The sequence below is a fragment of the Amblyomma maculatum genome, chromosome 6 (assembly GCF_055883805.1).
Source record: "Amblyomma maculatum isolate TAMU_Amacu chromosome 6, ASM5588380v1, whole genome shotgun sequence".
Classification (NCBI taxonomy): Eukaryota; Metazoa; Arthropoda; class Arachnida; order Ixodida; family Ixodidae; genus Amblyomma; species Amblyomma maculatum.
The window spans coordinates 25455769-25527857 of record NC_139349.1 but is presented as its reverse complement, the minus strand read 5'-3'; the positions used below and the strand labels follow the sequence as shown (position 1 = coordinate 25527857).

At 44.1% G+C, this 72089-nt stretch overlaps 2 protein-coding genes and 1 long non-coding RNA gene across 7 annotated transcripts in view; 1 reads left to right on the top strand and 2 right to left on the bottom strand.

Moving 5' to 3' along the window:
* Positions 1 to 10134, bottom strand: part of LOC146185288 (uncharacterized) — a 21415-nt gene extending 11281 nt beyond the window's left edge. For 2 of the 3 annotated variants that reach the window (XM_084606236.1, XM_084606237.1), the window contains exons 1-3: positions 10006 to 10134; positions 9318 to 9488; positions 4584 to 4699 (exon numbers count right to left, since the gene is read on the bottom strand). In XM_084606236.1, the coding sequence (XP_084462362.1) occupies positions 4584 to 4699; positions 9318 to 9396 (195 nt within the window). In that variant the 5' untranslated portion in view covers positions 9397 to 9488; positions 10006 to 10134. The remainder of the gene's footprint in view (positions 1 to 4583; positions 4700 to 9317; positions 9489 to 10005) is intronic. The other variant, XM_084606238.1, reaches the window with a different exon arrangement.
* Positions 10135 to 19691: 9557 nt separating this feature from the next.
* LOC146185287 (uncharacterized) lies at positions 19692 to 56317 on the bottom strand. 3 transcript variants are annotated; one of them, XM_084606235.1, is made up of 15 exons: positions 56084 to 56316; positions 55669 to 55769; positions 52952 to 52999; positions 50273 to 50350; positions 49295 to 49375; positions 46143 to 46220; positions 45433 to 45703; positions 41566 to 41811; positions 39694 to 39782; positions 38811 to 38907; positions 34908 to 35160; positions 28105 to 28223; positions 27381 to 27442; positions 25853 to 25983; positions 19692 to 20482 (listed from the first exon to the last, which is right to left on the bottom strand). In XM_084606235.1, the coding sequence occupies exons 2-15, from the start codon at positions 55761 to 55763 to the stop codon at positions 20472 to 20474; spliced, it is 1659 nt and encodes a 552-aa protein (XP_084462361.1). In that variant the 5' UTR covers positions 55764 to 55769; positions 56084 to 56316; the 3' UTR covers positions 19692 to 20471. The 3 variants fall into 3 exon arrangements, with proteins under 3 accessions (XP_084462361.1, XP_084462359.1, XP_084462360.1); XM_084606233.1 differs by lacking the exons at positions 19692 to 20482; positions 25853 to 25983; positions 27381 to 27442 and adding an exon at positions 48941 to 48997 and having other exon boundaries at positions 28175 to 35160; positions 56084 to 56315; XM_084606234.1 differs by lacking the exons at positions 19692 to 20482; positions 25853 to 25983; positions 27381 to 27442; positions 52952 to 52999 and adding an exon at positions 48941 to 48997 and having other exon boundaries at positions 28175 to 35160; positions 56084 to 56317.
* Positions 56318 to 56386: 69 nt separating this feature from the next.
* Positions 56387 to 67077, top strand: LOC146185286 (uncharacterized). Its single transcript, XR_014707983.1, has 3 exons — positions 56387 to 57474; positions 60565 to 60918; positions 65745 to 67077. It is a non-coding gene; the product is annotated as an uncharacterized LOC146185286 (long non-coding RNA).
* The last annotated feature ends 5012 nt before the right edge of the window (positions 67078 to 72089 follow it).

The window sequence follows — 72089 nt, the reverse complement described above, 5'->3', positions numbered from 1 at the left end:
ACGGAGGTTTAGCTGAGCATAAAGATAGTACCAGAACCGGGCATCTGATTTCTTCTAAAGTATGCTCTATGGAAGGAGGCAAGTTGAGAGGGCAGTGTTTGATAACCAACGCAAAGGTTAAGGCTAGCTTGTCAGCTTCCCAGAAATAAATGCAGAACAAGAAGTTTAGGAGGTTAAACATTTCTGTTCAAGCAGCATACCAGTATGATCTGCCCTACAAATTTTGTAAACATACAATAGCTTCACATGAGATGGCACCAAACAGGGTGCTTCTAGAACTAACAGGCGCTCCTAACTTGTGCTACTGTTTCTGCGCGGTGTAACGCGGCGCACGCCACCTGGGAATTGTTGAAGAAAATAAACGTGCTTGCTGCTCATCCCGACAGGGGGGGTGGGGGGCGAAGACAGTCAAAAGGGAAACGGAAGTAACAGAAAGGTTACGCAAGAAAGCAGCGTTTCTCGCTTTGCGGGAAGTACCCCTCCAACGCCCCCAGTGCTGAAGGGGCTATAAATAGAACAAGAAAACGAGGCCAGGGCAACCTTGTCCAGGAGCGTTTGAAAGCAAGAGTTTTGAGTTGACCCTGACCTCCTCCCGAAGCGCTCATACGAGCCGTCGGCAAAAACACCAGCGACAGCTCTCCGCTGTCCTAAGTCTCGCCATCGAGTTGCCGCTGCACAGGCCAGCGACAGCTGCCTGCTGTTTTAAGTCTCATAGTCGTATCTTGTCATTAGACCCCGCTGCAGATGCCAGCGACAGCTCAATCCCTGCTGTCCTAAATCTTAGATGCACCGAAGCACCGCCCTAACAGAGAAGCAGATAGCTTTGTCGGGGGCAGCCTGCACTATTTGAAACGACAAGACTTAGCCCTTTGTGATTCCGTCAAGCGAGCATCTCCGCAGGTATTCGTACTCGCGGCAACAGTATGCTTATCATGCTTCTGGTGAGGAAACAAAACAGGCACTAGATGGACCACGGAAACACTTATTCTTTTGCTAGCAGTAGATAATGCAATGAAAATAAAGCAAAGCTGTAGACTGAAATCAGTCTGTACAACAAATGGGTGATGCCAACAAATTTCGAGACAAGTTTTGCTACGTGCCGCCGACAGTTTTATATATAAAACCCCTTTACAGTCGGTTTTGGTGACGACATGGTCCTGAAGATGCTGTCTGGTAATTAAATGTTTACTTACAGGATATGTATTGTAGCTTAATAAAAAAAACAACTAAAATACCTTCCATTCGTCTCTTATAATCTCTTCATGCCATTTTTTTTCAGCTACAAAATTTCTTTGCTTACATCTTCTGGAAGCCTGACAAAAAAACCATTTAAAGAAACTGTGCTAAAAAAAAATTGCCTCGCGATTCTAGGCATGGTGCGTGCGGCGATGTTACCTCGTGGGATACGACGGATACGATAAAACTATCGGATACGACGATAGTTTTATCGCCGCCCGGTAGATGTTTACCGCAAAAATTTGTCTGCTTGTTTTATAAAAATAAAATACTGAGAAGAGAATGACGTGAAAACTAGAAACCCGCGAGCACCATTGCTCGTGATTAGGGAATGAGCACTATCATCATCGCAATCGCTGTCTGTTGCCGAGCAAAGGGTGCGGCCGTATAGTCAGCGTCATTGCAGATTGTGCGTCCGTGCAAGATGGCGCCGCCCACATAGAATGCGCGACAGCTCTAGAGATGGAAGAGCAGATTCATAGGGATTTCTGGCAGGGTTTCAAGGTTGGAAGCCTCGTGAAAAAATGCGGGCATTTGCATTGAACGACTTTAACGATCATCAAGGCTGGGGATGTCCCGCAGTTCATCCAGTCGCTAATCGGTTTCGTGCACGGAACAAGGACTGCTGCCGGCGTACGTGCTACTAGAAGCGATACTCACAGCGATTGTCAAGCTTCAGCTGCTGCTCAAGTGAGCGTGAATTTCCGACTTCTTAAAGTATGTTTGAGTTATTTTATGGCTAATAATATAGCCTGTAATAAAGTGTTTAGTTAAAAGTTTAGTGCTAAGAGATAGGAAGCGTGCACAGTGGGTCAGAGAAATAACTCAAGTTACCGACATTCTAGTGGAAATTAAGAAGAAGAAATGGACATGGGCAGGACATGTAGTGCGAAGAGAGGATAACCGATGGTCGCTGAGGGTAACAAACTGGAATCCAAGGGAAGGAAAGCGTAGCAGGGGGCGGCAGAAAGTTAGGTGGGCGGATGAGATTAAGAGGTTCGCAGAGGTCAGGTGGATGCAACTAGCGCAGAGCTGGGTTAAGTGGAGAAATATGGGAGAGGCCTTCGCCCTGCAGTGGGTATAGTCAGGCTGATGATGAAGAAGTGTTTAGTGCTCCTTATGTTGATTAGCATTGTTCAACCCAATTTACTCGTCGCTGGTAAGTAGGCAAGTCTGCATGCATGGGAAAATATGTGGGTGAGTGCTTTTTTTTATTTCCTTTTATTTTTTTTGCCGGTCCAGATATATCGAGAATTGGTTATAACGATTAGATTTTCTGGTTTTCTCAATATCTTTATAAGTGGACTGTACTGTAGCACCAAGGCAATTCTCAACCCACAAGCCACTGAATACATGCTCCTTTACCAAGGAGGCAGTGGTAGTGAAAAACATTGATTATCAATGCCCCTAGTCCAGGGCAGTAGAATAGAGTTCATTAGACAGACAAGGTATGTTGATGAAACCCAGCTGATTACACGCACACCAGTGCTTAAATGACATCCGAAGAGGCCAAGGAATGACTCAGCCACTTTTCTAGCACAGTATAGCGTATGGTTTGAAACGTTAGAGTAGATTGCCAGACTGAAGCACTGTGTGGACAGTGCCACGAGATATGGAGAGTGTCTGGGTAGCCATCGCAGTGAGTGCACATGGGCCGACCAGGACAGTTACTGATATAGGACGAATGTGTTGAGTGAAAAGGGAGTAGGTTTGGGCTGCACGCCATAATGCAGCCCTCTGCGCGAGTAAGTTGAGGTTGTAGAAGAGGAAAGCCTCTCGGGGTCGCGCTTAACTCCTAGATATGTCCACAGCGCTCCTAGCAGGCGAGATGGAGTGTTCCTGAAGCTGAATAGGGTGCCTGCCGTCCATTGACACACAAGGCCCAGAAGGGTTACGAGGAAGTTGGCGTGAGGTCATTCCCTGCAACATTAGAGTGGCCCAGCGTCGGGGGGGATGGATACAGATCAACGGTATGCTAGATGATGTGCCGAGGTGGCAAGCGAAAAGGAGTGAGGAGCTAGGCGGCAATTCAGTGTTGCATGGCAGTGCAGATTCCCGATGGTCGGGAAAATTACCGTGCATGAAACCTCACAGTGCACCAGTGGTAACGCGGTTTTAGTGGAGATGGATGCAAATATTGAGATCTCGTTTTTTAGGGATGGTTATGCATCAGCATCGTAGAGGACAGCATCGAAACCCCGGCACTGTGACACGGTCACCGGATGACTTTTTATTCCGAGGCAGAGGACAATGGTCCTCAAGTTCACATGGCACTTAACAGACGACGCAGGAATCAAAGCAGGGCCTGCTGAGTTCGTGACTTGCGCCATTTTAACGTACCCCCCTAAGCAAAGCATGGCAGCAGATGGGCCAGGCCATATTGCTAGAAACTGCTTGCAGCTGTCATGAAACAAACAGTACCAAAAACCAGCGAATGCACCAGCAAAGGGTGCAGAAAGTCATGCTGGTGGATGACAAAAGTGTAAAGAATGCACCTGTAGGTGCAATCACGACATTAACTGCTAAAATAAAAGTACCGTAGTCAAAAGTGACCAGGCAGGCACAAATGGCCTGGGAGAGGGAGTGCAGTCGTGAGGTGGCATTGCTTTACGCCACCATGCTCGCTGCATGCATAATAAGAGTTTGGTGCGTAGTAAGTGTCGGCTAGAGCTTTTGTGTGGTCAGAGCACAGCAAATCTTGCAAGGGAGATTCGGTTTATATTTGTAACGAGCGCATTGGTTTGATACACCATTTGCAAAACAGATCAGTAAAACAACACTTTTCTCATTTCATGAGTCTGTACACTACAACAGGTCCACGAATCTCGAAATTGAAGCAAACCTTCTTTTGCAGTGCCTTATGTCCTACAGCGTTGTGCTCTTCGAGTATGAAAACATGCAGAAACTGTGTCTTCTTCTCTTGTGTGTGTCTTCCCGTGCACTTTATCTTCAGTCAAAAGATGCCTCAGTTCATGATATCCCCAAGGTGACACAATACAAAACTTAATGTTTGTGTTCATGCAAGAAGCAGGCAATAATGAGCAATCTATGTTTGTGAAGTTAACACGGTGCTGTCAACAGATATTTTCCAAAGTAAAGTAATAGACCCTCCCAGACCCTAAAGGCCCTCCAAAGAGGGCCTTTAGGGGTAACCTGAGTAATTAAATAAATAAAAAGGATTAAAATCGATCTGCACAGAAATAAATTCTATAGCACTGCCTCAGAGGAAAATCTATGGTAAATGTTTCATTAGGATATCTTAACGTTCAGAAAAATCCCCAAGTTGCCCTTTAACCATAGTAGATTGTTCTTGCCTCCATTCAGCAAGTGTTTAAAACATAACCAACCTTGCTACTAGGTTGGCAACCAGTGGTCCTTGTTGACTCCAAGTCATTAGAATAGAGGCTTCCTTGCTCCAGGCGCTGCTCGAGCTCGTGAAACCCCAACTCCTGTGAAATCCTTGCTGCAATGCATAGAACTCTCTTAGTGTGGCACACACAGAAACTGCAGCAAGAATACACAGGTACAAAAACTACAGGGCTTCAATGCTGCTGAACTGAATGTCGAGCGATAGCTCTATTGATATAACACAAAATGTTGGTTTCCACGTTTATTATTGATTGCTTTCACACTGTAACGATTACAAAACAAAGCTTTGTGCATGAAACTGCCACAGTTTCTATGTTTGTTACTAAAACTGCATACTGGTATAGAGGAAAGAAAAGGCACCATATCTGCCACTCTTCTCAGTGGACATCTCACTGCCCCGTAAGGAAAGGAGGGAGAGAAAGAGCTGCTACCCCCCAGTAGAAGGCTCCGGAATAATTTCGGCCACATAGGCTTCTTTAACCTGCACTGACATCCCATCATTAACACCCACATTCAAATCCAACCAATGCAGTTATGTTTCGATGGAGACACATAAAGGCCTCCATATGCTGTTTCTCCCGAATTCAAGAAATCATCTTAAACAGTTCAACAAAACCTGATGCGGAATATAAAGATTTAGATAAATTTCACCATCGTTCATGCTATCAATGACAGGAACATAGAAAGCACGCTACAAGCCCCAGAAAATAATGGCTGCATATTGACAGAGCCGGTCCAAGTTTCTAACAGCACTGCTACATGGCGAAAGCTTGAACAAGGGAAGAGAGGGAATCTGAAGTCTGCAGACCACTATATTTATGAAGCGGACCTGTTTGCTCTGGAAGTCCTATGTAAAAACAAGTACAACAGTCAAAATGTTAGTGAGCAGACTGCATCTTCGCTCCTCCTACCTTATTCAAAAATGCACTTTGAAGAACCATCTTTCCCCTCACTTATAACCCTGTCAGACAGGCATTTTCAAAGGCTATTGAGACAAGAGCCTTAATTCTCAATAGCTGTCGAACAAGAAATCAATGAGCTGTGATGCTGCTACTCAGCAAACTCTACCAATTACATGAGATTCCATCATTTGGCACCAACGTTTTGAGGCACCACCGTCGCCACCAACAATTTTTGCAGGTATGCAACCAATCAGACTAATAGTGAAAATGCTAATAACGAAATGCATATTCGTTACATCAGTATTATTCACTTCCCAAGTGAATAATGCTTTGTAGCATTCATGAACTTTCCAAGAATCTGGTACATTGGTTGTTCTATATATACTGCTGGCAAGCAACAACACTGTGCCTGGTGTAGCATTTCGAAGCCAATGCCCTTCTTTTTTCTTCTTTTGCAAGATAAGTTTCATAACCTGAAGTTCATAATTCCCATACACTGCTCCAGTTTCATTCCCTGGCGCGCTACTGTGCGCTCTACATCTGGGAATGCACGCTGCTGTCCTTCAAGAGCCTTCAAAACCTAAAGAGTTCTATGCTTACTTGACAGAGTATCGACTCAATGACAGTTGAAGCCATCCACGGCAGCACAAGGAAAGACAGACACGCTGCACATCCCCTCATACCAAGCCTATGACAGCCCCTAAAAATATCAACTTTAAAAATCACTGCAGTGCTTTGGTAGACCTCTGTGCCATGGAAAGAAGGGGTCACCATTCGAGAATTTCAGCCTCCACAAAACCTATACCACAACGGCCAACTGGCTCTGGCATCCGGTTACTTAGTCAAGAGCTATTCTGGAGCCCCATTACAGCATCCCTCATAGCCTGTATGCAATTTCGGTGCATTGAATACCTTGTACCACCCTCGTAAATCAAAGAGATTCTGCCTAACAAGTGCTGCCTGTATAAAAGTTTGCTGAAATTGTGGGAGATGATCTCCCATCGTCCCCTTTAAAGCCAGCTTTCCCTGTGGTAGTTGCCTTAGCTACCTAGAGATGATGTCAGTGTGGATAGTTAACGCTACTATCGAGAGATGACGCCAACATTGCGGCAGCACGAGCGCCAAGGAAGGCCTTGACCCTGCGCACGCGGGGAAAGGCAAGTGTCTTCAGCATCGGGAACTCGACACTCTGCAGTCGCCGGTGAAGCAAAGCCTTGCGTGACTTTTCCCACATGCTCACCCTGTCCGGCCTCGGAGATAATCCCGTGCCCTAGCACGGGCAAACATTCGCCCATAGCCCTGCTGGTAAGTCGGGCGACCTAGATTCATTAGTGTTTTATTGCTAGCTGGCATTGTCATTAGTGCAGTAATAAATGTCTGTTTGTTGTCAGCACATGCTGTTTCTTTGTTCCCAAGAGCACGGCTTGCATTGGTCGGCGTGCGTTTAGTAGCACACGCAATCACTAGCTGGGGTCGGTGGTTTGAATTGTCAGCCGCGACTAAGCGGGGAAAACATATTAATCCCCCTATTTCACCCCTCAAAATATAATGGAAATGTTCAGTGCGATATATAGTCTGCTTCTGATAAACTGAATTAAGCATGAACCACAGTTTACAACTGATACACTATGTTATTGTGGAGTACACACGAGTACAGTATTTTGAGCATATGGTCTCTTAAGTTCTCAGGCTTTCTGCAAGCATTGAAGGTGAAAAAATGAAAGTATGAGCTTCTCCACACCAATCATGACAGCATCAAGCCCGCCTGGACCACATAACCATGGAAGGCCCATTTTCGAGATTGGCCATTGGCCCATGTCTCCTTCAAGAGTCAGATCCACCAGAGTAACAGCTGCTTTTGGACAGCAATTTTCCGCAAGAACACATAATGATGCCAATGTAAAATGCCATTTACATTAGAGAAACTCCCTCATACAGTTATCCCTCTAAGGGCGAGGTGCATCTCCAAAGTTAACGCTGCGAGAATGGGAAAATTGTTTACACAGTGGTTGCGATTCCAATGCTCCAGCCCCTTTGTTACTGCAATCGTTGTGTTGGTGTGACTTATTCTAGCAATTTATTTGTGCTCCAACATTACTGATTATGCTGCACCACCGCAAGACCGTCGCGTGCATCACATTGAAGGCAGAAATAGACAATCCTGCAAGGAAAGTGTGTGCTATAATGGTCAACTTGCCGGAGTAAGCTGGTTGTTGTCCAAGACTAAACCCTGAAGTGCACTTTTATTGCATTTTTACACTGAACCATTTTTCAACAGATGCGTGACCAGAGGCCAGCAAAGGCAATGATTTCAGTTTTTCACAGCTCTGCAGAAATTAACGCTCACGCACACACACACAAAAAAAAAACCTATTTACCTTAGTACCTTTTTCAAAACATTGCAGCTGCTGTTTTTATTCCTGCAACAGCCCCACAGTCTCAGAGTAGTAAAAAAAATATTGGGCAAGCGTGGCACAGATTCATGGCAGACAAAGGTGCATAACACTGACTGAAGGGACGAAGCGGAATGAGCGGAATGAAAAATGTTCTCCAGTGTCTTGCTGTTACTCAGTCAATCACTCTGCAGCACTGAGCACCTCTGACTCCCTATTACGGTCCAGTACTAATCTAGCCTGCAGCACACTTGTGTTTTTGTTATTTCACTTCCTCATTTTTTTTAACAGACTCGTTTACCGCAAACAAGCTGAAAGCATTTGCCGCAAGTTTGCATTGCACTCAACTACGTATTTGTAGCCTTCTGTACTTTCTGTGCCTGGGAAAAGGAGAGAACAAAGGGAGCAGGCTGTCAGCACTAGTACGAACTTTCGCCGCCACATGCCACCGCCGCCGGAGTAAGATCAAGTTCGCTCATGGATATGCAAGCTGTGGCTGTGTTTGTAGCTGTTCGGTCGTCAGTCTTCAACTGCATTTGTGTTTTATCAAGTACAATCAAAATGTTTTTGAAAGGGAACCCCGAAGCACTTATCGCTATGGGCAATAAGCCCATTTTTGACGCATGTGTTTCCGCTACTGAAGTGAGGGAACCCTGAAGCACTTATCACTATGGGCAACAAGCCCATTTTAGACATGTGTTTCCACTACTGCCTTACAATGTGCTCGCGCGTCGTCTGATGCGCTAATGTGTGAATTAGAATGGTCCAAAGCCCCAGTGACTTTGACATGGTCAGCCATCTAACATATGCCCACATTTATGAAACTTTGAAGCAAAATGTTTAGCCGACAGGCAGAAATCGATGATCCAGGAAATAAGACATGTTTTATTATTCATGGGCTATATGAAATACTTTTGCTATAAATTATGGCTTCCATTATGGAACAAGATGGTTCAGAATCAAAAAATACCAAGCAATTTCAAGGGCCTGTATGTACCCCTGAATCAGTGGTGCCGAAGCACTAGTAAATTTGTCGAGTGAGAGATATCAACAAAACGAATGCAATGGAGCAGGGAAGAGAAAGTTGCAACTGGAAGTAACTGCATTAGATTTTCTCCAGGCCATTTGAAAATGCACCTCACAAAACATCACCAGAGTTCTAAAGCTTGAAATGTCTGATTTACAGCAAAAGACTTGTTTTTCACGAAAGCTTTCATAACAATCTAACAGTGCTTCTGTATAACAGTCTAACAATATGTTTAAAAAGGAAAAAATACTCAATAGTGGAAGTTGAAAGTTGAAGACTCAATAGTGGAAGTTGAAAACATTTAAAAAATGTTGCCCTTTGTCTCTTGCAGGCCTGTTTTACAAACGCAGGTATGTTCAAGTAATAATTCTGTGTGAAGAGTGCACTAACCTGGCGTGTTTACCTGAGCCACAGTTTTCGGTTGGGGCTTGGGCTCAAGAGAGAGGGGGTGGAGCTTCAGTTCATCCATGTCCACAAGTGCAAAGTAAAAATGAGCTTCTGCCCTGTGTAGACACTGCCTCTAGCTGTCTGTGTCAGCCCTTGATACTTGTGGTCAGATAACTGCAGCACATCGGGAGAATTTCTTGAAAATGCGAACCTCATAGATGAAACATTAGGACTTGGGCTAGTTGATTAGGCTTCATACGATTGAAAAAACATCAAAAAGAAAGGGGGGACAGGTTAAACACAAAGGCATGCAAACGGAGCAAGGTAATAAGAGAACAGTTATTACAGGGCAAAACGCCACAGAAGCAAGGTATGCTACAAAACCTGAACAAAAGAATGCAGGAGCGTGCAACTATTTGATTACACAGACGTGTCCCTCCTCCGTGTTGTAGCGCTGCGTACGGAAAGCATCATGCATGGTAGCAGCAGAGGAACATTTCATTTGGAAGGAAGGAAACCGCGAAAAAGGTCGATCGACACTTGGCACACACGACGATCGAGCATCCGTTTTTAAGCTTTTCTCCATTGAAAACGAACAGTAGCAACATGCCCATCTTTCGCTCTGTGTCTGAATACTGCACTGCAAATGAAAAACCTAAGGTGACGAAATCTGAATTCCGAAGAAAATCACCTGTCTTTAGATGCAGAACTGTCATATCTAGCTCTGACCGCCTAGCAGCTCGCAAGTCTCACAGCCCCTTTCAACGACTGCCCTTCGTTTTCTTGTTTTCTTGCTAGCCCTGTAGCCCTAGCCCTGCGGCTACGGCTACGACCACTCAAATTCTATTTTCAATCTTGGGACGGACAAAAATTGATCAACCATATACGTATCGAAAACATAAAGTATTCAGAAAACTCAAAAAATAAAAATACTGATTTAATTCAACCCCAAAATTAAACATGACTCAGCTCTGTTTCGGTTTCGGTTTTGTATGCAACAACTCTAGAGATGCGACAGATTGCTTCTCCCAACTAAAGCCCTATTGCGCTGAATCCTTGAAGCCCAAATTTCTCACAGAAACGGCGGAGGCGAAACGAAGTGGCGTCCGTGTGCTGTGCGATGTCAGCGCACGTTAAAGATCCCCAGGTGGTCGAAATTACTCCGTAGCCCTCCACTATGGCTCCCCTTTCTCTCTTTCCACTTCCACTCCCACCTTCATCCCTTCCCTTACGGCGCGGTTCAGGTGTCCACAGAGCAAGTGTGACAGATACCGCGCCTTTCCCTTCCTGCAAACCAATTATTATTATGATTAAGCGGCGTTTTGTCGGCAGTATTTTATAAAACCAAATTTGAAGTACTTGCCTGATTTGATCTGAAGAAATCGGATGTTCGTATCGTATGTGGCGAAGCAAAAAAGGCATCAGCCACCCCCCTTCCTTCCGTCGCCTCAGCCGCCGCATGCGATAGATAATTGTTTCACAGGAAGGGTAAGGCGCAGTATCTGTCACACTTGCACTGTGGACACCTGAACCGCGCCTTTAGGGAAGGAAGGTGGGAGTGAAAGTGGAAAGAGATAGAGGGGAGTCGTAGTGGAGGGCTACGAGTAATTTCGACCACCTGGGGATCTTAAAGGTATATTGAACAAATATCCAATAATATTGAGAAAGCATCACAATTGCATTCTTAAGACACGATTTCACTCGTACAGACACATCTTTCGGGTTAGTTGTGAGCGGATGGCTGTATTTTTGACGTTTTCTGAGCGGCCGCCGGGTCAAAGGCAGCGCGCTCCCGACTGTTAGCCGGCGGGTGTGACGTCACAACTTCCCTCAGCAACGTCATGGCCCCGCGATCCCGCCGCCGCCGCCTCCGCACCTCGGTTGACTGGCTACACGCAGTGTCTGTTCCCCCGCGTCGCACCGTGCACAATGCTGCGAAGTGTGGAATGTTGCAGACGAGGGAAGTCAAGGGGGACGCGTACGTACGCGCAGGGAGGGAACGATAAATTGTGCGCAGGAACACGAGCAGCAAAATAAAAAAAAAAACACGTCCGTCTTTGCGTTTTGTGAGTGCCACGGGGGAAAGGAAAAATGAACAGGTGCAACCGACCGCGATGGGTGTTGTGACGTGATATCCGGTTTTGTCAGAGATTTCATAGAAGCCCGCTATAGGTGCGGCGACTAGGGAAATATTAAAATACTTGCTTTCCGCTCATTTCTGTTCGTAAAGTAGGTTGTTTTGATCACTTCCAATGCGATAGCTACAATCTGCGCTGGAAATTTCGGCGGAAATTTTTTATTCAGTATACCTTTAACGTGCGCTGACATCGCAGGGGTAGCAGTACGTTCCTGGCCCCACACCCGCCGGGGTGGCGCATGGATGACGCGCGACTACTGTTCCCAAGGACGCGGGATCGAATCCCGGCCGCCTCGGCGGCCGCTTTTCGGTACGTGGAGGCGAAAAGCAAGGAGTCTGTGTGCTGCGCGATGTCACGTTAAAGAACCCCAGGTGGTCGAAATTTCCAGAGTCCTCCACTTCAGCGTCTCTCATACCTAGGTCGCTTTGGGAACCTCACAAACCAACCACCAAAGTTCCTGGCCCGACGGGGCTGGGACGGTAGGTCAACGCCGCTTGCGGCGGTGGCTAGCCAACCACTTAATTTTATCTGATTGTAGGCCGTCATTGCACCCGCCACTGCTTCGGTGGTGGACGACGGCTGTTGTTGCGGCGCACGTCTTTCTCTCCTTTTTCCTTTCTCTATTTCTCCTCTGTCCGCACGAGGCAGCGGTGGCTCAGGTATACAGAGCCAGCAAGCCCGTGCGAAATTTTCTTTTCCTTCTTCCTACAGCCACGACAACATCGCACAGCACACGGACGCCGTAACGCTTTGCCTCCATCGAAACGCAGCCGCCGCGGCTGGGATAGAACCCGGGAACTCCGGCACAGTAATCTGGCACGTACTGCACCACTGCAGTGGGGCTATAGTGCTCTAGAATGTTGGGCAGTGTGACGACCGGCGCCGGAGAGCGGGCCGCTTTTGCGATGACAGGAACCGACTACCGCGAGAGGGCGCGACGTGCAACAGGGGTGCCACGTTCGCCGCTCGGCGCGTAGCGGCCGCGGGGATAGCGGGGGTACAGACGAGGCGTGCGGTTCTTTTTGGAGCTATTTTGACACGCTGCGCAAATGGTGCGATATTTAAAAAAGGGGCTACTTATTACAAGTGCTTAAACTCATCCCTACCATTCCATTACGTTAATCTGGAGACGCCGTGCTCGCTTGGGCAGTCCTACGGAGCAGCGCGCGATGTTTTAATCGCTATTTCAAACTCTTTCAACATTTCTTCCTGCGGACAGCCATAAATCGTCCAGATGAGCTTGTACTTAATGTTTTCAACGAAGCGTGATGTTTTGCATTCGTTCTTCCAGCAAGGGAAAAAAGGCTACTGCCGAGGAGCGCTATTAACACGCGGAGAATAACAGTATACATGCGAATCAAAGCTTGTGCTTCGTAAGGTCTCTTAGGAACAGCTTATTTTTTACGAACCTTATTTACGAACACCTGCTTACATTTTGCTGCTTGTGCTTATTAATACATAACAACGTTTATCTTAAATCGTCAGTAATTTGTAATATATCTCTTTAATAGGTGTTCTTTATGTGCCCTATAATCACCGCTTATATAAATTACAAATACAGTGTGCGAGCAAAACACATTTATTTATTACCGTTCTAATGTAAAGCACTGTGGTATTTAGCGGCAAAAAGGAAAAAAAAAGGAAAATATACGTGACTCAAGCATTTATTCTCTGTTCGTGATTAACAAATATATATATCGCGGACATTTGTTTACGTGCCGCTGACCAAAGGGTGAACCAGCTGTTTAGATTTAAAAAATGTCAAGTACAGCTAGGACAATACTTCAGACAAAATATGAAAAATTAAACCTGTCACATATACGTATACGAGGGAATACGTTCATATGGGCACTTGAGAGCGGACGCTTTATTGGCATCAAATGGTACAGAGCAAAAAAAAAAAAAAAAAAGAACACTCATAATTGCGCGTCGTATTGGCAGATATGATGCAGTTCTTGGCGCGCACCGAAAGAAAACGAAAAATGCGAAAACGGTGACGGGCACCAAATGCACATGCAATTAGTATAAGGCCGAATTCAGATGCGGACACTAATGCGTGTCTATTCTTCGAGTGTGTTGTATGGAAATGTGAGAAATCAACTGAATAAACTCGCCAACTACTGCTTGCCGGACTATAATCGGGCTACTTGCCGCGGGTACTCTTTGCAGAACTAATCGGGCTATAATTATTAACAAGGTTGATATTACGCGTGGGATACCCCAAGGGAATTCAATTATTTTCCCTTTGAGAACTCTTGTCTTGGTTCGCTTACTTCGCAAAAGCGAAGCCGCAAAAACACATGAACTTTCATTATTTCAAGTGTGAGCTTTCTGGTGCTCTAATAGGTAACATTTTTGAACCTCCACATTTTAAATGGAGGTTGCAAAATCTCAAGTGCAAAGGCGTCCAAAAGGATCGTACACCCGTGCCAAATTTTTGGGCAAATTGCGACTATAGCTTGGAGCCTATGGCGCAGTTTTTGTTCGTGGCGAAAAACCGTGCCGACCTCACAACCTCTCTTTCGCTGAAGAATTATGTAGCGGAAGCGAATTAGGCGTACACTATAGCCTCTGCGTCCTCTATTTTCCATCGTTCTTTTTTTTTTTTTTTTTCAAAGCTATCTTTTTTTTTTTTTTTTTTTTCACTTTATATGTGCACCAAAACAGGACTAGAGCGATCTTCTGGGGTCAATGACTTACATATTACCGGTTGCTTGAGCACGCAGAATAAAAACTACCTAGAATGAAAACATTTTCTGGAACAATTAGGTCATTGTCAAACTATAATGCATTGAGATTAAAAGTCTAAAGTATAGCGCGCATCTCTGGGTACTTAAAGATACCCGTTACAGCAATGTTCCAATTTATGGAAAGAAAATAAAATGATTTGTTCTTATATTAGTGTACAGATTTACGAAGCTGTTGACTTAAACTTCGACGCTTATATCTACGCGTTCGATTGCAGCCTTTTTGTGTGCTTTCTTCTTGATTCCCAGGCCTCCATTTGGTTCTTAAGCTCGATTGTTTCCCTTTTTTTTATTGCCTGTCATATTTCTCCATTTTTCTTCGTCTTTAGCTGCCTGCTTTCTTCTCCGTCGTGCGTTTGCTGCGCCGCACGACAATTTCAAACGTTTGTTCACATTCGCGGTCGCTCTTTTCACGGCGCTGCGTGCCTCGATCCTTTCTCCCTCCCTTGTAGGCGACACGTCTCTTTTTTTTTTTTCTGTGCATCCTTTACTTCCCACTTCTTCCACCTTTTCTGACCCATTGTGTTTAGTTATTTAGTAGCCGTTTACCTAGTGTCGTTCGTTTTTCATGTCTCTACCTCTATGCGGGGTAGTCCATATTTCATTCATTCGAACTGAATGCCGACTTTTCTTGTGGCTTCAGGTAACTTACTGTAGTCGGCATAGTCTGCGCGTGAAACAACGGAATATATATACTATTCTTGACTGTTTTGATAATGGGGTTACTGTGGCCAGCTTTAGTCAGCGCTCGAACGCACATGTTGCATGTTTGACTTCTTCATACATCCTGTCTCCACACTGCCCTCTTTTCAAAACGAGTGCATTTCTGGACGTCAATTAGGTGCTTCAGGAATGCTAAAGCAAGCTGTACGGCGAGTGAAGTGTGGTGTGCGAGTCTGAATTTGTACGCCCTCTCCAAGCTGTTTTCTTCGGAGCCCAGCTCCTGTTCATGTTGCTTCCGCGAGGTGTTGCCGACGGCCAAAAGGGAAAATAAATTAGGTGATTGCTAACAGTACTGAGCCCCATTAACCGGCATATTTATAAAATCTTGTCGCGAATAGCTCGAGACGACGCACAAGCAAACAAGAACGTACAGTGCGCGCGGTACCCACCCTGCTGCACAGCGCGCATTCGCGGGCGCCCGGACGGCTGACACACCAGTTGCTGGTGGCGCCCTCTGCGCTGCGGCGCCTCCGTCATCGCAAAAGCGGCCCCTCGCTCCCATGCATTTCGCGGCGCGGTCGACACACTGCCCAATCTTCTAGAGCACTATAGTGGGGCATGCGATAGATGAAGCGATGCATGCTGGGTAATCCGCCATGATGTCGTTGGCAGCTATGTTGGCACACGGCCGGTCTCGAGGGAGAGAGCGCGCGCAAGCGCTCTCTCTCTCGAGACCGGCCGTGGTTGGCAGCAGACGATTCACGTCACTGCCACCAGAGTCCATGGTCGCGCGCGCAGACGATGCTGGCGAGATCGGTCAGGCCGACTGCGGGTTCTTCACAATTCCATACATATATATATATATATATATATATATATATATATATATATATATATATATATATATATATATATATATATAGTGCGAGTGCGAGAAGGCAAAGGATCCATAGCGACGCGGACGGCTCGCACGGGGTCAATTCACACGAAGATCGACGCCAATCCCCAAAAGTATTAAAGTATACTCGCATCTAGAAGTCATGAATGTCGGTGATGTTGATAGACGGGCGGCCACAGGTCCAGGCGCATATAGTGCAGTCAGTCGCCCGCCCCGCACCGCTTTGAATTTCTCCATAGCGCGCCTGCATTTTCGGGCACAGCATCAACGCGTACTTACGTTCCTCACTGATATCTTTAAGATATCTTGCACACACGTAAAGGCAGCGCACGAAAAGCCACGTATTTGCCCGGTGGACTGTCGAAAACGAAAAGGCACTCGCTCCATTCAGCCTGGCTGCGCTGCCCGCCGTACGTCTGCTGCCAACGGCAGCACAATGCTCTGGGAGGCATATTGGACATCACCACGGCTAATTTACCCAGCATGCATCGCTTCATGCAAGCTCCCTGTATTGCTCCAAGCTCTTCTGGTCGGATCAAGTGCACCAAACAAATTCGGCATTAAAGAATACTTCCGACCGAATGCCATTTCTGTGAGAAATTTGAGCGGCAAGAATACAGCGATTTAGCTTACAGAAGCAATTTACGGCGCGCATGTAATTGTGCAGCGGTCTGTATATAAAAATGTTTCTTCCCCGATGTTCATGCGTGTACTGCATTTGAAGTTGTCATTGGCTCATGCGGATGAATAAAATGGTGAAGAAAGCAAAACCCGCCTTTCGAAACCAATTGAATCGTATTATGTGCACTTATATTTGCAGTTCAGGGACTATAATACAATGCTCTAAATGAAGATGATCAGCTCTGAAGGTGGATCCGATTGCTATAACGCAAATGCAAGCCTCTGAATTTTGCAATTAATGTTAAATATCTGGGATTACATTTTAACTGTGCCTTTTTTGTGGAATGAGCACCTCTCATGTCTGCAAAAGGCTATGTGCCACCTCATGCGTATTACATAACAGTATCTGATACTATGCCACTTACGGTGCGTAAAATAGTTGTCAATGCTTTAGGGTACAGCATACTGCACTATGCATTAGTGTTTAGGGACACTGCACCGATCAATGCCATTCTGCACTCATTGCTAAAAATGTAGGTTATGATCTAGATCTAGGTTCCAATTCCGATGTTTTTAAAGCACTTTCATTGCCAAATTTTGCTCGGCTTCTGATGAAAACTGTCCTTAAAATAATTTTGGAATAATAAATACAAGATCCAGTATCAGACGCGGCCCCTTGGATCTAACCAAAGATACTGCATATATCAACTGCATATGAAGGGTATATCAACAAGTGAACACCTAGCATTCTTCCAGCTAAAACAAAATACAAAGTGAAAAACATGTTGAAATACGAGATTGAATAACATGTTCATGGCTTTTGTACAATTCAAAAGTTTTCCACAATGTTTTGGAGATTCATGTGTTACACAGCGTTACAAATGCGAAGAAATGCGATATGTTGAAGTTTTGATATGTTGGAAGATATCTCATATTTAAATGCATGTAATATGATCAGAGATTCTATTCGCGCGAACTACTACGAGAAGAGCATTCACTCCGCAATGCAATTTTGTACAATTTGAGTCTGTTTCCTTTTTTGTGTAAATGTTCAATTTTGCCTCGCTTATATGTATGCTTCCAGCGACTAGTATCAGGCTTTACTGCTCAATCCCTATGAGGCTTTCGCAGGTCAGCATAATTATTAAACTAGGTAGCTTATGACTGTAGGCCAATGTATGTACGTGATAAAAATTACCCACGACTGAACTCCAGCGAGAACACTTTTATGTTTTCGCTTGGCGGTTTAGCATAGAGAAAGGAGCAAAGCGATGTCAGTAAATATAAGGTGAAAATTACTAGTCTGTAACCCTCTACTACAGTAACTCTTTCACTCCAACCTTTGCAGCAGTATAAAACATTTGAAGAAGATGATCTAAGGGTTAGAGGTGAGGCTGTGAAGTCCGAGCTGGACAGGTCCACCTCCCAATCTGCCCACGTTTGGTTTCCTTGGCAAGTCCATTATATGAAAGGCATGAATGATACTCTGGCTTTCCCTTCCTATAAACCTCCAATTTATGCAGGGTCTGCAAGGTGCTATAAACTGTGCATTGTTAGTGCATGTTAAAGCCCTCCGTGAAAATGATGCAGCTGTGCAAAGAGGCTTGCAAAATGTATGCAGTGTCACTCAGGGCTGTGCACATCTTTGCCTAAGAGTGGGACAGTACTACACTGTTGCAGATGATAGTAAACAGTTTTGGCACAGTTTCCTTGCGCAGTTTGATGTAGCTGAGGCAGTGTGGTGACGAATGCAAACTTCTTGGGTGTGCTGACAACTTTCACAGACTACATCAATTAGACTAGTGTGTAGCCACATAGCTGGCTCAAATGGTATCGCGCCACACTGCAAGAGAAGCCGCAGAGGCTCTTGCCATTCTGGAACAATGCAATGCAATGCAATGCAGTATTTAGCAGAACTATGCAATGCAGTGCAATGCAGTATTTAGCAGAACTATGCAAGATCACTGGTACACAGTTTGAGTAAAAAAAAAAGGACTTTCTCAGCTTTTCTCCAAATAAATTTGTGGAGATCGGGGTTATTCAATAATTTGAACATTTTTTCCGGTCCCTTGAAGTTCGAATCAGAGTTTGCTAGGCAACAGTCTAAAGCAGTAAATTGCACCAGCACAATCTCGCCATACAACTAAAGATGTTACTACAGACTATTGAAATCTCTAAGTTAACCCATGGTGGTGACAATTCCATAGGTTACAAACAAGAATAGCATGGTACTGAAATGGAATCTTTATTGGACAGACTTGCGCCCACAAACTTAACTCTGCAATGACAACAGCAACAAGCACACACTGGTCATCGAACAGAATGGCTGCCGTTCTTAGCTGTGCTCAGCTTAAAGCAAACAAATTTTTGAAATAGGTATTGTAATCGCCTCGCATAGATGTTTTCACATACCTACAAAATGTAAATAAATCTGATGGTATATCCCAGTCAGAAATAAAGTAAACCACATCACAGCGGCTATACAAGCATGAAGGTACTAATGAATGAATGAACGAACTAGACCTTGGCGGCAATATCCTATTCCCACACAAGACCAGCCACTTCTACAAAGATGATTTGTGGCGCTTCCACTAATTAGACAGCATAGTACAATACCAAAACTGAAGCACATATTAACGACAACATGCCGTAAATCAGTGTAGAGGAGGAAATCGCCCAAGACTTACTTCCAAAGAGTTGGCAGCTTGACATGTATGATCACATGTATGATCGCACGTATGATCACATATATATCACAGATTGCACCCTCTGCAGAATGGGGCTAAGACTGCACTTTGCCTAGCAGCCCGCCACCTCCTAATGCAAAGACAGAGATTGTTTCCAGACTCTGTGCAGCCAAAAAACTTCAAGTTTCAGTATAGATGTCTGGGATATTTGACCTTCGTGCCTGAAGGACCTGAAGAGTAAAACTTTCACTATAAAATTAATTGCACACCAACACTTCACCATAATGCATAAATGCAACAAAGTACTGCCTACACAAACCCTGCCTGTCAGCACAAAACGTGCCAAAGGACTTAAGTTAGTGACAATACTGCCGCACATCAAACGTTTTCTTTAGGAGCATCAAAAGCTGTACATACACTAAGTACACCTCCGAGCTCATTATTCTGGAGGCTAAGATTATTTAGCAGAGACAAAATGCCATGTCAAGCAATCACATAGCAATGTACAACCATACTTCTGGAATGCCCACGCATGTGCGGGCACTAAATCGTAAAAACTCGAAAACCTTCGAGAACAAGCAAAAATATCACCCTGGCCCTCGTGACTAAGCGAGGCCAGTCAGTTGTTAACTTACACAGCTGTTTATTGTGTAAAAAGAACAGTACCAAGCACACACTGCTTGTGACATACATTTCACTTTACCCAAGAACCTGCGTGTTCCCTATGGCAAGGCCCGGCCAGGCGAAGCATAGCGATTAACATATACTACTGTATGCTTTAAGGCACATGGCAAAGGAATTGCGCGTTCTTGGGGAGGAAAAAAAAGGCATATGACCAGTTCGTCGTCGTCACCGGCTGAGAAGGAGGTGAAACAAACACTGGCGAGAGGGGCACTGGGGGAGATGTTGGCACAATGCACTTGTAGCCTATCAAATGCCACCTGAATCTCAAGGCAATCTGCACAAGAAAAACTTGAGAAACTCCCTCAATAGGTGGGTTCAAAAAGACTGGGGGTGGACAGAGGACAGGGAAAATGACTCATTTCTACAGTTCGCTGTACAGTGCTGATGGGAGGCAAGATGAACGAATGAATATCACGCAAACACGAGATGACATGCGATGACCAAGATGCGACGAAAGCGGAGCACTCCCGGAAAATGCACTATACAGCAAACGCAGCTGGCCTTGCCCAATGTGGTCAAGTTAAGGATGTCGAATTTTAATAATGAAAAGAAACAAGAACCGAAAGTTAGCGAGAAAAAAGAAACCAATTAAGACTAGAACAGTACAAAGCACACTGGAAAAAAAAAGTCGCAACCATAGTCCTTGAAGGAGTTGCAGCACACAGAGGCACTACGGTGGCTCTTTTGGAGCTGCAGTCTCCACGGCCCACGTCCTCCATTCAGTGCTTATCTGTAGTTAAGGGGAGGAAGGGAGAGAGCAAAAAGGTTATTTCAGAGTTTACTTCCCATCTCAGTTAGTATTTTGTGTGGGCACTTGCGCACCTTGCATTACTAGAATCCACGACACTAGGTGTGCCCAGTCGCCCCTGCCTATGCCCTATGCAATGTATAAAATGAACTGCAGTGGTCTAAAAGCATCAAAGTACTAGTAAGCAACTGTGTAGGTTTTGATGCAATAGCATTAAGAGAATGACAACACTCCTCTCCATACAGCAATTCAAGTTAGACAAAAACCACTTTGCACTACTCCATCACGCTTACTGCAATGCCCAGTATGTGTGAGAGCACGTAGGGTTTTTCACTTATGCCTGGTACAGTAGAACCTCGATTGTACCACTTCCAGGGTGAAACCAACGTATAAACAGGGCATCATATAATCGGAGAAATCTCTAAACTGATGCATTCGCATTATGAATGCACTCTGTACTCTTGCTGCCAAAATTATGATTATTTCCACACGCATTAATCATGAAAACACCCCCAGTTTCATTCTGCAAGTGTCGACTCATTTACTCGTGTATTTTGCGTACTTTTTAGTTGCAGTTAAAGAGCCCATGAAAAGCTATTGACTAGAATTATAAAACGCACACTAGTTATAGGTATATACCATCAATCCTTTCTAAGCTAGCTTCATTAGCGCCGAACATATGGGTGATCGAAAATGACGCGATAGCGCTTTGCACACCCGCCTAACTTGAGAGCGTCAAAACGGGAATTCACAAATGGTGAAATTTCGAGAACGCGTCCTAAAAGCTAAAAACTCAAAATTTCAAATATCCCAACATATTTCTTTAGGCCCATTTGTTCACAAACTTCCACCAATGTCCCGTATACAGCGGCCTTGTTCTGTACGTTACACTCGTTAAAATGTTTCTTGTTGCTATCCACACCTGCAAAGGCTATCCCGTCACTGCCTTCACAGGCTCTCCGTAATGCATGTTTTCTGCCCACAGTCTGTCCTCGGCATAGACTGTTACATTCAGGTAAATACAACATGCAGGCCACTAAAACAGATGCACAAGTGCCTGCAGGAAAATGCTTAACGGGTCATGACAGCCAACATTTGAGCATAAACTCTATTGCATTTCACTCCAGACACGTTAAATTACAAATCCTCGAAATTTGAGCTCATTCGGTGCAGTAGACAGTTTTAAATTGAATTTTTATTACTCATATTGAAAATAGCTTCCTGGTCTCATCTCCATGTCGTCTTCTGTTCACGGTGTCTGCTGCACTCTTGTATGCACACCATGGATGGTGGTCACAAATTGTTCTTCCTTCAGCAAAAATATTTTATTCACTTATTCTCTTTTTCTTTGAGAACATAATATGCGACCTTAGTGATCCTCAGACTTATTTTGGCCTTCGTCTAAAGATTGTCGAGGAGGCCGAAATCTATGGGCTCATGCTGTATTACTTAAGCACACAATTAGAAGCATATTATTCTTATGTTATGAGAGTTAGCTCGTTTTAGCAACAAGCACTTCCGCATATAAAAAGTCATGTCCAGCGTTTCCTTCTGCTGTGTTCGTGCGCCGTGAAAGGGGGGGAAAGGTTAGCGTTGATTGCTGAGCTAGTGCCAGTCACTCTTTCGGTTCAAAACCTAGAAGAAAACCCAAACAAGCATATGCTGATGCGAGAGCATACCTTGCGACATTAGAGGAGCAGACAAAACTTTTGAACGAAGCGGTACTTCTTGACTTGCTGTTATATGCATGTGTTAGTCAAACAATTATTTTTGGTTGGTAAAGCATTGTTGCAAAACTATGTTCAGTCTGGCCACGGCCAGCGCATAAGAGCATGCACCATCGCTTCAGTCCAGTCATCGCAAATGGGATTCAAATGCTCTTTCCTGCTCACGCCGAAAAAGGGTCTCCCATCACAGGGCTAGCTGGTCTTAAGATAACATCACAGAAGCAGCTTGACCCCTATATGAGTATACAATGGTATGGTGCCGTCATGACCGGATGCGACGTCACGCGTCTAATATCCGGAAGTGATAATGACAACACATCCGGTCGTGACGTCATGACGTGATGACGTCGCCAGGAGATTCACGCAATAGGAAGCTGACACAGCCGAGCGTTTGATTCAGGCGTCCGTGCGACGCCTTTCATTTGGTGCTCCCTCAAACGCAGCACCACAGAGCATTATATAGAAATAGACTCAGTACCGCAGGCATCAGCAGCATTTAAAATTGGTTGACAGCAAAGAAAAGGCGCAGTATCAGTCACAATTCTAGTCAATTACAAACGGTTTCACAGTCAATGCCTAAGCAGCGCGACAAGGAAGGCTTCAGCCTTGAAGCACTTTAGTGAGCCAAAGTGCCCTCTGAATTTTTTTTTTCCCATTGTTTACAGCAGCTACTCTACAGCAGCAGTCAGCTGCACGCTGCCATTTTCTAACGATTCTGTGCCAGGTTCAAGCCTTGTTTTATCGGCCAGATTTAGCAAGCAAAAGTCATCTGGCGGATTACAACTGCGCCCCCAGTGTGTGTGTTTACGTAGCTTTTGTAATGACTTGATGTATGCTGCTCATTCACAAGGCATAAAACGCAAGCCGAGCTAGCAATGCCAAAACTATCCACTTGTTCTCGCACCGGTTGCGCCTTTATTTCTTCACGAACTACAGCTGCGCTGCAAGAAGCCCATGGATGTTACGTACCCTGCTTGCACTGGGTACTCACAAGCAGCGCCAACAGCTGCCGGTTGCGCTTGCCAGGCAGGGTCGCATAGACTTCCTGCTCAATGTGCAAGCGCTTTGTGATGTTAGCAGTCGTCGATTTGGAGTCTCTACTGCCAGAACTACATTCGATGGCCGCATACAACCGTTAAAACTTGTGAATGTGTGCTCCGTAATCGCCGAAACTCTAGATCCGAACCCCACTACCCGTGATAGGCCTAGTTGTGGAACCGGCTGGAAGTTCGGCGCCGGCTAAAATTTCTGGCCAAGGTCATTGCTGATAAACACCGTTAAGCTACAGACAAGCGCAACTGTACAGGCCGTTAGTTCATCGAGTAACATGCTCATTGAAGTAGGATGAACAGTTGGGCGAGTTGGTACAATTGCATAGTGGGTGGAACACAAGAAGAGACGCACAACAGACGAGCGCTGACTCACAACTAATTTTTTATTAGGAAGAAAGTGGATTCTTATACAAAAAATATGTCACATGATGTTACAAAGAACGAAACCCTTGACCAGGCAAAATTCAAGAGATATCTTCTTCCTTCAACAGCCACGTGGAAAACCCTATCAAGCAAGACCAAACATACAAGCCCCCCTCCCCTTCTCCCCAACGGCCAGTTTTACAAATTATAAATTATCACCAAACATTATTCAGAAAAGAAACCTTTTTTCGATAAGCACCAAAGGAGGCTGGCTGACACACTGCGACTGCTTCTTGCTGATGTAATATGCCTCAGTAATTTCTCTCGTCATTTTGTCCCTATGGCGAAACAAAATCTTTGTTTTTGAAACCAAGGGGCGTCAACTTTTGTTTTTCTTCTTTCCTCCTTTCCCACAAGCCCTACAATGATCTTTCAAGTGAGAATATCGTGTGTCCGACAGCGAATTGAAGTGTTCACGCAGACGAATATTTATGCACCGACTCATTTGACCTATGTATACCTTATTGCATGACAGTGGAATTTCGTACACGACAGCGCAGGCGCAATCTACTAATCTCGACCTATGCGACACCTGGCATTCAAACGGGTTACTCTTGTTTAGCTTTTCCTGGCGGTTCCTGATAGCGCAGCAGAGCCTGCCCAACTTATGCGGAGACGAAAAAACAACTTCGAATCGCCCAGCTACATTTTTTAGGTTATGTGCAATCTTATGCATGTAGGGAATCACTGCTAGTTTTTTCTTCTTCTGTGTGCTGTCCCTTATTCTAACCGGAAAATCCTTCCCAACCATCCGCAAAAGCTTTTCACATGTTGCCGAAATAACCAAATCCGGGAATCCTGCAGTTTTTAGCCTACGAACCTGTAGCAATACACTATCATGAATGCAATGATGGCATGAGCTCAGCAAGCTTGAGCGAATGCAACTACTAGCAATTCCATTTTTTACAATTTTTGAGTGTCCAGAAGAATAACACCTGCTTTTGAGACCTCGGGGAGTACATGAAACATAAGTGGTCACGTTTGAAAAACAGTTTTATGCTCAGAAACTGGAGGATGTCGTTCGACGGTACTTCAAAAGTAAAGGACAAACCTTTTGCACAATCCCGAAACAGCTTTAAGACGTCCACCATTCTCCTGTTGAAGTTGTCTCTTTGCATCTCTGTTTCGTCTTTTCGCGCTGTTCCACCCACTATGTAACATTCTCACTCGGCCTCCGATCCAACCAAAACAGATCAGGCGACCATCCGCTGTTCAGTTCTGTTGGCGTCGCAGGGCTAAAAACATCACACTATGGTGATAGGAGACCACTGGTTGTGCTGATGCCTCTGCAGGTGTAATGCGACGGATCAGTTTATTGATAAGCTAAGGAACATGACCAAACAGTGCAGCCCGGCCACTGACTGTGACCATGCCTTATGCTGAAGAAAAGATTCCTTGCTCTATATCGCTTTTGTGTAGTAACATCTTCAAGCACCTCTGCATGAGGGTCAACCACTCTGCTTTAGACCATACCAGTTGGGAAACTCTGCTTAGCCCCATAATGGCCCTGAGCGCCGCCACTATTCGTAAACACCCGCTTTTTGACCAATCAAAACTGCCGTTTTTTGATACATGGGCCCTATGGAAAGTTTCACAACTGGTAAAATTGAAAAGCATTGACGACCACTCTGTCAATTGTCCACCTTTGATATTACAGCCTGCATTGCAAAAGACACTCCCTTGCATATTTTCTTCAGACACCACACGAACATTTCAAAATGGTGGCCACTCTTAGTGGGAGCAGCTTACAGATTCAGATTACTATCGCACTTTTTGTATTATGCGCCACGTGCTAGGCACTAAAAATTTGTGAGTAGAATCCCAGACCTGTACATTCTTCACAGAAGTACAAAACAGCGATACCTCGAACGACCCTGTCATTGCCCCCTTTAAGTCAATAAAATGGCATGTTTTAGACTCCAAGAGAAGGCAAACTGGATGGGGGATGGGTGGATAGGTAGATTGGGTGGATGGATGGATGGGTAGATTAGATAGATAGCGACAGAGAGCACAAGAGGAAACCTGCAGCTGGTAGAGAGCAGAGTCTGTTGATCTCCAGCATGGGGGGGGGGGGGGGGGGGGGGCGCAGTCTATCAACTGGACGGATGGTTACTGTGGAAGTGTAGGGATGATGGACTGGGGCCACTTACTGCGCGTAGTGGTGGCGGCCGCAACGGACTTCATGTGGCTGAGCACCAGGGCCACAATGGAGTTAAAGGTCATTCGGGAGAACCCACCCTGTGAGCGGCGCACAACATCCACATGCCTGCGGACCTCTTGCCTGCACGTGCACAGAAACAACACTGGCATTGAGCAGCAGCTGGGCCCAGACAGTGCGCTACATTCCACTGCAGTAATTTCCACGCTTGAGAACACCACACGACACCAAATATACGCAATCGCTTGCCAACACGTGAGGTCTAGGGAGTAGTACTTGGACTTCCTCTACTGCTCCAAACATTTAGACAGAGGCAAATCAAAAGCAAAACCACACGAGCACGCAAAGCCCACAGCCAAGTTTAAACAAAAACCTACTTCACAAATCCGACATGTAACCATAAGGCACATTCACTGTTATCCTCCAAAATCCCCCACGTTTTGAGACACTTTCTAAAGCAGGCAGTGGGGGCGACACCTGTAGTTCAGTACTCTTTTTTTACCTTACAAAAGCTTTGTCTTCTCTTAAGAGTGGTCTCATGAATGAAGGAAGTATTCTGTTTACACAAGCTAACTTATTTTCACCTTAGAGTCCTCATAATGAAAACTTCGGACACTGTAAAACAAGCACAGAAGCAGATTTAGCCAGCCCAACATTGATACTTTAGCACCCTGCAGGAACTATGTCAGTAAAAAAAAATTATAATACCTTCCATAACTGTCATCATCTCCTTGCGTAATTTTCAATACCTGTTTACATCTTCTGGAAGTAACTCTTCATCATAAATGCAATGTGGCTACGAATACAACCGAGTGATTTCTTGTGAATAACAGACCCTTGGATGAACATGGTGTCGTTTTCTGCTGTTTCTGTCATCAAAGAGGCAATAGATTAACAGATGAGCATTGAGCGTGACAGTCAAGTAGGCCAAAAACACGCCGCGTCTCCACTTTTAGGCATCGCTGCCTCCTACTTGGCGCTGCACAGTGCTGCAGTTGTTTGCCCGTTTCTTCCCTTCCCAGCTTCTCACAGCAATTTTACTGTCGTTTACTTTGTCAATGAACCATGCCGCCTTCTTTCCATGTTCGTAACCAGCTTTGCTTTTTTTCCTTCAAGCCGCATGCTTTCCATCACGCTACTAAGGCGAACCTGGTGGTAAAGTTAAATAAAATACAATAAATGCAGTACAATAGTTTCATAAAAAAAAAAAAAAAAATGCCTCGCAAGTCTAGGTAGTGTGCACATACTGATATCATTAGTAAAATTATGTCGCTGCAAACAGACACTTTACTACAAAGGGTAAAAAATGTACAGTTGTCTATGGAAGACAAACTGGAACCAGTTAAACTTTCCTACTATATTTGAGATTTTACAATATATCCTATCCGTGTTTACTATAGTGGGGCTCTACTGTATTTTGCTACAGCAATAACAAATCCAGCTCAATTCAAGCCATTTCAGCCCATAAACAACACCACTAAGAAAGAGCTACAGAACAGAACCAAAAAAATGAAACTCACTCTGAATAGTTGGGCTGCTGTTTCTTCACCATGTGCACTATTTTTGCTATCTGCTGCTCTGTCTGTAAAAAGAAATTAAACATTGTGGTAGAACTATTTCAATACAACACATAGGCTTGATCAAAATGCACAAAAGAATGCAATTAGCCCACACTCGCTAAATGCATGCACCACTGTGGATGAAAGTTTGGATCAACAGCTGCTTGTTTTGAGTAGTCATTTTGTTTGACCGACAGCGGCACCGAATCAGCACAGCTGTACAAGTATAGAGAGGTTACTTAATGCCCCAATTTCCAGCCTATAGCCCACGCTTGGTGTACAGTCCACTAGGGCTCGATTTTCGAAACATTACTAGAGCACTAGCTCTAGGATTCTTCACTGCTAAAAAAGATTGACTGTATGACTCTCCCCTGAACTTGAAAGGGGGGGAATAATCATGGCTATGACAGTTCTTATCACACAGCAGCAATAATAGACCAGTTTCGCTGGCCCCTGCACACACAGTAAGAGCACTATGCTACTGCTGCAACTAATCATACCCTCATGTTTAACAACCACTCTCTCGTGCTGTGCGCTGGATAATATAGGAGCCCATGGGCAAGGACGTGCACTACAGCAAGCTCACAGAACATTTCTAAAGACACAACTGCTAAATAGACAAAACAAGCACCACCAAAACAAATAGCTTATCCACACAAGCTAAAAAACCAGGCTAAATGCTTACCTTGCTCTTAGTCGGGGAGGCTGCTCGGCTGGAATACATGGATTCCACGTCCGAACATGGAGCAGCCTGCTCCATGCGCCAGTGTAGGTCATAGAACTCTGGCACTTGCAGCCGTTCCACTGTAATACACGGCCCGCGCGCAAACAGGCAGGCAGCTTAGGAGGCCCGAACAGTACACTCCACACACTGCATCAACAACTATGCCACAAGTAATAACCTTAGAACCACACATGCAAGAAGTCTCCTCCAAGAATTCAAAACCCAAATTATGCCTAGTCATTTCAATACAGGGTCATTCCACAAAAAGTGACAAAAGATGACAGATGTTATCCCACCTTGTTTTAAAATGTTTGTGAAAATTAACATTTTGCACTTTCATGCGCATTAAATTGAAATGAATTTGTTTCATTTTTATTTAAACAGATTTGTTTCCGGGTAAAACAAAATCTTGCTAGATTTTTTTCGTCCTGACCTTGTTCCTGAAAAATCATTTTCCTCTTAATTTCTGAAAATATTGTGCTACATTGGAAGCAGTGTGCACCATTTCATTCAAGTACAGAAGTGCTGGTTCTGGGTAAATTTGAAGCCAATTGGAAGTGTGCTCCAATGAAGAGTGAACACAAAGCAACACCAAGGTTGAATCCAAGGATTCAAATTGCAAATTATTTTCCTAAACAGAACTTTCCCGATTAAACTGTCAGAAATAAACATCCTCGAACGGTACTGTGCAAACTTACTATCTCACATTTTTACTACAACCCCCTCAACAACTTGAAGAAATAACTGAAATTACTGCAAGAATATAAAAAATTTGATGAAATCGCATCTTTCTGTATCTTCTTCTGCACCTTATACACAGTATCTAAAAAAAAAAAAATTAAACAAAATTCAGTTCTATTCCTTACATACGAAAGCACAATGCATGGCTGCATTTCGCTACTTTTAATTTAATAGATGGGAAAACGTTTTCACCAAAAAAGAGGCTGCAATAATCTGGCACAGTAACACAACAGGCCATGCTTTTTAAAGAAGAAATTGAAGATGGTGAAGCCCAAAGTGTGGACCAGTCGGCATGACATGACCCTTTATTGAACTGCGCATCACGCCCTTGACAAGGGATGCTTCTCAATGGCGCTTCCACAATCACTTTTCACAAACTAAGCTGGGTTGACTGCGTGGTCTTGGGCACCCAATTTCAGTGCTTAAGCTGACCAACAGCACGACTAACTAGGTGACCATAGAGTCCACTTGATGAAGCACTTATTTTCAATAAGACACTGCTATCGTGCAAGAAAACCAACATTCAGTGCAACGATTGTTGCGCTGTGGAGCCCACCTAGCTGACAGAGGCTAACAGCAGCTCTCACAGCACAAAAAAAAGGTGATTTAGAAAACTGTATCCAACTTTTAATAGAATTCTTGTGTTTATAGTGTACCTGCAACAGACTTATGACGACTTTTCCCAAAGTAACATCCATTGCAGCGTTGATGAGCGCCCCAACTCTCTAAAGGCTTTTCCTGCCATGCTACACGAGGTCGAACACATTAGCACAGAAAGCACGATGCTAGCATGGGTGCACCATATTCACGACTCTGGGTTACAGAAAAGCTCACCTATTGACGTGTTTTATATGCTGCTGAATTATAAATATATAAAAATATATTGCCATCCACTTAGTCTGGTATATAGACTGGATAGACTATACCAAACGTCCCTCTCAACAGACAAACACCGACTCCCTTTCAGATGAACTTCAAGGGACCAGAAAATTTGTTATCTTTATCAAAAGTTCATTCTAACCAAAGTGCCCCTAAAAGATGTGCAAAGATGCTAGGTATGTCCAAATATATGTTACATACGGTGAGCAAATATTGAAATTTCCAAACACAAACGAAATACAAATATAGAAGAAAACATTCAATATCAAACAGGTCAGTGAAATAAAAACATGAAACATTAAATACCAAATATTGTTACTTTTTTTTTCAAAATCACACATGCATACCCTATTGCAAGATCCAGTATTGATTTTACACAGGATTTGGCATAACGGCTTATTATACAAGATGGACCTGCAGAAACAGGGTGGAGAAGTAAATTCTGTCCTCAAATGAGAAGGAAAAAAAACTGTTGTACGATCGAGAACTGCATGCATCCCAGTATTTGCATTCCAAATGCTTCGTTTAGTGCACATTGTCGAGAACACTCACAAAGGCTTCCGCTACCCTTTTTTGTAATGCATCACAATATTAGTGGTCTCCTCTCCCCAAAATGGCCAGTTGCGTTTTGGGGGTGCTTGAAACGCGCAGGTTCACAACACTAATAGAAACCGCATGTGGATGATTGCAAGAATATGCGTAAGCGGCCGAAACGCCATTGCTGGTCAACGCGCACATCAGATCACTGCCCATGGAAGCCCTGAAATTGAGGAAAGCGAAAGCAAACTATATGTGGAAACTTTCGTAAATGGAGAACTTCCAATTGCAGTCGTGCCTGCCGTAGCACAAAGGCCCCGCTGTTCCACGTAATACTAATGGCTCAAGAAGGTCTCTTTAGGGCTACCTAGGCTAAATGTTCAGAATATTGTATCGCTATTCTGTAGTGCATCTGCAAACTATGGTAAAAATATCTTGAGGAGCTTGTATGCTTTAGTCTAGACTGGCACCTGGAGTGTACCCGAATAAAGGCATGGTCATGGCACTGAGAATTGGATAAGAGAAGAGAAGAGAAACATCGAGACACCTGTCACAGAAGTGAGTAGTGCAAGAGAGCATGAAAGAAGTTTCAAATCAGCCTGCCAACTTTTTTTTGCCTCTAAACTAGAAACCTGGAATTTCTGATCTTTTACTATAGCCAAAGCTCACGGCCGGTAGCCAAGGTTGGCCTTGAACAGCCGCGAAAATAATGCTTTTGCTCCACATTCGGTTCAGCCACATTGAACCCTTCTGATTTACATGTGAGCTGGTAGGTTATGCTCTCGCGTCATACTCTTAAAGGATGGGTTTAGTGTCCCCAATAATGTAGCACCTTACACTGATAGGGTGTAATAGGGGAAAATGTAGCAGGCAAAAGAAGCTTCTGCTTTGCTTTCACAATTCAACGAAGAGGTTAACCAAAGCTAAACCACAACTAATTTTTTCACCTCGTGAGCACTCGTTAGCATATGTCTGGTTAATTGCAAAACTTACTGCCATGTGCCTAGCACCGCACGGCCGCCGCGCTTGGGAATAACGACGACGAAGCGGCTGCGCGCTCGAGAAGTGCTCTGGCGCTGGACTCTGATATCAGTGCTGGAAGCAGACTTCATTCTCTGGTTCCCACCTCCGCATACTTTCACATCGCTTAGGGGCTCAAGTCATGACAGTATTATACAACCACACTTTGTCGAAATTTCAAACATAGCAACCTGGAAATCGTGTTATCCGGGAACATATTAACAGAGGGAAAAATAGTGCGACTATATGGGAGATGTTTCACTGCCTGCAATTTTGAATGTATGAAATGAGAAATCGTATGAGCCGGGAATGTATCAACGAGGTTCTACTTATTGCAGGCTTGAGATTTTCTTTACAAAATTTTGTACGCTATCAAGGCATTTATATTTTTCATGTATAAAAGCCCTTTTATTCAGCTGCAATTTGTTATGCATTGTACCAGGAAAAAATAGTGCAAAAACTGCATTTATTGAGGATGATTTGTAACACCAAATAAAATTGCCTTTTTCTCTGCAGTCCCGAAGAGGTTAACCGAGAGTTCACCTTAGCGGAGTTCACCTCAAGGGGTGTCTTCAAGAAGATATATTTTCAAGAAGATATTCTGACACTCACCATTAGTTATAAATTAACACATCCAGGATAAACTATAAAAATTTAAAAAGAAAGTAGAAACAAGTACAATTTCGAAAACTTGTGATTTCACATGTAATGGGAACTGAGCTCAGTCTTATTGAATTCAGGGACCTCCACAATGTTATAATTATGCTTTTAAATGTAATATTTACAACATACAGCTACATGAGCTGACCTCTCTGCATTTATGCAATGCTGCAACCAAAATCCAGAAGTCGAATACCTATTTGCAACAAAACATTCGCCAATCCAAATGAAAAATGTACAGTACAATACCACTTGAACGAAATATTCAGCTGTACCAACTTCATTCAATTCCCTCGCCGAAGCTGCATTGAACGCTATGCAGACGCTCTTCATTCCAACAAATTTCAGTATTCCTCATTTCAGTTCCATGAACATCCTGACCTGTGCTTCCCACGCCATCCTATTTATTTAAATAACCAGCTCAGTTTAAAGCTAAACAAGCTTGTGGTGGAATCCATAGCTAGATTTGCATGTTTGATTAGCTGCACAGTCATAGCCAACCATAGCCAGAGCTTCAGCCATACCAAGCATTTTAGCACCAAATGGCGTATGTATGCATGCAGGTTAACCGTGATCTGCAGAAGCAATGATCTGCTTGGAGGATCTGCTCACAGCACATTTGAGCCGGATTAAGTCACAGGGACATGTACACTGTGACCGAGTTTAAGACCAGTGCAGTCCTAAGTTCAAAAGTCCTGCAAAAGGTTACTGCGTTACTGGCTTCCGAATAAGTGCAGGGACAATTGAATTAGGCTGGGATATTCTGGGATGTTTTTTGGAGCCAATAAAAACAAGCTTCCATGCACTTATTTCAGTTAACCGAACTTTCACTTTAACAAACCTTTTCCTAAGCTCCCTTGCAGTTCGTTTAAGTGAGCGTCACTGTACTAGGGGTGTGCAAATAATGGAAATTTCGAATATGAATAGAAAATGTTTGTTATTCAATTCGTAATCATATTAAAAAAACTGATATCTTCTCAATATTCGAACATTACCGAACATACCGAAAATTCTTTAATTCACTGCAGTTTCCCCGCACTGCGTGCTTCACCGCAATCCTCGACAGAGTGGGCTGTACAGTGAAGCATCCTAGACTCAACTGGTAAAAAACATGTTTACTTAACGCAGACATTCATAATACAGGTGGTCATCAGATAGAGCTTGGACCCCTGAAGGCCGAATTAAGAACTGCTTACTGCACTCAGCAGAGATATACAGTCAAACCTCGATATAACGAACACACATATAACGAATTATTGAATATATCGAACTCTTCCGAAATATTTTTGTCAAACACTTGTATCTTTACCTTCCCATAGCGAAAGCGGATCGTCATAAAACGGATATGACGAACTCACTTTAATAGCAGGAGGCAGGATTCGTTGCACTACAAGTGTGTTGTACGGCGCAGCAAAAGTTCAGGACTACCTCGCAGGCGCTGACAGCACCACAGATGCCACGACGGCATTGAGAGTTGACAGCCAAAGAAATTCATGACCTCCGAGATAATCCCCGCATGCGTGTTTGTGCACACGAAAGTAATCTCAGAGGCCATGAGAAATCGTTCGCATCTCGCAATCGCTGACAGCGCCGCTTCAGCAGCAAAGGCAGTGGCTCGATCGAATGTTGCTTTTGCCTTTTTGGTTTTTGAGTCTTTCGCAATTTAGTGTTAGCAGCGGCGTGGCCGTCATAGCGTTCAGTAGAGGCTGCATCGGTCATCGTGTCGAGTGTGGTGCGCGAGTGTGCGTAGTGCTGTGATGGCGGTGAATGTGAAAAAAAGAGCAGAACTGACGTTAAAGACCAAGCTTGAGATAAAATCAGGGCCTTCAAGGCAGTTTACAAGAGGAGACTGACACTGTTCTTGTGAAGCTTCGTATGAAGCAGGACTTGAAGATAGACTTGCTGGGAGCATTAAAGCGGCATGGGACAGCGTCAAAGACTAAACGATTGCCAACTGCTTTCGGCACATAGGTGTTCCAGCAGAGGCCCATGCATCAAGTGACGATGGGGACGATTCCGACGAAACAGAAGCAGAGCTCCGCGAGCTCGATGAATGACTGTAGAGGACTATGTAGGCAACCACGGCTGTACTGACGGGCGCCGAAATCGCTGTGGAATGTTTCTGAATATCCCGCAGACGAAGCTCAGGCTGACGCTGCAGACGATGAGAACATTCCAACTTCACGAGAAGCGCTTGCTGCATTGGATTTACTGCGCAGAGACTGCAGTGCTATTGAGAGCAGTGGGTTTGCCCTAGTTGAGTGTTTGCAAACTGTGGAACAGGGACAGGGCATGATACGAAACACGATCAACATAAAAAAGCAGGCCGCGATAACGCACTTCTTTGCGCGTAAATAAGTGGACGTGACCCAAGTAGGCACCCTCAGAGTTGCTGTGCCCTCTCCAATTGAATATTGGTGCTCTTGCATGTATTTGCTACGAAATTTTATATTACGAACTATGGAAAGAGCGAACTATTTTCAGATTTTTTAACTGTTATAACGTTATAACGAGGTCTCACTGTATCTGCTGTACCAGGTTTCATGCATGTCCTTCCTGATATACAGGACGCTGTATGAAATTCATACTCAACTTCTGCACAATTCTATTTTAATTTTATTTTCGAACACCAACGCAAATTCTGAAATTAGCGAACATTGTTAGTCTTGTTTTTCTTCAATATTCCATTTTTTTCTTCACTGATCAGACATTCAATACTATTTGATTTGACATTCAAAGGCAATATTTTATTTCCTATATTTGTATTAAAAGATTTCAGTATCCACACACCCCTAAAATATACGCTCTGTTGGCAAGCAAACTGTCACAGCCTGCTGAAGCAGCTACGTCCACGTTTATTTCGAAGCTATGAGACCGAAGCCTGAATGCCATGTCAGAACACTGTCACAACAGCGATCGAAGCCCACCTGGCCTCCTGCCCTTGTGCTCGGCAGAGGGTGGCCTTGGCTCGATGGACAGAGCGTGCAGCTTCACATCTTCGGGTTCAGCACGAACTGGTGAAGATTTCCGACGCAGCAGCAGCGGCGGCGGGGGTGATGGCAGAGCCGGTGGCAGCTGGCACTGGCCTTCTTCCCCCCCAAAGTCTTCCGCCTCGATCGTAGAGACAGCTCCCCTAGGCCTCTCGTCTTCATCCTCTCCCTCCTCATCCATGACGTGGTTCTGTCAAAAATGAACACCGCCCTAGAACTGGTCACCCTCAAAATGGACAAGGTGGAGGGGACCAGACTGCACCTCCTACGGCACGTAGCTCGGCATTAAATTCTACCCTTCAGCCCTTTTGGTGTCTTTTTCCAGCTCTGCAAACGAATACGGCAGTTCATGTTTGGTTACGCTTAAGACAAGAGGTCACAGACAACTGGAAACGCACGTATTAGTGTCCCTTACGTGTTGGTTAATAAATAGTGGCCACACAAACGCACACAAAAAAAGCACTGTTCTTAGTGTTTCTTGACAGGGTGGTTGGCGCCTACGAGCGCAGAGCTGACAAGAGCATTGCTCACGCTTTCATTGGTGTACAGCGCTGACATGACGCTTGCTCAAATCGAGGCGAATATGATCGCATGCAAGCGGAACGCCGTCCAAACAAGGATCGACAAGTTCTTTAAGACACTGAAGCAGTAACGCCGGCTGCCGTGAAGCATGCTGGCTGCGTAGAGTTTTTGAACAGCACTTTTTTATGCTTTGGTGTTTCGGAAGCCTAATACCTCACCCTTGACTGTTTTGATCCAAGAAATATTTGTAAACTGGTAAGTCTTTTTCATGCATTAATTTTTTCGGACTGCCTGAATTTTCGGACGTTTTTGCATTCCCTAGAGGGTCCGAAACATCGGTCGTTGACTGTAGTTGCAGGCCGACGGCTTTTACAGCATGAACGTGAGAATGGCAATTATGTGCCAGAACCTAGCACCAATTTTTGTGGAGGTCACAATGCAAACGCACTCGTCTTGGTGGTGGCCTCCGGACCGTACATTCCATTTGCCGCCAATTTCATTCTTTTGAGGGCAATTATATCGATGGTAAATAATTCACAGACATTGGAAGCCAGTCAGAGCCCACTTTATTGAGTTACTGTTAGCTTTGGTGGTTAAAAAAATTTGCCAATACGCTTTTCTTCAATTTCTCAAAATTTCATTTTTGACACATTGGACATTTTGGAGGAGCGATATCTCTGGTTCTTTATCAACTATTTCTATGGTTCTATTTTTGCTAGGAAGATAAACTCATCAGCTGTGCAATAATATTTACACTAAACCACTGTTTGGTCAAGAAAATTTTCAAAATAAATAATTTGAGTTTCCAAAACATTTTCTCGTTCAAGTTTGAAGAGCTGTAACTTTCATCCAAATTATCCTAGAATACTCATATATATGCTTACTGCACTCCTTGGCGACTCTAGATCATTCAGAAATAGTAATAGTAATCAGAGTAATCTCCACAAGGTCTTACGTTTAATTACCAAGGCTCCTCCAAACAAAAGGCATGCTTTCTTTGCTGTATCAAAAACTATTTGCATGTAGAAGAGTTTTGGAATCAGAATACAGTCGAACCCGGTTATATCGAACCCGGATATATCGAATTTTGGTTATATCGAACTCGCAGAATATCCCCTTGAAAATCCCATGTAAAAGTATAGGAAAGCCGCGTCATATATCGAACTCAATTTCACCGGTCGTTCGATATATATCGAACTCCGCACCACGCACTGGAAAGTGTGCCTTCCCCAAAGACTATCGCATCACCCTTGGCCGTTTGCCGCGTGACGTTTTCAAGCCACGCGCGGAAGGAATGAGAGGGGACAGTTCTGGACAGCGCCGCGCCCATTCCCCAAAGGCGCGCGCATCTGCAGTTATCGTTTCCCACGCGCCAACACACGACGTTTGCAAGCCATGTGCGTGGGTGTGTGTGCCCATTCTTTTGCCGAGCTATCTCTCTCCTTCAGCACGCGCTACGCATGCGCCAAGCCAGCTCAGCCCGTTTTCAGACAGACGTCGGATGCTTTCTCCAGCGTGTCGCGAACCCTCTGCGCGCGGCGGCTGACGTGGCTATGGCGCCTGCGGACGTTAGGAAGCGGCAGCTCTCCGTTTTTTTTTTTTTTTTCGAGAGTCATTCTTTCTTACCGTTGTTGTACGCGCGACGTAGCGTAAGATATGGCGGCTGCTGACGTTTAAAAGCGGCAGGCTTTTTTTTTTTTTTTTTTGTGGGAGCCGTTTACCTTTGCATGTATGAATCAACGAAAGCACGCAGTCTGCTGCTGCGATCATGACGCCCGCCCCAAGCGCGGCATGATAAATCGAACCAGGCTTGTGCAATCAAGCCATCAGGGGCACTCTGCCAAGTTCGCTCCCCGCCACCTGAGGAGCTATAAAAAGATAAACGGGCCCTGACGTTATCGCTGCGCAGCATCTTGGCACGCTGCCAAGAAATGAGCTGTGGATGCGACGACCCAAACGGAGTGACGCGCGCCATCGACATGCAAGCGAAAACGCTCGCGATTTCTGCCGCAGCGACACAGAAACCTTGTATTGAGCTGTCGCGGTGGCTCGAGTGGCAAGAGGGACGCAGTTCCAACAAGTTTGAAATTTTTCGCTCTGTCGCTGCCGCTCGTCGCTGAGATCGCTATATCGCTTGCATGTGAGCGAACTGGTCTTAACACATTTTTTAATTTTCAAATTCTCGGGTGCAAAAGTGGAGGGTGGGTTCATTATGAGAGTGGGTTGATTAGGAGACAAATATGGTATCGTTTTTTCACATCGTAAGTGCCGTCACAAGCCGATTTTTGTATATCGAATTTTCGATATATCAAACTATTTCGCGATCCCCTTCGAGTTCGATATATCCGGGTTCGACTGTACTAAAATGCACAAACTCTGAATGTTTGGCGTAAGTCTAAGACCAGGGTCTCCCCTTAAGTGCAACATTCAGTTACTGTGCGAGAAGAATTTTTTGCAACTTTTGCTGCGCAGTACAAACTGCAGCTGCGGGAGTGTCGATGGTTTACGGAAGAGCCGCTGTTAGAATCGCAGCGACGCTCCCTTTCAGCACGTCAGTCGCATCGGGTCACGTGACATGGCAGCACTTCCAGGGAGTGTCGATGGTTGATGAAAGAGCAGACGCCGATCATTCGTTGAGTTCGCGCTCATTGCATGTTCGCACTTTTGACTTTATGACCAGCTACATGCTTCGTCACAAGCAAAAAGCATTCAGCACTTGTTCCATGCAGCGTTAAAGGAGGCGGCTACCATTTATGCCAAAGTAACAACTTCTAAACTGGTTATGAGGGAGTGGCGGTGGCAGCGAGACCAAGCTTGCCACGTATATCGCCAAAATACGCGATTTGAAGTGGAGACATATGCAAGCATGATGCATATGCAAGAATCCTGTGGAGAAAAAGATCAGGCTGAAGAAAAATCTGTACGGTAAGATCTAGAACCAGAATAAGTGAATATTTTCCACCTTGTCGAGTGTCCTTTAAAATGTTATCTTCATGATGATACTGTGATAATGCTACACCAATTTTAAAAGTTGAAGTCCAAGAGAAAAAGCCTAGCTGTCTCAAAAAATAGAATTACTGGCCGCCTTTTGTAAACACTTTCTCGGCACACGGTACAATACAGCAGCAACTTTTACTCTTGCGTCAAAACACGAGCTTTCCTGGCACTGACTACTATACGATCTCGCATAGTAAGCTACATTTTAAACGTAAGCACCAGAGCCCGCAAATGAAAGAGTTAAAGGAAGCCTGGCACATCAGATGACAAGCAGATCGCCTACTCCAAGATGACGAAGAAGAGGGAAGAAACAAGACTGACCTCATTCTGTAGTGGTAGTGACTGTGGTGATGGTGTTACTGGTGCCCTGTTGTTTTCCAGCTTCTCCATCTCGATAAGAAACTGCTGCATCTCGCGGCTGCAACGAAAAGAAAAAAATAAATAAATATCCGGCATTCCATCAATGACACCTTTAAGCTGAGCCAAACTCCTTCCCATAGGTGGTTAATGAAAATTTTCAAACAGGATGCTTCATTATGTTGCCGCACTAACCAATATAACTTTTTCATGCTAAACACATACTACCAAAGTACCAAACGAAAAAGTTTAGCATATGTTTACCAACCAAACTGTTCAGCACATCATTACGTTTCTTTAGCAGTTCACTGTTCGAACCCACTCCTGTACCCACTCCTCGACCCATCCCGTGACTAGTTGTCCAGGATATCAAAATGCTTGCCTAATAATTTTTAACCAAATAAATGTACTACTACTACTACTACTACTACTACTACTACTACTACTACTACTACTACTACTCATACTACTACGACTACTACTACTACTTTATCGCCTCCATCGAAAAAAAGTTGCCACGGTCGAAATTCGATACCGCATCCTTGGAGACAGCAGTCTAGTGCGTGCCACCAAGGCGGGTACTACAGGTCGAAGAGTTTGAGGAAATTCGCACGAAAAGACCACAGTGGCATTCGTTTAGGTGACATTTCATACCACTTTCATTAAGCTATGAAAGCTGCTACACTAATCGCACTAAACGGTTTTGGTAGTGAAAACAAATAACATCATATTCAAGCAGAGCTGGTAAATGGAGCTTCCAAAACATAACAAAACAGCAAGGGCCACAATCTGCAGTGAGAAAACTGCTCTGCAATGAAACTATTCAGCACACTCAATCGACACTCACGCATGATCTTCCTGCTGAGACGCCAGCCCCTCTTCGAGTTCAGCGATTTTTTTCTTTTGCTCTTTCAGCATCAGCTCCAGCTCTGCAAACTGCACGATAAACGATTGCACAAGAACCCAGTCAATGAATAAAGGGCATTGAAGAATACTGAAGGAGATTCTTCACTAACTGAACAGCTTTGCATGATGATAGTATATACTAATAGATATTCACCGACAGTTGCGCTATGCTACAGCCAGTGCAATGCACTCTGGGTGTCGTGGCCGCGTCGGCGTGGTGTACAGCCCTGCATTGCCACGAGATGCTTCTTTCCATGAACGATGAATTTGCAGTACAAGTCAGTTCACCTGAGGAGCTTCATGTGTTCAGACACTTGCACGTCGGGTTCCTGAATATTTCGTTCTCACAAAAAAAAAAGAGCTTAGAAGCTGGTCAGGAAGACATAAGAAAATTATGTTCAACACATTTAGTTGTGTACCCGGAGAGTATGGTAAACTGCCAAGGTCTTAAGGCCCAAAACATCATTTGCGTGGCTTCGTGAGGCTGCATTTTCGGCGATTTCTGCAATGTAAAATTGTGGATAAATGCTTTCGTATTTAAGAGCCCATATGGGTGACACCAGTCTCTTGGCACATAGACAAGGCAGAGCCAGACCAGAGACAGCAGTTCACGCACTCTTCACCCACCTCTCCAGCCAAGTAAACTGCCAAGGTCTTAAGGCCCAAAACGTCATTTCTGAACCATTTAAGCTTAGAGGGAAAGTGCTCAAAGTGTTACCAAAGAGGCAGTCGAATTCAACTTTGCGTGGCTTTGTGAGGCTGCATTTTCGGCGATTTCTGCCATGTAAAATTGTGGATAAATGCTTTCGTATTTAAGAGCCCATATGGGTGACACCAGTCTCTTGGCACTTGGACAAGGCAGAGCCAGACCAGAGACAGCAGTTCATGCACTCTTCACCCACCTCTCCAGCCCATCCATGGTCAAGAAGGGCATGGCGGAGGCACAAACACCGAAGCGCCTCCCACCCATAGCAGTGGCAGTGCTTGTCCTGTTACACGACCATCCTTGGACGTACAAAAGCAATCGCGCACCATCTCGCAAGGTATTGTGCGCTCATAAGGTGATCAAATTTATCCCATGTATTGTTCTCTTATAAAAGCTTGTGTCAGAATTTGTAAATATAATGAGGGTCCTCCTATTCGCAAAGTACACTCAAGAGATCCACCTTTTTTTCAGACAAATAACATGCCCAACGACCTAATAACGGTTATGCCCACTTTGAAATCCAAAGGCATGAATCGATGCGTCCCTGCCGAAACTAAGCCAGTTTTCATTAAGGTTCATTACTAGGCCTTACACCAAAATTGATAGCCCTTTAAATAGCCGCCCAACAATTACAGCAGAGAGAGAGGTCTTGAAAAACAATTCTCCTTTCTTTGGGAGTGTTCTCCCCGATTAGGCCTTGTGTGCACACTGGGGCAAGGATGTGAGCCGCCAGCTAGTCTTGTAATAGTATCTTTCTTTGAAGGCGAACAAATAAAACTATCTGAACTGCACCTTGGTGGACATCAACTTTTCAGCTACCACTTTGTACATCTAGGAATTCACCCATTCATTCACATTTTCATCACCAATTCATCATCACTTACCAATTCATCACAATTGGTAAAACAAACTGCAGACTAGGCCAGGTGACCCCAACAGCTCTCAGTTGATTTCACTGGTCCAGGACTGTGTTAACCAAGCAAATTTAGCCAAGCTTTAAGCTTGGTTAAGTTTAACCATGATATCAACATTCTATGCTAACTGGAATAAGCTCAAGCTTATCGCTGCACAATATTAATATGAGCACACTTCCGCTGATCCAGCTACCTGGGCAAGGTCCCAACCGTGGGTCTGGGTCTCGGCGTCGCATGTCGGCTGCACGGCCTGCATGGCTCGAGACAGGCAGCGAGGTCGGGACGGTGTCTGGCTGCAGCCGTCCTTGAGGCTGACCACCTTTTCCTCGACCTCATCCTCCACAGCAGACTCGTACGACGTGCTGCTGCACGAGCTGGCACGCGCACCACGGGGTCCGCCATCGCCTGCCACCGCGGGCTGCTCCAGCTCCTGGTCAACCTTCCCGGCACACCAGTGCGCTATACTGTCAGACTGCACCGGAACTATGAAGCCCCCAACCACTACAACAATGGTTTGGTCTGGTTTGGTTTAAAGGTTCCAACGTCCCAAAATGACTCGGGCTAAGGGACTCTCAGTAGTGAGGGGCACAGAAAATTTCGACTATCTGGTATTCTTTAACATGCACTATCGCACAGAAACTCCATCGAAAAGCGGCCGCCATGGCCGGGATTCGATCCTGCATCCTTGGGCACAGCAGTTGATCTACCACTGCGCCCCTGTGGCGAGGTGGTGCATCACATGTTTCTTAAGAGCCACACTGGACATTATTACAACGAAGTGGTTGAAAAAAAAAAAAAGTAAAGAGAAAAATGAATGAATGAACTTATTTCATGCTGTAAGCTCAGTAGCCAAGCCAGAAAAGAATGGTATCACCTATGCAAGGGGTGCACGGTCCACTTTGGTTGACATACCATTTTACAGAGGTTCAACTACAGTGAAAGCTCGTTAATTCACAACTCGTTAATTCGAAATTTTGGATAATTCGAAATAGTCATCATGGTCCGGTCCGCAGTGCATAGAAGTCTATGCGCGTAACAGCTCGTTAATTCACTCAAAAATTGGCGCCGCCACCCATAATTCGAACTGCGCGCCGCCGAGCGGCGCTGTTAAAAACCATCGTTGGAAGCTTTCACGGCAGAACGATAGATGGCACAACCATCAGGGTGCCGCTAGTGTGCTGAAACAAGTACTAAACAGTCTTTCCTGCCGCGACTCCTTCGAGGAACGACGTTTTAGTGTTATCGACCGCGGTTTCGTGTTGCATTTCGTGAGCCCTCGTTTTGCACGCCGCTTGTTGTGAGCTTGTGTCCGCGAGATGTGTTCGCGTGGGAAATACTGTGCCAAGACGGTGAAGGAGAAAGCGGCTATTTTACGCGAGGTGGATGAACGGAAGGCCAGCAAAGTGGAAATCGCGAAAAAGCACGGGATTCCACCAAGCACGTTGTCGACGTACGTCCGAAATAGGAAGGCCATCGAGGATGCCTATGAAGCCGAAGATTTCGCCAGCAACAGAAAAAGGCTTCGGTTAGCCAAGTATCCGGAAATTGAGACCGCTGTGATCACGTGGGTGAAAGAAATGAGAAGTGCTGACATTCCACTGAGCGGCCCAATTATCATGGCGAAGGCGGCAGATTTCGCCCTGCGCTTGAATGTGGAAGATTTTGTCCCCTCCGAAGGATGGTTTCACCGCTTTAGAGACAGACATAATCTTGTCTTCCGGGTGTTGTCTGGAGAAGCCAAAGAAGTGGATGCAGAAACTTGCGCCACGTGGCGAAGCGGTGCTCTGCAGCAGTACTTAGAAAGCTACTCGGCACATGATATATTCAATGCTGATGAGACGGCTTTGTTTTATAAGCTCCAGCCCGACAGAACAGTAACATTTAAAGGGGACAGCTGCGCTGGCGGCAATCGAAGCAAAGAGCGGATTACTGTTCTGGTCGCCGCTAATATGACCGGGACGGAGAAGGTCCCTCTTTTTGTTGTCGGCAAGGCACATAAGCCTAGATGTTTCAAGAACATCAGGACGCTGTCGACGGAATACTTCGCCAACAGCAAGGCGTGGATGACGGGCGAATTGTTTAAAAAATGGCTCTTGAAATTCGATCGGAGGATGGAGCTAGGGAAGCGACAAGTTCTCATTGTGGATAACTGCTCGGCACACAAAGTCGACGCCGAGCTGAAAGCCACAAGGCTCATCTTTTTGCCCGCCAACACGACTGCGGCCTTGCAGCCGATGGATCAGGGGGTGATCAGAAACATCAAATGTTTCTATAGGCGCCACATGATCGAGCGCATGACTTTGTGCACTGGAAACCAGAAGACCAGCACCATCACATTGCTCACAGCAATGCACATGTTGGTGCGTGCATGGGAGCAGGTCACGCCGTCCACAATTGCCAACTGCTTCCACCACAGTGGCTTTGCTGCCGGAAGTATGAAAGAAAGTGGCGACGATGGGAGTCCGGAGCCTCTGCCTGCGGCTGTGCGTGCTGTGCTGCAGGACGCCAGTTTTGATGATTACGTTGGAGTAGACAGCGATGCAGCAGTGTGCGGTGCCCTAAGTGATGAGGACATTGTCGCTGAAATTGTTGGGGAGCAGTCTGTCCCAGAAGAGGCAGAAGACGAGGACGACGACGAGGAGCAAGAGCCCGTGCGTCCATCCGCGGCAGAAGTTATGGGAGCGCTGAATGTCGCGCGCCTTTTCTTCAGCTTTGAAGAGGGGGAAGAAGACTCCCTGCGTCGCATTCGCATGCTAGAAGACCGAGTGAGTACGGTAGCCCTCAGAGAGAAGAAGCAGAAGATAAGACTTTTGCTAAATAAATGTTTTTCGTGCCCTCCGGGCATCAAACGCCTTCATTTTTGCTCACTTTCATTAGTTCGAATTTTGGTTAATTCGAACTGGCCTGGCGGCCCCGTGGAATTTGAATTAACGAGCTTTTACTGTATATAGTCAGGTGAAGTCTGTCCACGCTTTACTTCGTAAAAATGATATTTCACATCAAAATCTCCTGGCATGCAAAGAACCCTCCAAACATTTCACAGAAAATTAACGTGAAAAGCCTTGATATGTAGAAGCAGACGTTATGCGTGTGATGGGGATAACGTGTCCCTATAGTTTCGGCCATTGGTCATTAAATTTTACGCAGCAGAAGTTGTGCGCAAATGAAACAGTTTTTATTTGTCTGTGACAACATCTTTCCTAATTACCGGCCACCAAACTGAGGGTGGCCCTTGCATAAGGGCGGCAGTTCGTGTTTATGATAGGAGACGTCTCATCGCCACTTGCAAGTTTTCTGCGGATCAATACCTCCCTGTAAAAATTAAACCACTTTTCGTTACAGGTTTATTATTTTGGTTTGGTTACAAGAACTTTCCTCAAAAATCTGGTGTTAATCCAGTAATTGTGCCTTCTTATATGGATGAACAAAGAAAGTTGAAAATGCTGTTGTAAAATGCATAACATTCTGTTTAGATACGAAATGACTGACAAGGAAATGACATCAAAATGACACAACCGAAACCTTAGCTCCGTCCTAGCCCTATCTAGTAGTGATTAGTGCATAGTCACTACTGTGTTGTCTGCTTCCAACCAATCTCATTGTGCATCAAACTGAACAAAAACTGAACAAGTTCTGTAGAGCTAAGTCAGTTGCAGGTTCCGCACAGTTTATTTTTTTCAACATCTCTTTCCACGTGGGCAAAATGACTTTTTCTGGAGCTATAGGACATTGTACAGTCTGAAAGCTCATTCAAGACTAGAGTCTCCTGAGCAATTCGAGAGGGTTGGCAAATATGGATACAGCAAGTTCGCAACTGATGTGCTGCAGGCTGCCTGCGGTGTCTGATCGGCCAGAAGATCATATAGCAACAATGATATACCGCTCAGTTTTTCAGCTGTTTACATACATACAAATGCAACATGGAAGACAGAGGCCAGCCTGCAAGGCACCACCCAGCACAGCGCTTTGCACAGAGGTCCTCGTGTGCCTATCATTAACACTAATTTACAACATCCCAACGACTCCATCACCTAGATCTAGCACAAACACACGCACACACCTTGCAGGCAGATGACTGCAGTCCATTGTGAGCACCCCCTGGGGCAACTGCAGGGGTGGAGTAGTAGTCATCGTCGTCGTCCTCTGGGTCCTGGTAGTAAAGGAAGGAGTGGAGTTCCTCGTGCAGCTGCCGAAAGCCCGGATGTCGGTCCACAAAGTTGGCCAGCGTTCTGTACTCCGACAGAACCTGCCGCGCCTGCTGGGGACTCAGGACCTTCAGCAAGTCGTCCTCCTGGGACGGCCCAGTTTCCTGCAGGAAGTCCCGCAGCTGCCTGCAGCAGCAATATGAAGCCGCATATGGTCAGGCTGCATACTTTTAATGCGCTCGTATACTACACAGCAAGCATTTGCCAACCCGTATTCGACCAACATAAAAGCGACAAAACACTGCAATACATGACCCCTGTTGCAGCTCCAATTCATGCAATTCTATATGTTCTCACTGTTGCCAGCCACAAAACTTGCATAACTTCCCAGTGTAGAGTGTAGAGAACTAGTCCAAACAGTTGCAGAGGGGACTTGCGAAACGCATAGTGGATGCCTTTAGCCCATGGCCCCTCCATGCTCTTTTCTTTTGGTTGTTTTTGTTCCTTCCAAGAACGCATTAACAGGTAAAAGACCATGGTGATGTTTTAAACTGCAGTCAACAGAAGCCACACAACATGCCCAACCTTGTAAGGTCTCTGTGATAAAAGGAGGATCCAGTCTTACCTGACAATATCAGCCACATCCGCATCGGTTAGAGCCTGGAACTCTGGCTTCTCATCTACTGCTGGTACGTCTTCCCCACTGCAAGAAAGACTGTGCCTTTAACACAAATCCTGGCACTTTAGCGACAGAACATCAAGAGCAAGCACCATTTTTATAACCTGCTTTCCGGCTGGCAGTGGAAGAAAACCCATGCTTGACTCCCTGCTGTGCTGTTTACGACATTATGTGTGAGCGGTCCTTGAAAATTGCAATGCCATTTTGAGCAGCACATTTTCCAATGCTCGCAAGGCACACACTGAGAACAAGGGACTAAGTTATTTCTTTGATTTTTCTTGATTTTCTTTGTAGTGGCTCATTGTTGATGTGAAATTGCATAGTGTGGAATATCTATACATGTTGAGGGACTAAGTTCCCTCAACATGTATATATATTCCACACTATGCAATTTCACATCAACAATGAGCCACTACAAAGAAAATGCACCTATTCAACAAACAGCCACAACCTATTCTCGAAGTATGAACCTTACTATTAAGGCCGGAATACATGAAGCGTTCTTGCCGCGTCAAGCCGGCGTTTTTTGCCTGACGGCGCGCAATCGATGCCCGGCATCTGAAAAAATGCGTGCCGCCGCAGATCTGGCCCTGCCAGATATTTGACACGTGGGCAGAGCGGCGTCCTCTTGAACCGGAAGCTACTGTGAATGCGAGCTAATAGGAGCGTAGAAAGCAGGCAGTTCCAGTTTGAGCAGCCGCTGTCAACATGGCCGCCATGGCAGACGTGATGTGCTGCAGTTTGGCCGCAAAAATGTGATTATCGTGAAAATAAACGCTTAACCAAACACGGAATGTCGCTTTTTTTGTAAGTATACGACCTAATCTCTGATCGTAATATATTTGTTTTCTCCCTGAAGCAAAATTTGTAAAAAATGTGCCGCTGGTATTCGTGCGGGCATTCAGAGGTATCTTTGTTCATTGTTCATTCGAACAAGCCAAATCCTTGTGCGACCTATGTACGCTTTCTATATTCAGCACAGTAGCATTGGAATGAGCCCTTTCGCGATTTTTACACAAGGGACAGCGTCGCTTCTCTGAAGCACCTCGCTCTGCGGCTATTTCTGCTCGCTGACGCATTTGCTTTTGCATCAAGGGATCCACAGCGGTGCTAGCGCCGCTTTGTCGTTCTATGTATCTCGAGCTGAGAGTCGCGTCAATTTTAGACGTGCGAAAATCATGTGAAACAAACTTTATATGCATTCCGGCCTTTAAAATGAGAAAACTGAGTATTTCAAATACCAATCAAGTATTTTGTTATTCAATTCATATTTGTAGTAAAAAAACTGGTATTAGTAGAATACCACTTGAACGAACTTCACTTAAACAAAGTATTCAATTGTACAAACTTTATTAAATTCTCTCACCGAAGCTCTATTGAACGCTGTCCAGACGCCCATTTTAACGAACTTCAGTATTCTTCATTTCAGTTCTACGAACATTTTCTGTGGAGTCATCCTGTGTCCCTCGCGTCATACTGAGCACTTCAACAAGTACAACCCGCACTTTTTGTTGAATATTGGTACGATGAGAACCACGTTTTACCGAGTGATGCAAACTGGCCGCTATTTAGCTTTAAACTGAACTGGTTATCTAAACAAGCTTGTAGTCAGTGGAATCCATAGCTAACTTTGCACGCGTGATTGGCTCCACAGCCATAGCCAGCCATAGCCAGAGCTTCAGCCACACAGCCTTTTAGCACCAAGAATGGCGTACATATGCATAGTGGTTAACCGTAATACGCAGAAGCAATGATCTTCTTGGAGGAAATGAAGGCCTTTGCTGCTCACCAGACATTGCAAAGCAAAGCACTTGACGAAACCAGGGAAAAAACATTGTTCTCGCTAAAATTTCATCTCATGTGCAGACAACCATCAAGCAGGTGTTCGTTACACAAGGTTACTGTTATGCAAACAGCTTTCAGCTGTTTTTTTTTTTTTTCAGGCTCATTTGATAATTCAAGCTTTTGGTTAATTGGGGCATTATTTCTGGTCCCTTGAAGGAACTAGCGAGAGTTCACTGTACCCAGCAGCAATATAACATGCTGGTCCATTCTATACTAAACGCAATCCTGTATAAAATGTATGCCATATGCTTCCGTGCAATTTATTTGTGAATACCAATGTGAACTATGACATAAGTAGACTAGCAATGTATGCTATCGATTTTTTATTTTGTTTTTTTTTTTATTCGATATATGAAGGCATCCCCCCCCCCCCCCCCCCCCTGTATCCGTACTCAATCCGTATCCAAAATTTTCAATATTTGCAATTCCTACTCCCTACCTAGAGCAAACCTCCATAAATGTCTTGATGTTCAGGAATAAGAGCAAGCGTATAAAGCCTCAAATCCAGCATGTAGTCTTTTTCACAACCCACTGCTCATACATGTATTCAACTGCAGTTTGTCCAACACATGTCAATAAACCTATGCATGCCTACATGCTTCACCGAATCTAAGCCCTAGCAATATTTACAATTAAGCTTGGAATAGAAAACAGTAACAAATTGTAAGGTTTAATGGACTGGCTATGAGAGGTGCCATTGTGGAGGGCTCCAGATTGAAGTAGACCACCCAGGGCTCTAACTTGCACTGACATACAAAGTGGCGTCAACTAGTAAAACTCAGGAGAGAATGCAATACAAACCTATATTAACGTCAAGGTAGTACATGCACACTACCGCAATTCAAAAAAAGAATGTGCCAGGCAAAAAAAAAAAATAATAAACAAAAACAAAAACTCACCAAACAGAACCGGTGTCACCCTCACTAACCCGAAAGTTGTCAACAGCAGGTTCCTTCCTGCAATTCACACAATTCAAACCTTGGTAAGCTCTGCGTGGCTTAGGTGTAGCGTGCCTGACTCTGCATCCAAGAGCACTGGAAGACTGGCTCTTATCCCGCCATCCCAACTCAAAAACCAACCGCCAGGGTTGGTAAGCCACACAAGCCGTAAATGAATCGGTGCTCTGCCGTGTCAGGTGCCTAACCTTCCGGCGCCACGGCCGTGATTTCTTGCTCGCAATGCCGATGTCAGATCTTCTGGGTAATGAGGCCTTCAGCACTCGCAACAAAAAATAAAAATAACAAGGGGCTTACCCATCTGAAAGTTTGGCGCTGTCCGGTGAAGACCGGGCACTGCCCGGTCCAGGCTCAGAATACATTAGAAGGCTGTCCTTCCTGCAGAAAGTTACAAAGAACAGTTTCGTACAACACACACAAAACATCTCCCTCCAACCAATCCCTGCTGACATGTCCCAGTGATATTTTTACTGCATTAATATGAGAACCCATTCATCCTATGCACCATCTCCTTATCACATATTTTAGACAAGAAGAAGTAAGCATTTAATGGAAGCTCATTTTGAAGGAATGCAGTAGGGAAAGCGCCTTGGTGATCTCATTAAAGGGCAACTCCGAGGGTTTTTGAGCATTTTGAATTTGTGATCTCATCACATTCCTTAAAATCCCCTCCGGTATAAAAACAGTCTCTGAAAATACCAAATATAACTACCTTAAAATAGCAAAAATAATGAAACCAAAAGTAGGTTTCAGCCAACCTATGGCTTCACGACATACCGAGCTATGACGTCATGGGTACAGACGGGAGAACACTCGTGAACAAAAACACAATAGCACTGCAAAATTTGCTATAATTGATTGAGAAAGTATCGGGAGAGCTTTAGAAGAAGTAAGCAGTGCCAATTACACCAATTACCAATTATATATTACACCTAAGTAGATTTCAGAATAATTTTTCCCCCTTTTTTCTTTGTTGCTTCAACTGAAAAAGTTTATGCATGTTAACACAACCCCTTAGCTAAATTGGCCTTGTTTATAGTAGTACATTTTTCAGCCACTAAGGCTCCAGCTGTAGTAGTTCTGTACTGAAGACTCCTTCAAGGCAGGACCAAGAATGTATATGGGGCACTTCTTCCAGGGAGGTTGAAAAACGCCGGAGTTGCCCCTAGATGTTTACTTCACAGCTCTTTGCTACAGATCGTACCGATGCTACACATTCCAGCCCTTCCAGGCTGTTCTGTCTGGAACACATGATCGGCACAGGGAAACACTCACTGAATGTCCTTGTGAGCAGACCATCCAGTGGTATTGCCATTGGCATCGAAATGCGGCTCGTCCGCGTGAGCTTGCTGCCTAAGGAACAAGCGCAGAAGCGTAAACAGAAAGGGCATCAGAGCTGCACGCAGTGTAAAACCAGTAGACATGACAGGTAACCATAATTCACCATTATTTATGCATTACACAAACTGCTATAGCTCATTTTAAAAAATGACACGGAAGAAAAATTACTATGAAGCAAAAAGATAAGCTAAGCTAAACGAGAACAATGGCACAGAGGTCCTTTCTTCCGGGAGCCATTATTTTTTTTTCTAGAAGATGGCAAAAAATATAGAAAATCAACATTTACTTCCAGATACAATACAAGGAATTAATTTTCATGCTTAAAACCACCAGCCCATCACCTTGGGAATCCTCATTTTTGCACACGTACAAATTTTTATAGTTCCCAGGAGAATTTCATTACCTTTCAGAAAATATATTACACCTAAGTAGATTTCAGAATAATTTTTCCCCCTTTTTTCTTTGTTGCTTCAACTGAAAAAGTTTATGCATGTTAACACAACCCCTTAGCTAAATTGGCCTTGTTTATAGTAGTACATTTTTCAGCCACTAAGGCTCCAGCTGTAGTAGTTCTGTACTGAAGACTCCTTCAAGGCAGGACCAAGAATGTATATGGGGCACTAAACGAATCAATTTGGACGAGGTGTCCAAAGACCACATTTGCCAACCTCAAAACACTTGAAGCACCTGGTAATAGTAAAATTACTACAGGCTGGGAAATTTTTGAAGAAAACTGTTTTCAGACTTCATTGCCTTTAATTAAATTTTTGGAGGTTCCTGTACCTTTCTGTAGGGAATTATAATGTTCGACAATGTTAACATATAGCCTAAGTGCATTTGTATTTCTTGCCTACAAATAAAAATATTCATGTGCAGCAGTTTTACAGCATCTAAAAATAAAAATCTTTTTTTTTGGAAGCACTTAATTTTAATCTAACTTGTGTAAACCGCAGACGCTGTTCATAAAATCCAAGTCCTTCCCAGTCCTCCTCCAGTGTCTTATAATTAGGCAAAACATTTGATTAAAATAACACAGCACACCTAACATTTGATCTCTCACGTGTGCTGGTTCAGCTCGGCTATTTGCAAAAAACATTAACAAATGCATACGCATGAATGCCACGCAAGGAGTATCAGTGAAAGCAAATAAAGAGCAAGAAGACATGCAGAGTGAAAAGAAGAACAAAAATGTGCCTAGGTCTTGGATGCCAGTCACAAAAGAAACTGAATTTTTCCACGAAAGTTTGTAAGCATGCAACATTGCTTTTGAGCAGCTTCTAGAATGCTTTTCAACACTGCATCCCTTTTGTTCTCTTCTGCACAGCTGTTTTCACCATTATAAGTAGTCAGGGAGATACAGAGTCTAGGAAGCTAGTCAATGCACTATAAATACAGATTCATTAGCTAACATTATTGAAAAACGTTTTCGGTATGAGAGTTAAGCATCATATGAACTCCAGCAGAGCTAATAAACGCTCGAAAACTGAAACCAGCCAACAAACGCTCATTTCAAGGAATATATGCTAAAACAGAGCATTTAAGCTGTTCATAAGGGCGCTTATGTCATGTAACTGAGGCAGTTCACAATACTCAAGCCTCATCATTTACAATAAAATTCTGACAACATATCCACAGCTTCTGCTACTATAAACTTGGCAAGTTCCCCTTTGCTTTCATGCCGTTCTTGGTAGGCTAAAAACAATATTTACCACGGCAGGTTTCCTGTCCTGCCCTATTATTGTGTTATTTTCCATTTCCTTTATGCGGCACATGTTTGTACTGCTATTCAAGGTAAAGTAATGCAACCAGATGTCAGCACTATGCGTCAATGCTGAAATGTAAGCCAGCTGTGTAGGTATATCAAACAATAATACTATCCTATCAATATACAGCTGGAAGTATGGTACAGACAAGTTCCCGAAGCTGCTCAAATTGGCAGCGTCCCAAGCTTCATGGACAAATAATGCTGCATATCTGCAGAAATGATTCGTTGTGACACGGATGCAGTATGTTATTGCTTTCCACTTTAATGTGACAGTATATGACTAAAACACAGGCGCAAGATATTCTGATGCATTCAACAGTGACTGTCATTCCTCATTACTCATGCTTGAACAATGTGTCCTTCAAGCTTACACCACTGAAAATGATGCTCACTGGTTTCCTCGCAATGAAAATGAGGGCATGCTTTGAACAAAACCACTAGAAATACAAAGACTACAGCAATATGCAAGTGCTGGGAACACTCACTAGGACTTGCACAAGCAGCTTATCAACACTGCTGGAGGAAGAAAATGCTCCGGAAATTGCTGTTTCAAATTTAAAGGAATGAGTAATCGCCCATTCCTCTATCACCTTCCTTATTCGCCTCATATAATACTTCTCCAAAGGCCTTTAGAAAAATGGAGAATGACAGGGTGGTTTATAGCGCTATAAAAATACTAAAAGTGAACTGCAGTACGCAGACGCAGGTAAGTTGAAATGCAGTAGCTGTGGTAGGCAGCAATTACACTATATGTCCGAAATTCTGATCAAGTTCTCTATGCACCTTTGAGAACACAAATAAAACAGCGTGCGTGTAAAAAAAAAAGAAACAGCCATCGCACTACTTACTGCCTCTTAAGAAGTGCAAAGAGATCTTGGAAGTTTGCCTGCATGTTGCTGCAATGCCACAGAAAAAAAGCATTTCGGAAACGAGAGCAAGCACAAAGAAAACTCCCCGCCAAAGCCAAAGTGCAGCTAAGCAATTAGTAAAAATCTAAAATAATTTGACACAATTAGCATAAGCACTAGCTACTATAGGCACAGCAAATGATGTGCAGAGTAATGTAATGGTGCTTCCAAAGCAATCCAAAAGGAATGCCACACACACACCTCATTAACCAAAAAGGGGGAACATGCAGGCTAGGAAAGTAAACCTAAGTGCCATTCTCCCATGCGCTCTACTAGAGCTCAATGTTTGCAAAGTTAAAATGCACAATATTCGAAAATTACACAAACCAACTCCAACCCACTGCTGACTGCACACCCAAAACGACAACCCTATCAATCAAATATTGCCAAGGAGGATAAGGTACATCCTTGCAATTTAAATCCTGTAAGGAACAATTCATGAAAATGAGTTACTCAGAAGCATTCATACAAGCAGAAGTAAGCATGCCGCACAAACGCTCCTCTTCCATATCTAATGATATCCGATCCAGGAAACAACCACTAAATACAGCTACACTACCTCTTTTACTATGTAGCTTCGCTAGGATATCCGCCTTCTCGAACAATCCAGCAGTTTTCACTGCTCTCAAAGGTAGAGACCGCAATAACCCCAGCACCACTCTGTGAAAATAATGACAGAATATGCAGCATTTACATCAAATCTATGAATGCCAATGCCACATAATTACCTTCTACTTATACTACAGTTATTCATGGTTTCTTTAGCTTTATTGAGGAATTTTTGGATAAATAACCAGGATAAATATAACAGGTTTTTTTCAACCAGCAAATCTCTCTCCAAGCTCAGCAGTAGAATAACTAAATAAATCAAAAGCAAGTGACTGATAAAAGTTTAAAAGCAACGACACAGAATAACACAAATGCTCCATGCCAGAATTCAGGCATGGCATATAGCGACCTTCTAGTTTTCTCAGTCTAGTAATGCTCATTTTTCTCTTAAACCTTAGTAATGTTTCAAATTAACATGGCTACCAAAAATGAAAGGCAGTTAGCTAGCAGAAAACATTCTGCATTTTTATTTAGCATTTATTAACTGTAGATAAATTAAACTTTGACCACAATCCCTAATAACAAATGTTTATGTGCAAGGTATTGATGAAGCAAAAAATTTCTCAAATGCAATTCTACTCTAGAATTATGCGCAAGGCGCAGTAACATACACAGTAACATGAATTACTGAAATTTGCCTACAGCCTGCAAATAATTTTGTATTAAATGCCTTCTGCCAGTTTGTTTCAGCTTGCTCAATGACTGCTGCTATGTCACGGGTGTAGCGAGTGTAAGATCGAAAGAAGTTCGCAAAAATTGAAATATAATAGCCCTTTCTTTATCCCGTTTGCTATTCAGACCTGTATGAGTCATGTTATCCAATACCCAATCGTGACATCTGAACCTGTTTGAAAACCCTGAAACTTATAGAATAAACATTTCAACTAAATTATTGAGTGCTGGCAGATTTTATGTAGTGATTCATTTTACTTATGTCGCAGGCACATTACCAAAGAAAATTTACACCAAGAAAGTTTGTGTCTAGATCCTTTAAGCAATCAGTTTATGTTTACTCCACGATATCCCCCCCTCACCCCCATGCAATGAGTGTCAGCACAAAGCAATATTTTGACTGAAGCAAAGTCAGACAAAATAAAATAAGCCAAATGATATTCCCTTAAAACTATCAGAGGGTTTGACCATACAGCTTAAAGCAAAATTTAATATATTTCTACGATCGATACCCAGCATGCGAACCTAGTAGCTTATTGAGACTCAATCGCAACAACCTCAAAGTTAAGGAACCAACACTGAGTTGAAAGCCAGTGCATAATTCTCTTTACCACTGCTTGCTCAGACATGCAGTTCTGAAGCAACATACCATGCAAGTCGCTCAAAAAGCTGTTCACAATAAGTTGAATGTTAGAGCCTTTGCATTTTGAATTAAATTGAAGTCTGTTAATACGACATTCATGGCCGGAATTCAAGTAGAAATAGCTCAGTAGTGCTAATCAAGGTGCACAGTGGACTTTTGTTCCTGTGGCAGTTCACCAAATATACAACTCTAAACTCCCTTGGACGTTTAAAGCAACCTGCTGTCGAGCCTAAGGCAGAGCAGTACAATCCTAAAGATACAAAGTCCATAAGTGGCCGCACTTAAGCAAGTGAATGGCAATGAGAGCTATACAACAATCATAAGTTGTGTGCAAGCTAGCAAATGACTCCATTCTTGTACTGAACACGTAAAGAGGATTAAACGAACAATGCCGCCTGCAGTAAGGTTTTTACATGCAAAGGAAGTAACGACACTGGTGGCGGAGTCGACCAACTTAGGGGCGGAAGCTTGCGCATTTTTATCAATAAGTTTAAGAAAGCGAGAAGCTGCATGCTGAAATCGGTTTTGTCACCTCTTTCCCCAGATTTTCGAACGACGGCAGCAAGCCTTTTGGCGAACAAGGTGAACAAAAAATTGGCAAGCATAATAAAATCCACACGCTATCACACGTGCTCAGTAATAGATGACAGCATGCGAAGTAACGGCGCGTCTAACTCGAGTGTAGTGACAAACGTAACGGCAAACTGCCAGAACGCTCGGCCAGCATACTCACGACGGCAGGTTGCTGCAGGCACCGCTGGACGAGCCGAAAGACAACCTGGGCTTAATCTTCTTTCTTTTGTCGCGCTTCGCCGCAGCGGTAGACATGACGTGCTGCATTCGCCATTGCAACGTCAGCTCCGAGCAAACCGAAACAATGAGCGGAATGCTCTTTCTACGATTGCACCGCGGCATCAACTACTAAAATAGGAGCTCGCCGAGGCGCTCACGCACGGATCTCGTCCAATAGAGTATCTATCGAACGACAAAGGCAGCCACCCGCGGGCGAAAGCAGCACGGCAGCAGGGCCCCGGCAAGGCGGCAAAGAGGTTTTCTTTACTTTTTGAATACGCCGCCCAGCGAGGCTGCGTTTCATATCACTCCGGAGGGGAAGCACAAGCGTGGCGGTTGAATGGGAAATAACTCACCCGGTCCTAGCAGGAATTCGACGGCAGAAATCAGGCTTTCCCGAGCTAGACGAATGGTGACTAGGTTCTGAAAGCCTACGTGCAAGAACGTCTCGAGATATTTGCACGAGTGCGCGCGAAGACAGTAATGCTGGTACTGCTGGCTGCTGGTGCTAGCAGCAGGCGTCCCATGAACGGGCACCACGCAGCGGCGCAAGCGGCAGCCGACCAATCAAACGGAGAAAGCCGTAGGCTCGCGTCGCGCCCTCCTTCGTCTTCGTTTCTTTGCGTTATTGTTCGCTGTTCAATGTGAGACAGACCCATACGCGCGTGTCTTTTAACTCAGCAAACAAGTATTTGGGGCATGTATTTTGGGGTCACTTGTATAATGCAGGACCTGAAGAAACAGCCAAAAAAGTTCGTTTTCGCTTTCGGTTTTTTGTTTATGCATCATTACAAAGTAAAATTTCACCTTCGTCTAGTAAGTACGTGCTCTAAAACGCGTGCAGATATTGAAATACCAACAAATGAAACAACTGTCACAGTTGCACTCGCACAGTTCATTCAGCGGTACACAAATTTGTTAACGCCTCTGGTCGGATTCCGCTTCAGGTTCTTATTGAGTTGAAATTATTCCTTTTTGTTTTCTGATCAGTAGAGCCTTTTTCTGTCGTATTTAATATTAATATGTATTAGATTTTTATTTTTATTCTCTTATCTAAACAGCGTAACCGTGCCATTATCTGAGGGCACAACAACAGCACTAGCACTACTTTCTTTCCGCAACTTTACTATATTATTTCCGTGTATTACTAGCTGCCTCAGCAAGACATGTATTTGCCGTGACAACAAATTGCTGGAAATGAAATATGGACCATATGAGAGGTGCGGCCACATTAAGAATTCTGTGGCGGGCAATCTAAAGGATAGATATTTATGCAACTTTACTGGCTCAAATAACGCTCACAAGTGGAAAATTATGTCTACGCTGCTCAGGATATAATTTTCCATATCCCGTACCACCTGACACCAATTTTCTTCTACGTACCTTAATAAATGGCACATTCCTCCTGTGTGGGTATGTGCCATCAAATTAGAGAACAACATTCCCACGAAGGAATATTGGCCAGGGTTCAGTGTGGACTGCCAAATGTACTGCAGATACTGAATTAGTGTAATAAATTGTATCGTGTGCACCGTGGCTACATCGTGTGCAGCAAGATTTCGAGTTCCTTCAGTTCGCGCCCCCACAGCGGCCTGAAAACTGAAGAGCGCAAAGGACAAAGAACCCGTGCGTGGCCTTGCGACCGCCGAGTCGAGTGGTGGCAAGCATCGCCTGAGTGCTGACGTGGAGAAGAAACCCTATCCTGCACGTGGTTCACTCAAGGTGGTCGATGCCATGGTGCTTCTTCGTGGTGAGGCCTTTCCACGTTCGGGGGGGTTTTGGTCAGGTTTCAGGCTAGCTTCATAGGATATGGTGATGTTAGGTTTCATTACCTTGTTCACAGGCGTCCTTCTCCTCCCCAGGAGGGGGCTCGGCAGTCTGGTTCGCCAGCCTGCCGATTGAAAGTTTGCCTGTGGATTTATTTGCTAAAAATGGTGTCGATATGTGATTCCTGTGACACCCGTACCGATAGGCGATGTAACGCTGAAAATGAAAAATAAAAAAACTATCCAGCAGCAACTCGAGTGTGACGGACCAATATATCTTGATGCGTTCGTGTTATGTCCTTCTACTCTTGGCTCTTGGTACCTCGTTTTTCGCGCTACCTACAAAATGAAAATGAAAAAAAAAAAAAAAATAACAAAATGATATCTTGATATCTCGACCTTTCGGGAGACGAGGTATTGTTTGCAAATCTGCAAACATTAATTGTGAGTCAGATCTATGCTGCAGTTCTTTTACCTCTATTCCTGTCAAAGCCTTCATTCCAAACAGCTGGCATGCATTAAGGGTATTGTGTGTGGAGTGGACATCTACTGCTGAAGAAATTTTGGAGGAATTTCAGGACGCGCAGAAGCTGCATAGTGTTCTTTTTGTGTATCGCTGCTCTCACGTGGTGACCGGGGTGCGTGTTGCTACAGAGTCAGTTAAAACAACTTTTGCCAGTCTCATATGTGTCCATCTGAGTTGAAAATGTGGCCAATTGTCTGTTGCATTGACCTGCTATGTCCTCTCCCCCTTCAGTGTACCAACTATTGACGATTTGGACACAATGGAAAAGCGTATAATTCTGCGACTAGATGCAGGGTATGTGGGGAAGGCCATCCTTCTGATAGCTATACTGTTGCAAAGCCAAGCTGTTGCCTATGTAGTAACGAGCACTCCGCTGGTGACACCAGTTTTGAGAGACGTTCTCAGGAGCAAGCATTACTAGAATTAATTCAACAGAATCATTGCTCTCAAGCAGATGCTTACGCTCTCCTTGATCGCAAAAGGCATACTTATGCCAACTTTGTGCGCTAAGCTTCTACTCCTAACTTTGAGACCACGTTGTCTACCGCAATTGTGACAACGGTTGAAAAAGCCCTTTTTTTGTGGTTGACAATATGCTTACCAGCTTTACTGAAGCCTTGTCTGGTATTGTTGCTATAGCCAGTCATCTTGCCCACCTCGGCCTGTGTTGACTCCAGTATCTATTTCACTTCAAACCTGTGCTGAAAGTTTAAATGCAGCTTCTTGACCACTAGTGCCGGCGCAAGTGCAGCCTATCAGTGTCCTCGTAAGCATTTCTCGCAAAAGTGGTTGCTCTAATGATGTTGAAATGGCATGCCCTACTAGCGCCGTGCTTCTACCTCACCCTCTAAGTTGTTCGTTCCCCAGGACAAAACCAAACAAGGGCCTTCCAAAGTTTTACCGTAATCTGATGTGCCTTTTATAAAAGAGGCTGTTGCGGCCTCCATTTTGGGTAAGTAATCATGGCAGGTGTAAAAGTTCTTCAGTGGAATCGTCACTTGTTGTATCTTCACTTTCAGATTTACATCTCCTTGCAACACATAAGCCAGACATAGTGCTGTCATTTACCTTAAACAAATTTTGTGTTTTCCGTGCCGATCGTGTAAACGGTAAGGGTGGTGGCTTATTGACTTTGATATCTTCAAAATTATGTCACCTGGCAAAAATAAGCAAAACAGTAATGAGTCTCGACTGTGAGTTCTTGGCTGTAGATATCACTTTGCCGCATTGTGTCCCTGTCACAGTCGCTAATGTCTACTGCCCCATAGGTGTACGTAGCAGACTGTTGATAGATTACTGGCAAACTCTGATAGGGTCATCACTGCAGGAAATTTCAACTCGCATCATACTCTTTGGGGTAACTCTAACGTGAAGCACTTACTTTCAAGTCTAATATCCAATCTTCTATCTGATCACCTTGAAAAGTTCCCTCATCACACTGTAATCGCACTGATGCGTCTGTGACTGCACAGAAAGCACCGATTGGAATTTTTTAAGTCTCATTCCTGGAGCTTTTGGTGTGTGTCCCGGATTACGCACCAATCTTTTTAGCAGAGTTTATGGCAATTGGGCTTGCACTATTAAAAGTTCTCTGCAATCAGTCAAAAATAATTTTGCTATCAGACTCTGTTTCTGTTTTATTGTCTTAGGAAAACAGAACAGCGCACTTCTGACACACAGACAAAAGAAGAGACTGCAACACAGTGCTGTATTGTAGTCTCTTCCTTTGTTCGTGTGTCAGGAGTGCACTGTTTTGTTTTCCTAAGATGAACTACCAACTAGCCCGTTCTTACACCCTTGCATGTTTTATTGTCACTGGAGTCAGCACGGGATGCCCTTTTGAGCCGCTCACTAAAGTATATCATACCGGGATGAGGGAAAGAATTATGTTTCATCTGGGCCCCCGGTTACTGCACTATTTTCCAGAACGAAGCGGCAGACTTATCAGCTTTTGATGCACCTGTTCCATGTACCATCCCTAATATCATTATTTTTGGAATGTTCTGTTTTCAGCGTTATCAATACATAGCCACCTCATGCAATGATCTCTTGCTATCTACAACAGAATGCCAACATCTCATATACTCATGGAAAGTTTGTTCAATGTAAATCACGGCAGTGTGAAGTAACACTGAATCTCATGAGATGCAGAATTCCTCCTTATGTGGATGCGAGTTCAGCCCCACAAACCTTTGTGAGGCTTGCGCTGAGATTGAAAATATTAAACATTTCCTTCTCGCTTGCCGAAGGTTTTCATATCAGAGGAGGGTGGATTTAAAAATTACAATGGCACAATTGAGATTTACGTTGTCGGTCCCGCTTCTACTCTCCTTCGGTGCGAGTGCGGAAGGATCTGCGTTGCCTCAAATTTGTCACTATTTATATAACTACATCACAACTATGGGCAGATTTCTTTGCTAATTGTATTCCAAATTTACTAACATCCAAAGTTTTGCTCCGTATCTTTTTTTCCTTTCATTCAATTTTGTGATCTTAAATCTTAGGTTTTTGTTTAGTTAATAACTAATTTAATACACTAATTCAGTATCTGCAGGACATTTCGCAGTCCACACTGAACCCTGGTCAATCCCACTTCATGAGTATGTGGCATTTATCAAGGTTGAAGAAGAAAAAGACGCTGCCCTCCAGTGTAGGAGCTGCCAAATGCACATACACGGCTTGACTGCTAGGCCTACTCGGGCTGGATTGAGCCTTACTGCTGATGAGGTATCAACTATGGGGACGCCAATGGACCCGCGGGTCGCCGCTGCAACCTCTGCGAGCACAACAGCAATTACCGGACCAGGCGTCGACATGATCACCGCCGGCTGCGGTAACAACCAGACACCTAGCCCATGGAACACAGGGGCTATGCAACGTCTAACGAACTTCCACACAGGTATATGCTAAAGTCTACAAGTCTATTTTCAGATGTTCTGCAGACAATGAGGCAAAAATGTGTTTATGCCTGCTCCGTCAAAAAAGGTATAGAATACTCCTTGGCAAGAGCTTTTTAAGAACAGTTTTAGATGTTTCCTTATTTCTTGGGAATGACAGCCAATATTAATTTTGTAGTTTAGAATTGGTTTCATTGTGTGCTTTAGAACCCTATGAAGTCAACCATAGTTTACTGTACTAGGTCAAGAGCACGCATTTTTAAAACTGGGCACATATACGCTGATTGCATTTGAGGTAATTGCCCAGCTTTTAATAAATGCTGTGCCCTGAACCTAATAAAACCAAGTGGTTGTCTTTACTGAATATTTTAAAAATGTATATTTTAAAAAAGCAAGAACAATGAGCACAAAGCTATTGTTTATTGATTTTTGTTTTATTGCCATACACAAAAACAGGAGCTGGGAAATCAGCTACAGTTACTACGGCCCCAAATCACCTCCGCAAAGAAGGTTCCAACTGTAGGTTACAAGAGGGTCCAAAATTCAGTTGACCACCTGCATCAGGGAAAAATAAAGTGAGAAGAATCTTAACTTCACCTGAATAGCTTACCGGCAGTTGGAAGCAAGACCAGCTCCATGTCTCGACATGCATGTACAAGGCAAAAAATTAGGGAACCAAAAAGAGATGCATAGAATGCCATTGTCAGCAGCATTTGTAAACAATGTACTCGCTGATCCAAAACTCAAGCAGCCACCTAAAAGGGAAAGTCCTCTACAAAAGCAAAATTGAAAACCCCACATCAACGCAGAAAGTTATACAGTTAATGCTATCAGCGTCGACAGCTGTATCATAAACTAAAGTTGAAATTTACATTTGTTTCTTACCTTGAGAAAGGAATTTTCCTCCACCGGGAGTATGCAATAAAATGGGACCAAAGAAGAGTGTGTACTCACAGTGCTTTCTGAGCTGTGTCTTGCACACTTTATTTACCTGCACTATATGAATACTGCATGATGGCTGATTTCCTGTGCAGTCACAGTAAGCATTGTACATGAGCTCCTGTCTTGGTAACACCTGCATTATTTCAATACACACTAGAGGTGGATTAGTTGTAACTTACCTTGACAACCAGACAAGGGCACAAGACAAGATGAATACAAGGCCAGGCCATTAAGATGACATTCTCGTTGCTCTCTAAGCAAGCGCACAAAAGGTGCTGTCATGACGTCCTTACTCCCTTGGTCAACAGTAGTAGCCCTGAAATTCAGACAAACACTGAAACTTGTGAAATACATATTAGCAAACAGCCTAGACCTGTATAGAAAAGCATGAAATAAAATCCAGCTACAAAGAGTTCTTACTAAATTGTGCCAGCCACGTCGTCCTGCGAAAACCACAGTTGAATAATTCCGTTGCCAAAAAGAAATATACAGCGTGAAACAAGAATAACACCACTGCACAAAATGTACAGACAGGAATTCAAGAAGCCTTGCCTATTGAAAGGTCACCTCATTAATTGTCGTTAAACAGTCAGCTCCAGACCAGCACCAGTGAGATAAAAATCTTAAGCACTAAAACCTTGACAATCAGCTGTCGACTACCTATGAGATAGAAATTTAAATTGTAATGAAAGAAGAGCTAGATAAGTTAGTGAAGTAGCACACCAGAAAGTAGCAAGATTTCCTCCACTCTTTTTTTTATTCTCTGAATTAACCACAGCAGATCTAAGCAGAATACAAAACGCGGGCATCAGTTTTAGCAACAATGCTTATGAGAGGGCAAATCGAAGCTGAAATAAGTCACTGAAGCTTTTGTGAATCTGCTTAAATCAGGATATTTAATATTTTCATCATGACGGTGTGCAACAAAATAACCCACCAAAATATATTACTTGAATTCTTGGTCTTCTATCAATATTAATTTATGCGTGCATCACTCAAGTGCATGAGAGAATTACACTTATCGATTCAGGATAACTTACAAACTGTACGGTGGGTCCAAAAGCGATAGGTGGGACACCATAGTGAGGATACGAATTTGTTAACAGCACCAAGACGGCATTCGAAGACTGAGAATACACAACGCAAATGCATGTTAATATTTTACCTCAATATGAGCTACATTGTTATTTGACACTCGCTGATACTGTTTTGCAACCTGCAAAAAGAGCAAAAATTTTCCGACGTTATGTTGCTTTGTAATGCGAAATTTGAGCGCAGCTCATCAGCTGTTTCACCTTTTCGATAGTTTGAGGCAAAGATTTCGAGCAAGACATGTATGTACAATTATAAACTTTTAAAAATTTTTCACACATATTCCTTCAAGAAACACTCCACTGCAGTGAACTAGAAGTATACTTCTAGTTCACTGTAACTCCACTAACAGTTCTTGACTGTCATGAAGGAAGCTTTGTGGTCATCCGAAGCCTTCCACTACGACACATCTTTCTCTTTTTTCACTGCCAACTTTCTCTTTTTCTTTACAGCTCGGTTAAGGTGTTCACACAGAATTGGGACAGATACTGCGCCTTTTCTTTGATGTCAACCAATTTTAGATGCCACTGGTGCCTGCTGTACTGCGTGTATTTCTATATGATCTGTGGTGCGGCGTTTGAGGAAGCGCCAAATGAAGGGTGCCGCACGGACGCCTGGATCAAATGCCCGGTGGGGCCAGCTTCATATATGCATGAACGGATGGATGGATAAGAACTTTTATTGTCCACCGTAAATAGAGGCCCCTTACTCCCCACCCCCGGCACGCAGGCCTAGGGGATGGGGGCTGGAGCCTCCGCGGCCAAAGGCTAACAAAGAGATTTTGTCTCTCCGCGGTCTCGGCCCCCAGGCAGATGGCTTATTGCTGCCGAGCAGGGTCTTCGCTTCGCAGCAGGCCTGCTTCTCAGCTCTCTCTGCTATTGATATCTTCCTCAGCTCCACGGTAGTCGACACATTCCCATATAATGTGGTCGAGGGTACAGGCTTTACAAAGATAATTTGAAATGTTCCCCTGGTAGAACGTGAAAGGCCTATACTGGGTTAACGAAATTTTCAGCTTGCAGTCGCCACCATGCGGTCGCCTCTCTATTACTTAATGTCATTATCCAATGGTGGCGTGAATCTCCTAGTGACGTCATCACCAGTCATAACGTCATGACCAGATGGGCCATCATTATCACTTCCGGTTATTAGACATGACCTGCTGGTCATGACGGCATGGCCGATGATGTTACCAGGTTACGAGTGCGACGACGACGTGAAATGCAAGAACGGGCGCCAAAGAGCTGCGCTCTAAAAAGAGGCACACCGGACAACGGTTTCATCCGGCGAATTTACTGCTCATCCACAGTATGTTACTTTCAAGAAACAAGAGAAGCGAGAAGTGACTTACTTTTGCAGAAAGCGAGGTCCACCACAGCGTAGCATTGGCTGCATTGGCTGCTCACGAGAACGCTGTAGCAGCATGCTCAGCATGATGGCGACGAGCTTAGGATAAAATGTAGTGCTGATAGAACTACAGCATTCCTTCAGTAGTAATACGTTACTGGATGAAGAAAGGAGCAAGGCACAATCCTTTGCAGTCCTAATGAAGTGCTCTGCTCTGCGCCTGAAAGATTTGTGGAGAAAGTACAAAGGAAGATAAAGTTTATAGCATAGGGCAAAAAGAAAAGTTATTGGGACACAGTCACTGTCGAGAAGGTTAGTCGGAACGGTCGGTACATTGTGTGTGCGCACGGAACAAGAAATCGCAACAGAGGCGTTATTGTAGGAGTGTACAAAATTTGAAATATTGAAATAAAACAAATAATAACCTAGAATTTACATTGCTGTTTGATTTAATTGCTTGCAGCGTATAAAAAGGCTCATTTTTTATGAATAAGGTTAAAAAAATGTTGACATAAACTGTACATTACGCCACCTAACGGGGCAACATCAAGCAGCAAGCCGGAGTGAATCACGAACTGCGAGCAAGTGCACGCGAGCAAACCATGGAGAAATATACTAAGTACATACATACATACATACGTAAGTATGTTTATGAGCGAAGTGGGCCAACAAGAGCAGCTATTACCTCACCTGTGGGTACGGCAACATTCGCAGCGTCACGCATAGGCGCCTGACTTCTGAGTCACCCAGGCAAGCAAGAAAAACTTTCGCACCATGAAAATGTCATCATTCGTGTAACTGCCTTTGTCCGTCTCGGTCAGGACTAGCATGCAGGAAATACAGCGCTGGTGCGCTGTGGTAGGCTAGCTGGCACTGATAGGGACCGTGATTGCCATGATTTCGGGCCAGCGCTTTCAGAGTACCTGCTCTCTGCTGATTAAATACGTGCACGTACAGCACACGCCAATCCCTTCCTACGTCCTTTTTCGGCTCCAATTCCGATTGCGTGTCATCACATCCTTGACATCACATAATTCACTTCTTGTTTACCCATTTTAGTCTGGTACTTTCAAATTGCGTGCCAATCCCTTCCCATGCCCTTATTCGGCTCTACTTTCGGTTGTGTGACGTGACATCCTTGACGTCACCTTAATGGACTGCCTTAATTAACTGCTTTAGTCTGGTACTTTCAAATTGCGCGTCAATTCCTTCCTATGCCTTTTTTTGGCTCGACTTCAGGTTGTGTGACGTCACATCCTTGACATCACCTTAATTGACTAATTTAATTAACTCTTTAGTATTTTATACATCTTGACGTCACCCTAATTGACTGACTTAACTATTTTAGTATTTGATACATCGAAATGTGGTGCCATGCCGTTGGCTAATGAGATCATTGAGAGATTGCCTCTAATTAATTACCATATCGGCCTAATTATTTTTTCAGACACAACATTAAGTCACCCTCTATCGACTGACACCACTCATTAACCTCTACCGCTTCTCAATTACAACTGCTGCGGACACGGCCAGAGATGCGGTCTGCGGACAGAATTCTGTGAACATAGCGAAGTAATGCTTTCGCATTAATAAACTGTCGTCAAAAACGCTTGCTGTGATTTGACATTCCGAACCTAGGAAGTGTAAAGATGGGTCGTTCTCAGGAGACATGATGTTTCTTGAAGAGCTTCTAATAAAACTTCTTTGAGAGGTTTTTTTATCAAACGTTTTGAAGAAACATACTAGAGATGTTTTAAAGCTGTTGAGGACACTTATTTTGTCCAACGTCTGTGAGGCATTCTCATCCCGAGCTAGACGTCGGGTTGCGGCCTCTGCCACGGCAACACGATCACTTAAAATGCGCGCCAACAGCACATGTGCGTGAGAGCAAATTTGCGCTTTGAAAGCCGAGATAGTGGCTGCTCGATAAGAAGGCCGCGGGACAGAGGGGAAAGGCCTTTTCTTCGTCCGGCTTGTTCGTTGTTCGAGGTGGACGAGCATGGAGCAGGTTTCGTCGTTACTTGTTTTGGATGCAGATTATGAACGTTCGGTGGGAGTGCCTGGTTATCGTTTTGTTCCTTTCAACTCTCGTTTGGTGGCAATTGTTCATTTCACCCTTTCGCAGCTTTCTTTTTTTTTTTCGGTTCAGCAGTATGTTATTCTTTTGGTGACTGCTGAAAGTAAAAGCAGTTCACACACATTGGTCTGTGGCTGTAGTACGTCGTGTGGATTGTGCCTCGCGAACCTTCAACGTTTGCCAACTTTTGAAAAGTTTATTAGACGTTCTGTGTTTTGAGGGCTGGAGCGAGCACCTGGTCCCAGAGCAACGTGGACTTCACATTCAATATACGAATAGCACTCGGGCAACTACCCGAGCCCGAAGACGCCCTGCAGGCTATAGGAAGTCACCACTGACACTTCGCAACGAACACTCCGGTTGATCAAATTACCTGGGTCACCAGTCAACGCACCATCGGTGAAGAAGGGCCGCCCCTTATAAGCCGGTTTCTACTTATCCAACCCCACTCTTGTAGCACTCCTTCTGAGTGCATATCAGAAATACAGTGCAGTTTGGCATCACAAAAAAATTCAGGGAGCACTCTGGATCACTAAAGTGCTTCAAGGCCTTGCGCACTGTTATGCGTTGACTGCGAGACTGTTTGTGATGCCTATAACCAGTTGCCTAATTAGCACAAGCACACTAATTAGCGAACTAGTGTATTGTACTTCATTCAACAACCAGTACAAAACGTACTTATCAGTAAACCTTGGTTCCTCTTCAGCAAGCGCAAACTTGCGCTAATTGCCTAATTAGCACTACTATGCTAATTAGCTAACTAGTGTAATTGACTATTAATTTGCTCAATTGTAAGTACTTTGCTTGACTATGTTCACATTTAGAAAAATAATGATTAATTATCATAATTATGTTAGTTAGGCTAATTGGTTAATAACTGATTAATTAAACACAGTCCCACTTACTCTGAGCATCACTATACCATTCCTTTAATTGGTTGCTATAATTGCTACTAGCCAAAGTACAGTTGACCCCGCTTGAAATTAGTGCACTGTGACGTCACAACCATTTCGACCAGAGCTGTACAGAGCGTGACAGACGCATCACTTGGTGCCATGTGCAGGCTACCGCATCTAACAACACTACAGTGCATTTAGACTTACATGATCCCCCAAAGACGGTGACAAGAGATCTCTTATCAGGAACACATACTGTATTGGCCGTGCATCGTGTGGGGAACATAGGCACTTTCTGATCGCATTACAGGGACCAGACACCCTTCTGGAAAAATTCCACTACGTCTGCATAGTAAGTCCAGTACAAACCTAAACTGGTGTACTGTTACGGGTGGCACAGAGAAGGGCATTTGCAGAAATTCTACCCAAACCCAGTTGCATAACTGAATCGGGCGAGGCGAAATTAAAGTGTGAACTATGCAAATCTACTGTTCGACGAAAAAGTGAAAGCTCGAGTTAGCAAGGACAGGTCGACGGAAACAGTTTGCACCAGTAGTGGTTAAAAATACATTTGCTTCTTTGTCGCAAGAGCAGTTTGATGATGGGATTGAAGAAGAGCCATTTACGTCGGATGCACAGGACAGAACATATTTTGCTTCCATGCTGAAGGCTAGGCAACGCACAAAACGCAGGACGCCGACATTCACTGCAGATGAATATCCGAAGTTGAAGATTGCACAAGTCAGCAGGATTGAATAGACAAAGAAATTGCGATGCTTGCAGCACAAATTGCACAGATGCGTCAGAAGAAAGCGCATAGTCGAACGGCAAAAGGAAAGTTCTCAATAAGAAGCAGTTCAAAACTGAGCAACTAGACTCATTCTTTCATCGTATTCTTTTGATATCAGCATATCATCCCTAAAATCACAGTCCAACCTACCTACCCTTGCTCATCGTTGCTACATTGCTAGTTTATGTTTTTTTCACAAGTTTTTTTACTCCGAGCTACGACAGGAACCTTACATCTGTGCACCCCCACCACGTATCTCCCTCCGCACCGGCCATCAGCAGCAAGTGTCACGACCTCGTGCCCGCACCACTACATTTTCTTTATCATTCTTCCCCCGGATTGCCAACGACTAAAACGGCCTTACCTGAGAACTTGCTGCTATCACATGCCCATCTTTATTTCTGGAAAGAATCGCATGTACTTGCTAAGTGAAAATCTTGTATTTGTGTAACTTACTATATAAGCTACCTATGCTGTTTTTCATTTTTGTGCACCCCACCACTTATGTAATACCCTCTAATGAGGGTCTTTAAGGTATTAAAGTGAAGTGGAGTGAAAACAGAAGGAGACGTCTGCACCTAGTACGACAGCAAGGTCAGCGGATGTTCTGAAATGTAAACCTGCCGCTACCGTAACAATATGGGAAGCGGTACTGAACACTCTTACGCAATTACTGATACAACTCATTCAGAGCAGTATATATCATGGATAGAAATACGAGCTGAAAGCATCGGCAAGAGATTACACAATGGAATTGAAGAAGCCTCTCTAATAAGGTTGGGGAAACTAAAACAAAATTATTGTACGGGAAACTACATTTGTAGGCGTTCTTGATACAGGAATATAATCGGTTTTGTACAATCACAGGGTACATGGGGTATCAATTCCTCTCCATTCCTGATAAAATAGCAACAGCAGAGACGGAAACTCCAAGAAAAGCTGCCGTCTATATAAGGTCCAACATTGAACGCCACTTGGCTTGATTAAGTGGTGCAACACTCAGCAGGAAGTAGGTGCGGTAGTACTCGAGCGCTCAAACAAGACGGCCGTGGTAGTAGTGTCCGTGTACTCTCTTCATAGAAACAGTTATTAATATTGCCTGGATTACACATATTCGATGTTTATACCCTGGAACTCCAATACTAAGAGGTGGAGATTTTAACGGTCCATCCATAACTTGGGGATATGAATATGATTCCAAAAGGAGAAATCAAGTTCACACTGCCTTAACAGTAATGGAGTTTACACTGCTAGATCATCCAGGGGTCGCAACGTATACCCGCGACACGAACACACTCACCAGATCTGACGTGGTGGAAAGGCCCTGGTGCACCACATTGGCAGGCAGAATTAGATGCGCAGGGTAGTGAGTATGCTCCCATTACCATAGGTTTTAATTTGGGACACACGAGGAAAATTCGATGGAAAATTTCTGTAACACATTGGGATGGTGTACGGCAGGATACTAGAACTTGTGCGGTTAGCCCGAATTCTCTTGTGGCTACCCTTTAAACGGTACTCAAGGATATATATCACACAAATACAATGACAGTGAATGAATATCTGCCAACTCCCGACTTTTACACTTTCTGCACCTCTGGACATGTCGAAAACAGGTCAAAATATACAGGCTGTTCGGTATCCTGAAGACGTGCAAAGAAAATTTGAAGTGCACCAGATGACGGCACAGGCACACCGCTATGAAAAGCAGCTGGCTTGTAAGAGGTGGGACGACTGGTGCAATCGTTTGGGCTCAAAGGTGACCAACAGGACATTTTTGGAGGACTTTTTGTAGCATGGAAAAGGAACGACAGATCAAAGATCATGCAGAAAGTACTAGACACACATTACAACTCATACCAAAGGAGTTTGCAGATCAGGTTGCAGTCCTTTTCTTTCCGAATCATGCTCAGTATTACGCTCGTTCACCGACGAAGGACGTTGATAAAACGGGGATAACATCACCATTTACCAAATTAGAGTTATTGGCTGCTATCGAAGAAACAAATGGTAAAACTGCGCCTGGGCATGATGATGTTTCTTATGAGGTATCAAGAATTTAGAAGCAGACATAATTGACAGCCTGCTGTATGTATTAAATGAGGTATGGTAAGGAGGAGAAATTTCAGTCGGTAACGCTTAGTGGTGGACCCAATACATGAGCCTGGAAAACATCGTACAAGCCTACAATTTTTTCGGACAATATCGCTAACGCCTACAGTTTGCAAGATTTTGTAAAAAAGTGATAGCCACTCGCCTGTCATGGTGGTTGGAAATTCAGAAAAACTACCATGCTCAGGAAATCGGATTTTGTACAAGCCTTGACACGGAAAGTGGGTTGGCTATACTAGCTAAAGAGGTCGTACATGTGTCTCCTCATAGCCACATTGTACGCACCGGGGGGGCTACCGACGTGGCAAAGGCTTGCGATAATGTTACATGCCAAGGTACTTAACAATGTGGAAAGCATGTAAATACGGTGCATTACAGTGCAAATGCAGTACAGACACAGGTCATAAAAAATGTGCATGACCTGCTTAATTAAGGACAGGATGTTTTCTGTCCTGCAAAACAAACAACAAATTATGCCTCAAACAGAGCGTGCCATAAGAGTCGGTTTTAACACCTTTTTTGTTTAATATCGCACTTATCCCTTTGGCATAAAATTAGCTGAAATACCAGAGGTGCAATTCATTATTTATGCAGACGATATCACAATATGGTCTACTCATAAACACCTTGAGACACAAAATGTTTAATGTTTATCTGCAAGAGGCCCTAAATATGCTAGATGAGTACGTCGACGATGCATGGAGCTGTCACACAAAAAGTCCAGTTACATTCATGTAGCAAAGAAGAATGGAAGAAAACAATTGGCCACAAAAAGAGTTATGCTAAAGATTGGAAGTCAGGCATTACAAGAGGTGGACAAGTTGAGAGTCCTTTGCCTAGATATTTATAAATCTGGCAAAGGAACACAATGGCTACATAGGATGAAAAAAGTATCCGCGACTTCCTTGCACTTGATAAAGCGTATTTCATCAAGGGGAGGAGGAGCCTGAACAGAGATGGCAAGACGTCTTGTACAATTGGTGCTTCAGCCCAGGGGGTCCAGTTCCAAAGACTGACAAGGTGGCAGTGGGCAGAATTAAAAACGATAAATAGGAACGCAATAACGGCATCGCCATAACTTACTTCCATCCTTAATCTTCAGAAATTTGCATTGATCAACTCACTGACAGAATTCATTAAACAGCGAGAGGATATGAAGTGAAAATATGTTATAGACGCCCTACACCCGCTAGGCGGCGCCATCATCAGGCTGTGCTCTACCGGTTCCTCGTCCCTGTCAGGAAGGCACGGGAAACTAATACAATACTTCAAATTAGAAAGGAAATGATATGCAGAACCACACAAAGACCTGAGCAGACAGGAGGCAGTAACCTAGAGGAACATACAGGCTAGGACATTCCCAAGCCTAGCAAAGTACCACAAAATCTGGCTCGAAAAATTCAAAAATAACACATGCACTGCATGCGGTGAAGTCTCGGACATCCTTCACATAATGTGGAACTGCAAAGAGCAATTAGAGAAATATAAAGCTTGAGCACTCAGCCGAGCGGAGTGGGAGGCAGAGCTGGCCTCACATGGGTCTCTCTGAGCAGCGCAGCCTGCTCACCAGAACCCGGGACAGCCCAGGCCCATGGTATCCTGGACTGATGATGCTGATGAAAACATTTATTGTCATTGGCTTAGGTTAAGGGAAGGCTGGTCGGGTCCCTAGCCCAGAACACCGTTGGCAAAAACCGCTGCCCGTGCTCTTTCGACGAGGGCTCGTTGTTCCTCGAGGTCCAAGCTGGACACGGCCGCCTCCCAGCCTTCCCACGTTGGCTGATTTATTATGTCCATACAGGTATTTTGTTGACAAGCCCATATCATATGGTATAAGTTTACCTTCTGGCCACAAACACCTTTGAGCAAAAACAGTGTGTTTCCGAGTAAAAAATAAAAAAATCACTTCTTATATCT

What these genes read in the sequence shown, in the direction of transcription:
- LOC146185287 (XM_084606235.1), bottom strand. Translation starts at nt 55,763, where the DNA reads ATGTCTACCGCTGCGGCGAAGCGCGACAAAAGAAAGAAGATTAAGCCC. An exon ending in AGCGCCAAACTTTCAGATGG is followed by an intron (nt 46,221 to 49,294) that starts GTAAGCCCCTTG and finishes TCTTTCTTGCAG; the next exon opens with TGGGGAAGACGTACCAGCAG. An exon ending in GATGTGGCTGATATTGTCAG is followed by an intron (nt 45,704 to 46,142) that starts GTAAGACTGGAT and finishes TTGCTGCTGCAG; the next exon opens with GCAGCTGCGGGACTTCCTGC.